This window comes from Talpa occidentalis, unplaced genomic scaffold (assembly GCF_014898055.3).
Source record: "Talpa occidentalis isolate TD23 unplaced genomic scaffold, MPIMG_talOcc4v2.1 talOcc4.6, whole genome shotgun sequence".
NCBI lineage: Eukaryota > Metazoa > Chordata > Mammalia > Eulipotyphla > Talpidae > Talpa > Talpa occidentalis.
The window spans coordinates 19,750,012-19,822,100 of record NW_023604972.1 but is presented as its reverse complement, the minus strand read 5'-3'; the positions used below and the strand labels follow the sequence as shown (position 1 = coordinate 19,822,100).

Genomic DNA, 72,089 nt, shown 5'->3' with positions numbered 1-72,089 from the left:
AAAACTGAGGACCATGATGAGTGAGTTTTAGAAAGCTTATTCAGAGATAAGAAAGCAGGAAGGGGGCCTCCCTGGTGGCGCAAGTGGTTAAGGACCACACTATGAAGCAATCCGCAGCCTCTGCAGCACAAGTTCGATCCCCAGCCTGCCAGAGAGCAGCCCACATGGTGAAGCAGACATCTCCTGTCTCGCTGCCCGCTGCTCCCCTCATCAGTGTACTTCAGTCAGTCTGTGTGTTCTGTTCCCTACTCTGTCCCTGGTGAATCCTCTCACCCCGCATCTCTGGCCTGCACCCCAGCTCTTGTATGTGTAAATAAATAAATCTTTAAAAAAATAAAAAAGAAGGCAAGAATGCTCCCTTCAGTTATGTGGGGGTTGGAGGGTCCTGAAACGGGTGCCCTCAAAATGCTCATGCGTGGGGTCCTTTATGCCAAACAAAACTAGTTAAGGGCCTCTATCTGTTGAAAACATGTGTAGGGAGGTGTTTTTCTAAAGGTTAACGCACAGGCAGCTAGAAACAGATATTGGGTCTATAGGTGTTAACACACAAGCAGCTAGAAACCTGGGGAGCTCGTCAGAGATTAACACTCACAGCTCAAAACACAGGGTCCTCACCCCCTCCCTCTTGCTCTCCTTAGGGAGCATTGTGGGCAGTTTCCTGCTTAGGGGCTGTAATTTTCCATTCTCTTTTGTGACATTTTCACTCTTGTGGAGCCTCTGCCCAACCAGAATCTGTCTCACCAGAATATTCACAAGGTCACACAGAACCTCTTATAGAGCATAAGTTCACACAGAAGGTTTGTCCTAAGGTGACACCTTGCAAGAGATTAGCAGTGAGCTTAGGGTGAAGAGGTACTTCTCATCAGCCCACAACTGATTACCTTTAATTTTACTATAGAAATTTTATCTTTCATTCAAGGTATATCCTTTAATTGAAGTGTAAATATTTTTATTCATTTGCAACATAATTTTTGTGATAATTTGCCTACATTCAATCTCTGACTTTCTCTGCAGCACCGGTGCCGTTCACAGTTGACCACTTGATGGACGGTCTTCCGTTGGGCTGGCCGGGGGTGGACCCAAAAGGGCGTGGGTGGCAGCAGGAGTAAGGTACCCTGGTGTTTGTATTTCCTTCCTGCCCTGCTCCTGGCAGGACCTACATCTCTCCTCCTCATCCAGAGATAGCCCGGAAGCCTCGGGGCTTTTCCTTTAGGGCTCAGGAATTGGCCATTGTTGGTTTCTGAGGGACCCTCCATCCCTGTCTTCCCCACAGCCTTTATCATGTCTCTTTAGCTGGTGGGTTAAATAATGGTGTCTAATTTGAATCTCTATTTTCCAGCACCTTGAAATAATACTTTTCGAAAGGAGACTTGTTCTATTAAAAAAAAAAAAAAAGGAATCTGGACAAAGAGAGAGGTAGCTAAAGAAGGATAAAGAAAGGGCAGGAGGCTACAAGATGGACCCCATACTTAGGGGTTAGTCAGTTTGCCTGTTCTTTTCCCTAATCTGTCTCTGGTGAATCCTCTCCCCGTGACCCCACCGCAACTCTGGCCTGTACCCCAGTTCTTGTATGCATAAATAAATCTTTAAAAAAAGAAGGCATGGTCTTATTTGGTCATGGACTTAGGGTCTTATTTGGTCATGGACTTTCCCAAAGTGATAACATCTAGGTATGTGAAAGTACCTACCCTCCAAATAGACATTCTGTGCCTGAGGGTAATTTTTGTGTTTTACATCATAAGAGCTTATGCTCTATAAGAGTATGGTAGTCAGTCAGGATGGGGAGGGTTGTTTTTTGATTGTTTTGCCCAAAAATAATCAAATATCAAACTGGGCACATAATAGCTTATTAATAAGCATATCAAAGTATTCTTCCACGGATTATTTGGTCAAGTTAATAGGTAGAATGTTTTGTAAATTCTGTTGAAAAATATTTATAATTATTTTCCCTTTTTTAATAAATTTATTTTGCATCTTCAAAAAATCTAGTTGTTCTCAATTTATATCCCTAATTTAAATAAAGAATTATAACATTTCAAAAAAAATAAGCATTTCATAAGTTGAAGTAATCAAATCATTTTTTGAATACATAAATGGATGAATAATAAACATTGACTCATGTTATGTTTCCTTTAAATAGCCTACAATCCTTGTATGTATCCTGGCTATATCTCAAAGACATAGTGATATGCATGCAATCAGGTATACTCACAAAAAAGGGGAACCCTTGAGAAATGTGCTGTAATGGAGGATTCTACTTAAATACATTTGCTAATACAATTAATGAATAAATTAAACTTCCTAGTTATTGGAAAGAGTCAGAACATGCTGATACATTAATTACAACAAGTTATTTTATAAAAATAATTGAATCTTGATTTTGGTCTTTTTGATACATTGTGCGAGTGTATGTGTTTACTGAAGTAGCATTGGTTAACAGCACTGTATAAGATTTAAAGGACAGATTCAACCCTTTTCAGATATATGTTACTACACCACACGCATCAGCAAGGCATCCATAGTCTTCCACTAAATCCATTCAAAATCCATTTGGTCCAAATGTAGTGAATAGTCACAAGTTACTTACAGTCATGAAGTACTTCAAATATTGCCTTTCTGCCCAGTCAATATGATAGAATATAGAAATATGGTGGAAGAGGCATCACTGAGGCCTAAAAATGAATGGGGCAGAAATAAAGGAGCAGGATGTACACATGGCAGGGCAAAGTGGTGTAAATGGGAAATCTAATTAAAAAATTAAACCGTTAAAAAGAAAGTTAGGTGGCATTTGCTGATTGGCTAAAGCAGGGTTACTTTCTTTAGATAGAGCCAAGGGAAGTTCTGGGCCAGATGAGGTAACTTGCTCTGAGCAGGCCAATACTGATTGGTTGGCCAAGGCCCTTCTCTTCTTGGAGAGCTGGTCATAGAATTAATGTAGTTCCACTGTGCTGACGTGGGGCTTAGTTTAAGCAATTCTGTGTCGGGCCTAGTCTAGATGCTTTAATAGTAATAAACAATGAGTAACCAAACACACACACACACACACACACACACAGAGCAGCAGCAGCAACAGCATGTAGTTAAACAGGAAAAAAAAATGGATACTAAAGGAGAATGAATTCATAGATTACTGTGATTGCAAAACCGTGAAGAGAAGAGCTGAGAAATGCTTCAGCCACCCTGAGGTCTGAAGGGAAGTGTGTATTCCAGTTTTTTAGTGGGTGTTTCAGGCCAGTGCTGCCTGTGATGTGCTGTGGGATGGTAAGGGAATGATTGCAATGCCCCCCCCCCTTATTTAGAAATTTTCCTTTCAACCCATATAATAGACTTTTCACTCCAGACTTAACAGATTTTTCTGATGAAAAAAATTATAAAACCAATCATTGTTTCCTATAAATTGTTCTTTCATTTTCCTTGTATCATTTTCTCATTATGGCCTCTGCTTAAAACCTGTTTGATTTTTGTTTTTATCTCTATCTCCTACTAGTGGTTGTGAGATCAAGGAAACCTAAAATCTAACCTCCTGCCTAGATGGATTTTAGGGATGCCCAATGTCAGAGAGCAGGAAAGTCTGTTAAGGAAGCCTTCCCTGTTGCTAACCCAGCTGTGCTAGTTTGTAGTTTCTTTCTGGACTCTTCTTGCACTGTTTCATGTTGTTTCAATGTGAAAAACAACACATTAAAGAAAGGTTATAGAATAATATCACTGTAAGATATTTATACTGTTTATCTAAAGTTTTTCATCAGTTTTATATCTATCATTGTACTTTCCAAAATTCACTGCATTCAGCTGTGTTTCGGCATAGCATACTGATATGATAAATACCTATCCATTAGTTTATTTAACTTTCATTTCCCAGGGAGAGACTAACTATGACTCTTCTCCCACTTAGTAAAGATATTTTTTTTCCCTTCCTTTTCTGTTTGGGGAAGTATTGGTTATTTTTTTGGGAGCACTAAGCCTGTACCCTAGCCACAAGCCACAGACAGAGAACATAATAAGTATTATTAGGATTCTCAGCAAAGTAACATGAAAACTCCAAAATAATGAGGGCAGAGAGCTGGCTGGCCATGTCTGATCTGTTTTGCTATTATATTCTCAGAACCTAGCAGAGTGTCTGGCACGTAGTAGACGTTCAAATAATATATGCTGAATCAAAGTTTAATGAATGGAAGTTTCTTGAGGAAAGGGACTTGGCAAGTTGGTGAAGACAACAGCTTCTCCCTATGTATCTGACCCTGAGGTGGTTGGTATTCAATAATTAGTTTAATGAAAAAACAATGAATGAATAAATGAAATGCACTCCAATGGAAAAAAAAATGCATGGGTGTTGGACACTCCCTCATCTTTTCTGATGTTTTCTCTGATGAGAAGATATGCAAAAATTGTGATCAGCCTGCTGACTGTCATCCTAATAGAGCTGAATGAATACATTCTCGGTTTTCCTGGAGAGCATAGTATGGGAGCCCCAGGCTACATGCTGATGAATGGAAGACTTATCATTAAAGCTTTCTGCTCTAAGCAGGACAGGTGTGGCTCTGCATCTGTTTCTGTTGCTCAGGATTTCAGTATCACTGCAGGTACACCTTCTGACTTTCCAACTGCCAAGGAAGCATCTTTGCAAATCTCAGGGAGAAATAGAAGTGTTTTCATGCAAGTATTTGGTGTTCAATTGTGAGATTAATTAATGAAACATATTTCTACTAAGAAAATAGAAATGATCGAGTAGGTGTCCTTCCTCAAAGCAAGGACCACAATCCATCATCCTTTCAGTTCTGCCAGAGTTCAGAGAGAAGCCTCTTCTGTTCTCACTTGCATCAGTATTAGTCTAGGAGCTTCATATTGAGTAGAAATCATCATTCAATGTAATGCCCTTTATCGTTAACTTAAGTTCCTGATACAAACTCCCAATTGACAGGAAAAGTCTACCCATAAATGATGTGTCTTATAAACGCATTGACATTTAGTTTTATGTATTTTTTTCTTACATTCTCAAGGTTTCCCTTTCCTTGAACCTTGGGCAGACACTAATTACATTTCTGATCTGTGTGTAGCAAACTGAAGTAGAGGATGTTGTTATTCTCCCATGTTAGAAAGTGATCTTTGACTTGAGGTCAAAATCTGATGTATTCATCTCTTTATGCCTGATAATGGTAGATGCTCATTAAATGTTTGTTGACTAGTGTGACGGATGGTTGGACAGAGAGGTGGACAGATGGGAGGGGCCTGCAGACACCAGAGTCCTCAACAAGGAGACAGTCTGAAGAAGACTTAACCCATGGTCAGAATAACCTGATGAACCCACTGAATTAGAATCAAGGTTTAGGCCCAGGAATCTGAATTTTTATACTGTTCAACTATGACTGAGGGCTCACTGGGTTTTCACAGCCCCTGTTTTAGAGTTTAACAAAATGAACATTTTGGCTAACCTATTTTTTTTTTTTTTTCGTTTTTGTTATTTTATTTTATTTTTTTTTTTTTAATAAATTTTATTGTTATATTCCCCATACAATTGCAGCCCCCCATTCTGACCCCAATCCCTCCCCTCCCACCCCTGCCCCCTAAAAGTGTCTCTGGTTCATAGTTTTTTGTTGATTTTGATTTTCACTTCTTATAGTTATTCATTTTCCTGGTCCCTTATTTAAGTTTTCTAGATTCCTGCTATGAGTGAGACCATCCGGTATTTTCTTTTTCTTTTTGGCTTATTTCGCTGAGCATGATCCCTTCCAGCGCCATCCATGTTGCTGCAAATTGCATGTGTTTATCTTTTTTGAATGCTGAGTAATATTCCATGGTATATATGTACCACATCTTCTTGATCCAGTCATCTATTTTTGGGCATTTGGGTTGTTTCCAAAGCTTAGCTATTGTAAACAGTGCTGCTATAAACATAGGGGTGCAGGTGTTCTTTGGAATTGATGTTTCTGTGTCCTTTGGGTAAATACCTAGGAGTGGAATTGCTGGATCATATGGAAGCTCTATGTTTAGTAGGTCCAGAAATCTCCATACAGCTTTCCACAGTGTTTGGACCAGTTTGCACTCCCACCAACAGTGCAGAAGAGTTCCTTTTTCTCCACACCCTCGCCAACATTTGTTGTTGCTAGTTTTTTTAATATGTGCCATTCTCACTGGTGTAAGATGGTATCTCATGGTAGTTTTGATTTGCATTTCCCTGATGACAAGTGATGTTGAACATTTTTTCATATGCCTGTTGGCCATTTGCATTTCCTCTTCAGAGAAGTTTCTTTTAAGCTCTTCTGCCCATTTTTTGACTGGATTATTTTCTTTGTTGTTGTTGAGTCTCATCAGCTCTTTGCAGATTTTTGTGATCAGTCCTTTATCATTAGTGTTGGGTGCAAAAATGTTCTCCCAGTTGGTGGGGTTTCTCTTTGTTTTTGTTATTGTCTCTTTTGCTGTGCAAAAGCTCTTTAATTTGATGTAGTCCCAGCTGTTTATCTTTGCCTTCACTATCACTGCTTTGGGTGATGTGTCTGTAAAGATGTCTTTGATGTGCAAATCACGTAGTGTTTCGCCTATATTTCCTTCTATATATTTTATGGTTTCAGGTCTTATGTCTAGTTCTTTAATCCATTTTGAGTTGATTTTTGTGTATGGTGTGAGGTGGTGGTCAAGCTTCATTCTTTTGCATGTAGCGACCCAGTTTTCCCAGCACCATTTATTGAACAAACTTTCTTTGCTCCAATGCATAGTCTTTGCTCCTTTGTCAAAGATTAGTTGACCATAAATCTGTGGGTTTATTTCTGGATTTTCTATTCGATTCCATTTAACCTATTTTGTTTTTCTTGTGGTAAAATAATTGTAATGGCACGAAGGGAAATGCCTTAATTAATAATCAAGTTTAAAAAGCAGAGGAATCTCCTGCCCAAGGCTGGGGTCTGGTGGACTGGAACTCTAAGAGAGAAATTTAATCAATTTATTTATTTATTAATTTTTGTATTCAGCACCAATTATGTGTTATGTACTATTCTTATCACTTGTGAAATATGAATGAAAGAGGACTTCTTTGCATATCTTGCAAGACCCTGTAAGACAAAAGATAACCACTCACTGGAGGTCCAGATGATGCCTAACATTCTTTAGCAATAGTGTGTTTAAGTTAAGGTATGTGCATGAACTTTTAAAGAAATAATACTATGGCACACTTAAAAAACTACAATACAGTGTAAACATGACGTCAATGTGCACTGGGAATGAAAAAAATCCATGTGACTCATTTTGTTGCTATGTTAACTCTATTGCAGTAGCCTAGAACCTGCACTATGAATGACGTATGCCTATATTATAAACAGGAAAAATTTAAACTATTCATGAAGCTTTGACTTCAGAAGAATACAAGGTTAAAGAAAAACTTGCACAAAAATTATGACATCTTGTCAAAAAATCTCAAATGGTCAAAGAATTTTTAACCTATGCTGCATAAATAAGAACAGAGGAAAAACATAAGTGAGGACAGGTCAAAGTTATTGTAGGAAATATTTGCATTGAAATAAGTCTATACTAATGAAAATGCCCTTGTATTTGTTCATTCTCTCATGGGAATAGATTTTGAATGGTTTTGTGATTCTCACAGAAGAGGACAGGATGAAGTCTACCCCTACTGCAGCAGAGACTTGGGTGGTCATAACACATTTTTCAAAATAGAAATGTCTTTAAGACTATGGCCCTGAAAAATATCTTGTTCAATGTCAACATTATGAGTGAACCGTAACTGTCATAAACCTTCCTCTAGAGTCAATAATTATCTCAATTAGTGCATATAGCAAAATGAATAAAATTCACAGACTAATGTGTAAAAGAAGAGACTTGGGAGGTAATAAAATTGTAGAAAATACAATATTAAGCTCTGGATTTAGAAGGTAGTTTAGTGACCTTATATTGTAATCATTTTTCATGCTTTTTCTTTTCTCTCATATTTTTGGTTTACTTTTTCTTGACTGACCATAACTCTGAACTCTACCATTGTATTTTTTCTATCTTCTCAGGCAAGCAGAGTATAATTTATGGTTGTGTTAAATGACTCTAATTTAGCGGCCTACAGGAAGAGTTGTCTGTTGCTGTGTAACAATATGTCATATACTCAGTGATTTGAAAAACACCTATTTACATGTTCCTAGTTTCCATGAGTCACGGACCTTGTACAAGCTTGTTCTCACAAAGTTGAATTCAAGGTGTTGACTGACTGTGTCCTCATCTGGACGTATGACTAGTGATAGATAAACTTCTAAGCTCCACTGGGCTGTTGGCTGATCTCACTTTGCTATGGTTGTAGGATTAATACACCATTGTCTTGTCAGCTGTCATAAGGGACGTGTCTCCTAGGAGACACCATACTCAGTGCTTGGCAAGTGGCCCCCTCTATATCAGGTTTGGAGAACTTCCTCATCTGGAATCTCTCTTTTGTGCTTTAAGTATCTTTGACTCCTCCTTCAAAGTTCATCCAAAAATAAGGAGTGAGGGGTTCACTTGGTTAGGTCAGTTCCATTTCAGTAATCTTATCTTAATATCAACTGTGCCATGCAGCATATCCTAATCCTGGGGGCTAGATCTTTTATATATATTCATTATCCTGGGGATTTTTCACCATGTGTGTCATAGGAGAGTAGGAAAGATTGGGGATCACCTTTGAATTCTGCTTACTACACATTTTATGCAAATAGAGAAGGTAGATAGGGAGATTTTTTAATTTATTTTTTATTTATATATTTTTATTCTTTCAAGGACGTATCATTGAATTAACCTCTGAGGTTAAAGTCTCATATTGTCTGAGTCCAACTCAAACCCCACAGGTATCCACGTTCTCTTTAATGCCTTCCCCAACATTCCACCCCTGATGACAGGCCTTTGCAACTCATTTTTTTTTAATTTTTAATTTTTTTTAATTTTTAAACAATATTTGCTTCCTCCCCAACCCCACAGATTGAGTCCCCATAGAATTTTCTTCCCCTAGGCACCTGTGCACCATCACCACAGTCCCCTGTGCTCCTCCCTCCCTCCCTCTGATCCCTCTCCCTCCTCCTCACCTGCAGGATGTCTCTGGTTTATAATTGTCTGTTTGTGCTTTGTTGTGTTTTGTACTTTTTTTTTTTTTTACATTGATGTCCTATTTGGTTCCCCTATGTTCCTGTTATAAGTGAAACCATCCGATATTTTTCTTTTTCCTTCTGGCTTATTTCACTGAGCATAATTTATAGGGAGATTTTTTAAATCTTGCTTCACCACCTGGTATATAATAGGTGCTTAATACTAGTTGGTTGAATTTAACTGAATAAATAAGTGCACAGATGAACAAGGAAATATGTAAATGAATGAACTTAACATTTCAAAACCTGTTTCATCGTCTTGGAATGAAAAATCACAGTGACTACTTGAAGTAAACTTAAGAGAATGAAATGAAATTATACATAAAAAGGTCTTGGCACAGTGTTGATTTTCCTTAAATTGGCATCTACTCTTAATTTTTCTACAGTGTCATATTATCTGGACTATACATTCTTAGAATGGCTTCTAATCTCTCCCATTTGCTGTGGAGTCTGCTATTAACAGCAGCATTCATCCCAATTTCTCTTGCTTGTAGAGCTCACAGCTCTACTTTTATTAAAGTCTAGTAGCACTAACCATCAATCATAGTTATCTTAGGAAATTAATTGTATTAATTAGAATAATAGGGAGTTTAAAGAACAGAGAGTGGAGAGGAAGAGGAGCGGAGATACAATGGATTATGGTGGAGGACTGTGGGTGCCTTGGTGGTATTGTACAAATGAATTCTATCCTTTTACCCAGGCAAGGGATGAACAAGCGGTACTTCAGGAATGGTGAGGTCAGGAAAGCTTTATTACTCATGCATGAGGTCCCAGACCTGGGTAGCCCCATAAGGTCTGAGCACCTGTCTAAAGACCAAGGGTTCCTTTTATACACAACTGTCTCCATACCTGTTACATTCATAGCATCGTTTTTCAGCAGGTACAACCATTTGCAGCAAAGTCCCCAGACAAGGGGGGCAAGGCAAGGGGGGAAAGATGCAGGCATTCGGGGATGGCCTTGGAAAGAGAGACCAGCTTGGCCAGCTGCCTGAACTTGTAGATGAGAGTGCTGAGGCCCTGGCCATGAAACTTGAAAGGGAAGGAGCTATAAGGAAGCAAATGTGTTGATTATGTCTGCATTGGAGTGCTCATTGCACCTGGGCTGGAAGTTCTGCTGGAATCTTTATTATATTCATTTGCTCAATAATATATTTTCTCATCAGTGTGATAGTGAAGTCAGTTTTGGAGATGTTGGGTTTGGAGAGCAGGAACCTTGGGTTAACTCTGGGAAAATTCACCAGAGCCCTCCTTTCAGTGGCACTGGTGAGTTTCCCAGGTGAGTTTCTCTACAAGGCAGAGGTGTTCGTTATATCCAAAAGGGCAGGCTTATTATAAAAGTGAGGGAAAGGTAAAGGACAATTGCATAGACCCAATGGGCAGAAAAGGTTGCCACAAATGACAGGTTTGCTAAAGGAAGGGCCTGCCTGGCCCTAGGTGGGCAGTCTTGGGAGGAGAGCTGCCTCTGCTGCTTTGCAAAAGGTCAGTGATGAGAAGACCCAGCATGGTCACAGGTCACAGCTGCCCTGCAGAGAAAGTTGGTGAGGAGGCTGCTTCCCCTGCCAGTGCAGAAATTTCACTGCTTTGGTATTCTTCTCGTTGGGAAGGGCTCATTGATTTGTGGAGTTGCAAACTTTGTTAACCTAACTACTTCGAAGGTATGACTAGGTTGATTGCTAAGGACCCCTCCATCACCATATCCCACCTCAGGTCTGCACCTCCTGATACTTTCTATAGCCCTCTGATACTGGCTATAACAGTTGGCACTTAAGGAATTTTCATTTCTATAGCTGGTTTAATGACTATGTTAATCACTTCTACCTCTATCTTCGGCTCCTGGTCTTTCCTAAACCAGGTTTCTGTGTCCTGTCCAACATTTCCACTCTTAACCTGCATCATAGTACACACCTGAAAATGTAGGATCCTGTATTTCTGAATCGTATACAGTGTGGTTACAAATTATAAAGTATATGTATATATTTCATGCTGTATTACAATTTAGCTGTGGATTCTCCTTCAAGCTCCAGGGACTAGGCTGATGGAACATCTTTCACTGAGACATGGATGGTCTCAAGGCAGAGAGGAAAGCAGCATGGAAACACTCAATAGCTCTTAAAGCTTCTGCTCAAATATAGCATTTATATTTCCTTGGGCATTTTAATCACTTGACCATGAGTAGCATCAGTGGAGCAGGAATGTATAATCTTCCCATAAAGAGAACAGCAGATATTTTAATGCAATCAATCACATTTTGGGGGTCATTCTTGTGTATTTGACTATTTTCAGTTATGTTGTTCAATTTTCATATATGTAAATGGGAATTTTTTTTTAAGATTTATTTATTTATGCACAGAAGACCTGGGGTATAGGCCAGAGATGCAGGGTGAGAGGATTCACCAGAGACAGAGTGGGGAACAGAACAGCCAGAACCACTGAAATACACTGCTGAGGGGAGCAGCAGGCGAGACAGGAGAGGTCTGCTGCGCCATGTGGGCTGTTCCCTGGCCAGCTGGGGATGGAATTTGTGCTGCCGATGCTGTGGATTGCTTCATAGTGCGATGCTTAACCCCTGCGCCACCAGGGAGGCCCAGGGAAATTTTATTTCTATTACATTTTTGGTTTGTGTGTCCTGTGATGTCTCATGAAAGGGGTAATATTCAGTTTTTTAACAAATTGATCTCAGTAAATACATCATTATAAAAGCACAACGAGGGTCTCCCCTGGTGGCACAGTGGTTGAGCGCTGGGCTGCGAAGCTGCCTGCAGCATCTGCAAAACAAGTTCGATCCCTGGCCACCGGGGAGGGTCCCACATGGCGCAACAGACCTCTCTTCCTGCGCCTGCTGTTCCCCTCAGCAGTGTATTTCATCAGTCTGCCTGTTCTGTTCCCTGCTCTGACTCTGGTGAATTCTCTCACCCTCCCGCGCTTCTGACTGTACCCAGTGCTTGTATAAATAAATAAATAAATCTTAAAAAAAATTAAAAAAAAATAAAAGCACAATGAAAACTAATATTCTGAAAAATATAACTTGATTATTTTAAAGTAATAACCTTAATCTAGGAAGCCATTTTTAATGTAAGCCATTTTTGTTTGTTGACAAATCCTAGCAACACTCCATTTAGTGCCTTTAGCAAATTAAAAGTTAATTTCTTAGGAATTGAATAGTATTTAAAAGAAAGTGAGGGCCTCCCCGGTGGCACAGCGGTTGAGCGCTGGGTTGCGAAGCTGCCCGCGGCCTCTGCGGTGCTGGTTCGATCCCCGGCTGCTCCCCGGCCACCGGAGGAGGGTCCCACATGGCGCGCAGACCTCCCCTGCCGCCCGCTGCTCCCCTCAACAGTGTACTTCGGTCCTTATGCCTGCTCTGCTCCCCGCTCTGGCTCTGGTGAATTCTCTCACCCTCCCGCGCTTCTGACTGTACCCAGTGCATGTATAAACAAAACAAACAAATAAATAAATAAATAAATAAAACATGCCTCTATTAAAAAAAAAAAGAAAGTGAAATGGGTCAAAAGTTTGTAGCCTAAGACTATTGATAATTTTAACTCTCAATTTCAATCCCAGACATTTCCCAAAAACCTCTACATGTTTTAATGATTAATAATAGAGTGCATTATTATTTCTATTGCTTCAATTGAAAAAACAGAAAGTACAGTCTAACATAAAGACCTCTGTAAATACTGCAATTTCTATATTCCTTGTTTCCTCATAGCAAATGGGAACTGGGTATTTCAGAATATTGGGACATACAGTAGCCACAAAATTATATTACATTAACTATATATTGACAATATGTAAAATTATCCCTCTACTCTAAAATAACTTCATAATTTTTAAAATCATGCAAAACAATTCTTTGACCATCTAAAGTCATTTCTCTGTAAAAAGTCAACGTTTCAATTTTATCTGAGACTCAGAGGCCCTCTTGTGGTGACATCTAGTCTTTCTTTTAGTGACTCCCAAAAAAGTTTCAATTTGTCTGCCACACACAGGGTCTTTAAGGTGGAGCAAAGTTTGGGTTGCTTTCAGTTTTTAAGGCACTCAGCATATGTCAAAATGACTAAAAAAGTCTGTAAAGAATGGTATAGGACAAAATTCCTGTAAAAAATTAGCACACAAAAATAGAGTAGAATTTATTTTTTCATTAAAGAGAGAAATTATCAATAACATTAGCTCATTAACTCAATCATAATGTGTATTGATGTGCAGTCTATTAATAGGACCAATTTTAATGGTGTGCAGTAAGCAGCCTCCAGGGAAGTCAGACCCATCTTTGAAATTGTGCACAGCTACTCATTAAGAGAGACTATTAAAATTCTGTATTTGAGCTCCTGTGTTACTACAAGGTCTGGGTCAAGGGTTCCTCTTTCCAGACTCTCTCAATTCCCTGCCTCAGCTTCTGACTCCACCCTGCTTAGTCTTGTGAACAGATAAGTTGTCTCATAAAACAACTATAAACTAAGAAAAAAAGCCTTTTGTATTCAGTGTAACATAGAGCCTGCTCTGTTTTCTTCTCTTTCCTTCTGTTACTGTGGTTTCTGTGCTAACCATGAAAAATAAAAATCAAGGGAAGTGCTATGGAAAGGAAGGAAACACAGTAGAAATGTCTTTAAAACTTCCATGTACATATACATCACCTGAGACATTTGCTAAGAATACACATTCCTTAGGCTTCAAGTCAAAAACACTGATTTAAAAAACTAAGTTGTAGTCCCATAAAACTGAATTTTATTGCCCATTCTTGGTTTTTCTGGGTCAGTTTGGCTAGAAGAATGATTGTTAGCTCTGGCTGCAGAATTAACTGGGAGTTTTTAAATCCTGATTCTTGGGACCCACCCAAGACCACTTCAATGAGAATTCCTTAGGGTGGGTTCAGGCACCCTCTGCTGATTGTAGTGGGCAGCCAGCTTGAGAATCACTGCTCTGGAGCACAGAAGTTTGGGTGTCAGAGCCCAATCAGCCTGACGCCACTGGGGACATATCTAGAGTTCATCAAAGCTGGGATTATTGACTCAATGCAATGAGGGCGACTGTATGCCAAAGGAACTTTGGTTGCCTATAGGCAAAGACAGAGTTATTTTAGGACATAGAAATAGGATTGGATTGAAAGTTTTGATGAATGCAAAGCAAAGCAGAGTTTGTAAAATGGGATCAACATCAGGTCTACACTGCAAAGTGGACCCAGAGTCCTGTTTCCTTAGAAACATTAACATTGAGCTGTATGTGCAAACCTTATCCAGTCAATCAATATTATTTTTCCATGTCTGAGTGACTTAGATCCTCTAGGCAAGAGAGGGATGTTTCTTTTTTACTGATAGGATTTCAAATAGCCAGGTCTCTAATATTATCTGTGATTTCGACAAATTTTCTCCATGTGCAAGAAAACAGCAGTCACTTTACAGATGCAGTGTGTTCTTTGGAGAAATACTGAATATGGTTAACTTTGCAGCTGCTTTCATCTGTGCCTGTTATACCAGCCTGATGATGGACAGGTGTCTGAGGTAACTGTGAGGTACCTCACAGTCTGAGGTAAACTTTACCTTTTCAAACATTGCAACTGAGCACTCCCTCAGGGTTGCTTCCAGAAGGAAGATGGTACAGGAAAAGAAGCCTTAGCTTCTCAGTGTATATCTGTTCATGGATTAGTTTAATAAAGTATCTACTGGAGCCCTGAGTGCTGGGTACTTGAAATTCAGTGCTCAACAAAATTCAGACACTACACTCAGGAAACAGACAAACTGGTTGGAGGAAGAATAAAACTAGGCAATTTATAAGAAACTATAGAAAGGCTATGAGTAAACTTAAGGATCGGTGACAGGGCACTTAATCCAGGCATAGGTGTTTATGGACTTGGAAAAACATCATCTGAGGTTATTGGGAGGCCCAGAGCAGAACTAAGGGCATAAAGTTAGAAGTAGAGGAAAAAGGGCTCTAAAAACAGAATCATCTAGGTTCTGATCCAGGTTCTACCACTGCTGGTATTACTGTAACTTTGAGTTGCAGTGTCTCATTAGCAAAGGCAGTGTAACAAAATAGACAAAGCTCCATTGACTTCCAGGTGACTGCTATGTAACAGGATCACATCAGTTAACAAAAGATAATTGGCCTTGCATCATGTGCAGTAAGGTGTGGGTTTACAAATAAATAAATCATAACCATAATTGAAACGTAAATGATTTAGTACTGTTAGGTAATAAATGTAGAGTGGGGGGAAATTGGAAGTGCCAGGGGAGGAGAAGACATGAAACAAGGGGCAATTTGAGGATTAATGATGTGAACCCTCTCAAAAGTCCTATCCTTGGTGCAGGGGCAGATCACAAAAGACATGCTTGGCTAAACTAGGGGAACTCAGGACCTGCGTCATTCCCCATTTTGACCGCACTTAATATTTCCCTTTTCTTCTGACTTACCCTTGGAACTTCAGGAGGCTGACTCGCCATTTTAGACAAACTTCTCCCTTGGTAGCTCTGGAGAAATTACAAAACAGCAATTGACATTTTTTGCAAACAGTGGTGGCTAGAGTGTTTAAGGTTGGAGTCTTCATTTGCTCTTTAAATTTTCATTAAGTTTTTGGGTTCACTTTCTTTTATGCCCTATTTCAACACAAAAGTCATGTAAACTCAGCTTGCTACACCCTCCCTTACAGTCCACGCTTCTCTCTTCTTCAGTCCAGTTACTTCCTGCACTCCAAAGCTCCCCCAACCCCATTCCCAGGACTAGAACCATGTAGAAAAAATTTTGCTTCTCACACAAGAATGAGGAACTATTTTGCTTATTTAGGAAGCAGAGTTAGGAATACTGAATGGATTACAATGCATGAGCCAGTTCAGTTTACTGTTTAAAAAAAAAAAATCCATTAAAAATACCTGTAACACCCTATAACAAAATGCCTATAACACTAGGTTAATTTGGAAAAGTAGAACTTTTCCCCACAAAATTTACCTATTTTGGAAATTATATTATAATGTCGTCAAGTCAGCCTCACTGAGTGGTTAAATGTTTCTATTTTACTTTAAAATACTTTAGAATATACAATGTGCTGTTGTGTATGTATTCACTTAGGTCACATTTTTTAAGGATAATCACTTTAGAGATGAATTTATATTCCAGATATAGTCTTTGATCAAGAAAAGCATAGTTTAACATCACAGGTTTTGTTAGAATAATAAATGCTGGCACTTTCATATTTGTGAAATTTGGTACTTAACAAAATGATGATTGTAATGAGTTTATACAAGTGAAATTGATGCTATTCAAGATATGTGGATTGTTTCTGATGGCTGAAGTGTTCTTATTCCTCTGTGGTATAAAATAGGCACCTCAGTAATGATGCCCCAGGTTTAATGCTAAATGGTCTTTCTTTGCACCCAGTGTTTTGAAGATCTATCAATGTGCCTGAATAGCCAAGTTGTGTGAAAATAGCACTACTTATTGGTGACTGCTGATAACTGTTGTAAATAACCCAATATATATGGATCACCAATTTGTCTCAGGTCAATTTGCAATGTTATCCTAGCCAGTCAGTCTCTTAGAGCTGTCTACAAGAGCATTTACCTAATCTAGCTAGGAAATAGATAACAGATGTTGTCAATATCACACTCTACCCCATTTCCAGTCCCTCCCCTCATCTTCATGCCCAAGAAAATACTATTTGTAACACTAACACAGATATGTTGTTTGGCAACATAAGGCATAAGAATAGATAAAGTTTAGGATAGTGGAGAAAAGGATATAACCATTCCCTTCCCTTTTCTTAGTTTGGTGGCAACTTGTTAGGGTTGGTCCCAAGCCAACAGCCCACATTTGAACCCTGGCTATCCCTCACTGGCAATCTCAGGCAAAACAGTTAATCTTTCTAATCTTGTTTCCTCCTGCAAAATTGGGAGTTGGGACATTATACCTACCTCATAATTTATTTAATGGAAATAAATAAATGAACACTTATAAAGGATTAAGCAGATAGTCAATAAACAATATGTTGACCTCATTTATTTATTATTTTTTTAAATAAACAGAGCCCTAGAAACTGTCTCTTGTTTGTTTTTTTGAACAGATTCTCTGTCCCAAACTTTGTGTGCAACATATATCCATTGGACAAATAGATGTAAATGTCCTTTCACTGAAATTTTAAAAGTTTAAGCACTCTGATATCCTGCAATCTGACCACATGTCTGCTGTATTATTTCCCAATACATTTTAAAATGACAGTGCCAATGGAATATATTCTATTCTTTAGTAAATATGATAAAGAATTTAAAACATCTTTTTTTCTATATAGAAAATAATCTAGACTTACCTACAGTTAGAATTTCATGTTATATGAAATTCTTTCAAGTTTCTTCCTTTACATATATGTGTTAAAATACTGAATTCCTAGGAATCTATTCAACCTGATGATTAGAATATATAATGAGAATTTGCCACTGTGTATCAAGAGTTTCAAAACTATTACTACCAAGTAATGCCATTTCTAAAAATTTACCCTAATAAATAATGTTTTACATAAATATGTAGAAATATAGTAATCATAGTATTATTTTATGAAAAGATGGAAGTCACCCAAATACACAAGAGGAGAAAGGTTAAATTAATTATGGTAGCCAATTATAATACTCCCAGGTTTATGGTTGGAAGAAATAAATATATATGTTCATTAAAAGGTATGTAAAGAATGCTCATTGAAATACTATTTATGATATTTCCAAATGTAATCTACTGAAATGCCCATCGACGGTGAAGTAGATATGAAATTTATAGTAATGCATACATGAAATATTTTACACCAATAAGGATGGATAAACTATTGCCACACCTAAACAACATGGATGAATCCCAAGAGCATAAATTTGAATAAAACAAGCTAAACAATATATACTCTATTCATATTTTTAATTTTTCAAAAATAGATAATACTAATATCAATCATGGAATAGTATTAATCGTAATACTAAAATTGATTATAAATACTAAAATTGATAGTATGCAGCTATTAAAACACATTTAATCACATTGAAAAATACTCATAATTTAATAGAAGATAGAAATATCTTAAAGTATATTTATATATATAACCCCCATATGGAAAAAATACATGTTTATGTGCACATTCAAGTTGTGTAGAGGTGTCAATCAGAAACATGCAGTACACTTAGATTAGGATGATTAGAAGAGGCTTCATCAAAAAATCGCCAGCAGGTATGGGGGAGGCACAAGGATAGAGCAGCAATAGAGTTATTACTACTCCTTGATGTAAGGTGACAAGAGGAGGAGCATTACCAAAACCTACAACCACTGCCATTCGTGCATCTGTCATTCACTGAAACCACTGTTAGGTCACACATGACTGTACATCAAAATAGAAAACTTCCCTTGCAGGAAAATAGTGAAAATATGCCAAATATGCCAAAATGTTCATTAAGTAATCTCTAGTGTTGGAATGAGACAAGTTTTATTTTCTTTTTATTTTGTAATCAGAAAAACAATGAATATTTCCATCTACTTTCTTCATTCCAAAAGCACATGAAAAATCATGTACCTTTCTAAAAATGTGTACAAATAATAAATAGTTTGGCCAGTAAAACGTTTCTTAATAGGAATGTGCTTTAAAACTGTAACCCCGTTTTCAATATAAAGCCAAATAGATATTCAAGTTCCTGGTTGATTTGTAAAGGAAATCTTGTCTTTAAATTTTAGAACCATGTAAATGTCTAATAATTCATGTGATCACATTAATTGGCAGGTATTCAGTCACCAAACCTAATCACTACCGATGTTGTCAAGACAAGTCCTTGATGGCTTTCCCTTCAAAAATTGCTGAAACTACAGTGTCATCCATTTCATATCGCACTGTTTTAGGGAGCTGAAGGGCTTTAAGATTTCCAGCATTTCCATACTTCTGCACTAGACAGTAACAAGAATTATAAATGACAGATAGGTTTCAGTAATTATGTTTTCTTTTAGATTGGGGGTTCTTACAAGTTTTTTAAACAATGAACATATAAGGCTTATGTTATAAGTTTTCAGTGAAACTGATTTCAAAGTAGGTTTTTTCCTCAGTAGGTGAAAAAGACCCTAAAATCTGTTACTGGTATTTCTTTTCTCTGTTGCCTCATTTCACTAATAATAAAATATGAGGTTTTCTCAATTGCAGCTACATTTTAATTTTAAAAAATGTGGCAGTAAATGACATAAGTGTTATTCCCTTTTTAGTTCATTTCAAACTTCTCTATTTTCTTAAAATGACTTGCTATCAAAGTCAGGTCTCTGCAGCCCAATTTATTTTGTATTGTTACATTCTACAGTATGTACAGAATGTGAATTCATTTCTTGATACCCTGGCTTACCAGTTTAATTTTATGCAGATCTGCAATAAAGAAAAGTGATACTGATTCTCATATCTTTCCTTTACACTTAGAAAGCAAACTCAGCTATTCAAATGGAAACAGGGCAAATTCTATTACAAATGCTATTAAGTCAGGCTGAACTCAAGATAATCATAATCGCAGAACATATATCAAGGAACCATGAATTAACACGCAAATCCAAAAATGCTATTTATTGTCTGATTAGTGCTTCTCCTCTTGTCGTAATAGCACATCTATCCAGTAGATTCAATTCAAACATGACTGGGAACTGCTAGTAAAATGTCGGTAGATTCCTGCTATCTATCGGCAGGAATCTAGAAAACTTAAATAAGGGACCAGGAAAAAGAATAACTATAAGAAAGAAAATATCAAAATCAACAAACAACTATGAACCAGAGACACTCTATGGGAGGGTGGGGGGCGGGAAAAGGAGGGGTTGGGGTCAAAATAAGGGGGTTGTAATTGTATGGGGAATATAAAAATAAAATTTAAATTAAAAAAAAAGTTGATAGAAAAGGTCTTAAAACTTACTCTGACCCAATATCAAGAGCCAAAGAAAGAGGAGCAGCCTGGAGTTACTCTGTCATGTCCAACCAATGCTGTGGCTCAGTGAACACTTTATTTTCCCACTTGAACTTGAGCTTTTCTGAGAGATCACTCCTGCCTATCTTGCGGAGGTGATGAGCCAGAAGGCGAAGTTTATCAGTAGAATTTGGAAGTGATCTTTTCCAGAAGGAAAGCAGTTCGTGGATTTGCTCTGTGAGGTCATCAGGACTCTTCAGCTTGATCAGCTGCACAGTGCTGCGGCGCAGGGGGAGCGACAAGGACAGGCACGTGGCATTTTCCTCGGAGAGCTCCTCGGCCAGCCAGTAGAGCAGGTTCTCCCACAGGGCTTCTGCTGGGCACATGAGCCACGCTCAGGGTGAGGAACTTTCTTGGGGAGCTAATCATCACCTCTCTTACACAAATATTTGAGGCTGCCCTAGTGGGCAGTGGAGGCCTTGAATTCTTGTCATTTTTGGTATTATATCCTGACAATCATCTCCTGCACAGGGTTAAGATTGTCTTGTAATTCCCAGGAGGCCATATTAACATGTTCTCAGGCCTGGACACTTGACTAAATCAAGTGGATGGGGGCAAAATCTGAAATTTTTGCTAAGCTCCCAAATGATCCTGGTGCCGGGTTCCCTAACAATATCTTGAGGATCACTATGTTAAAGGATGTTTTTAGGTTTGAAAATATTTCTCTTAATTATTAATAGTCAGATGCATAAATTATTCCACACACACACACACACACACACACACACACACACACACTCACAGAGAGAGAGAGACACTCACCAAGATCCAGAGCCCAAGGAACAGTTCTGTGAAATGTCCTGTATTCCAACATCTACCTTTGCCTTTTCAACTTAGTTAGAACCACAGTGTCTCCTCTGACTATACCCTCTATGTTCAGCATGCCCTGCCCTTACCTGTGAGTCCTGTCTACAAATTCAACTCATGATTCCATGTTTCTGCTTTGTTTGGTCTTTTGTTTACTGTGTCATGCAAATCCCTCACTCGCAGGCAATCCCGTTTGCCCTACTCTTTCCTTCCACATAGCAGTAGTAGCCTGCATCACAGCTACATTCTGTGCCCCAATTTCTCTGGTCTTCAGTGAGCAAAGAATTCTACGTCACCTGTTCCCAACTATTTCTTCCATCCACCTCCCTATTCACATACATCTGCACCTGATTTTATACTACGAGTCATGTTATTGCCTGTGAAAGCTACTAAGAATTGAAGCATGCGCATGCTTGCCCTCCATGGTCACTGTCAAACCAACTTTCTGCTTTCATCGTGGAACATGTCCATTTTTCTGTTCATTCTACATGGTCAGGCCTTCCTTCCCCTATCCACATCTTCTGTCTCCCTGCCTCAGCAGCAGCATCCTCAGCAAGCCTGTTGATAATCAGTCCCTTCTCTGACCACATAGCTCTTTAATCTTATCAACTTCAGTGACCTGTGCTAGGACCCCAGATGAGAAACTGACTTTCATGGCAAACTGTGACGTTTCTTCATCAGCCAGAACTATTGTGCACTGCTCATGGCCTCAGCTTCTCAGTGTCATCAGCAACCATCCCTTCCTAAGTTTCCATGATTGCTTGCATTTGCTCATGCCTACTAGGCATTGGTTCTCATTGCTATTACAGGGATTTATTACTCCCCGTCCTTAATGTCCGTAATGCCCCAAGTCATTCGGTCTTCTCTGCTGCGTTCCACATACTTCTCTGTCCATAGTGCTCCTAATGATCAACCGTGCACGTCAATGATGCTGTTGCATCCTTCTTAAAATGTGTTGCCTTCTTTAATTTTCATTGTTCCTAATTTGTCACTTGCCAGCCTTGCTTTGCTCACACTGCATTAATTACTGGGCTGCCTGGGTTAAGGAACTATGTTGAATGTGATCAACAAAATTCTGTTCTGTTAATATCATTTAAGCCCTTAGCAATTTACCAGTCCAATAAAGAATTTTTTTCCTGAACTCAATTTGGAAATTTCCACAGCAATAACTGAAAATGTCCTATCTTTTCATGCAGTCTCACCCCCATGCTGTGTCACTCAGGTAATATCTACCACTCTCCCCTACTTTACCTGAAGCCATTTGACCTGAGTTCTCATAACCTTGTTTTCAACTCAAAACCACTTTTTTACAAAATCTCACTTCTCTGTGCTTGCTCGATTTCATCCACCACAATGTTCGTATCAATTGATTTCCTCAACAGCTGTTCCTTAATCTCCTGTTACCATGGGTTCCCTCCACGCTTCTTACAAGCACTCTAAATTCTCCACTTTTCTGGCTTCTGCTTCTGTTTCAAGTTAGTGGACTTTACCGTAAACTTTGTTTATACCTAATATAAACGTGAGTCCTCAGGTTCTGCACAATCACCCCACTCCTTAAACTGTCATTGAGGGATTTTATGTGCTCCTTTTAACTCTGTTGAAACCTTTCTATCTGAACTTTCTGGATCCTTCCTAATCACTATTTGTAGCAATTGATTCTCGGTCTGCATCTTCTCTTGCTTCCACAAAATATTTTTTTCCTTCCCTTAGATTACATGACCGGAATCCTGCTTCTCCTCTGCCCACTCTTGCCCCATATTCCTTTCCCCTTTCTAGAACCTCTTCCTCCTAGTACTGCGGTATTACTGCTTCCTATCTCAGACTTCTTCTATTTCTGCCTCTCCCATCAATGAATTTGTTAACCCTTATTGCCTTGACCATCTCTTCTGTGTGAAATATCCCAAAGCCACTATTTTTTTTTTACTTTTTGTTATGTCATATAACCTGCAATATTCATCTCCAAATAAATTTTACCACTGCATATGCCACAGCCAGCTGAAACTCAGTACCTCTCCAAACAAAATCAGCTTCATTAAATTTGATTCTTTCACTCTCTTTATCTTTTACTCTATTCACTTCCTTAGCATGCACAATCACTCTACTGTTAGCTAAAGCATGACATATTATTCAGATTTCTGAAAGATGATTTCTTATCCCCAGGACCTAAGTCTTATTAATCCTAACTCTACACATATCTGATATTATCTCTCCTTTCCAGCCCTATTGACTCAATCATCTACTTCTCATGTCTTTGAAGTATTTCAGGTGTGAAGATTCTAATGAGTGTCACTACAATCAAGTTTAACTCACTTTAGTCTTTAAAGATGTACCTGATCTTATCTGTCCCTTGTTAATAACTCGCTTATAGATCATTCCTGTTGTCTAACCTTCTTAACTTGACACTTAAAGCTTAGTTTAATCTCTAACCTCATCTACTGTCACCACAGTAGATGCAGCTGCTGTGGGGAGGGCATTGATCATGTGTGATCAGGTCGGATAATGACCTAGTACACTAGTGTACTGGGAAGGGTCTACTTTTGTCCGCTCTGGTGGTTGTTGACAGCTGCTGTGAACACACTCTTTATGAATATCAAATTTCTTCAAGTGTAAATATTGTAAGATTTTCTGGGTTTTCACTCACTGTTGTTTTAGGGAATTTTTGAGGGGTTTCCGGATTTATGTTTTGTTCTTTTTTTTCTAAATTGCCTGCTCTCCCTTTGAAATCAGTTTTATTGCCTCCGACAGGATGTCTAACACTAAGGTTTATTCCCACCCTCCTCACTTTTAATGTATTTCAAGAGTCTGTGCATTTTCTATACAAATCCATAAAGGTGACCTGTGAATGGATGCTCTGGGTTAGCTAGGGACCTCACACAGTAACCAAACATTCACTGACATCTTTTTAAGACCAATAAATTATCACCTTAGAAACTATTATCTCAAAATGAATGTGTCAAGACCAAAATAAAATAAAAATTTCAAATTCTACTCTGAAATTTGTTATAAGCATCATTTTATATAATTGTTATTCATAACCACAATTTAATGTAAATGTTTCCTTTCTGGTTCCATATGAATAAATATACCTCTATTGAAAGTCTGTTGCCTTCAAGATGTATTTTAAAGTGACCATAATTTAAAATTTACAATTTAAATGTCAACATTTCAGGAAAAAAAAGTGTAGCTGTGTATCTAGCAAACTAAGCAATTATGTTATCTGCTTGAAATAATACTTAATATCTTGTAGATTTTAACTGTATTCATATTTGAAAATGTTTTGGTTCCCATGTACATGATTTCTGAAGGAAAACCATTGATTAGGCTGAGAAATCTAATGATTGTTTAATTGCAAAGTCACTCTATTTTTTAACAAAAGATTCACATACATAAAATATGAGAAAAAAAATACCAGTGTGATGAGAACAAAACAAGGATTCCTTACCTAGAGGATCTGCAGAAGTTCTTTTGGTACTCTGTGGACGGTTGATTAATTTTTTATGCTATTGGGAAAAGGGACATAGAATAAGCAGAAGCAATCATTAATTTGTAAGCAAGCTATAAACAAAAATCCATCTGAACCTTACCCCATATGATAAAAGTACTGAATTGCATACCTGGCAAAATTAGAAAGTGTGTTTGTGCCTGCATGCTCAGCAATGGCTTTCCAAAGATAAGGCAAAATATCATTACCTAAATCTTTCAGCAAATTTACATTTAGGGATATACATTTAAATATTATTTTAGTGGTCACATTAATTTGGAATAAACATTTCCATCTGTTGAAACCAAAGAACACATAACAAATGACATTTGTGCAACAGATTGGTATTTGGTAAAAGCTCTGAGGGGCAGACCCCTTGCCTTAGCACTCAGCATAGGGCCTGCTCTTGGGCACTCAGATGATAGTTTTGTGAATAAATGAGTGAATCGGTGTGCATACATGATGCTGAAAATAAGTCTCTAACAGATATTTTATCTTAAAACCAATATTTTGTCAAATGTCTACATATTGTTTTTCTATAGTTTGCAGAACAGTTTGTTCTCACTTCATATGAGATCATGGAAGCAGTATAGGAGAAAAAGTAAAAATGTCTGGATTTGGAAATGTTTTCAGCCTCTGGATGATTAATTTGTCTTCCCACTCTCAGCTCTGAAATGTGACTATTAAACACACACACACACACACACACACACACACACACACACACCAAAAACCTGTATACAAATGTATGAAGCAACTTTATTTCTCTCTCTCTTTTTTTTTTTGGTGGGACCCTCGCCAGCGGCCGGGGAATGAACTGGCACTGCAGAGGCTGTGGGCAGCCTCGCAGCCCAGCACTCAACCGCTGTGCCACCAGGGGAGGCCCCGAAGCAACTTTATTTCTAATAACCCCAAACTAAGAACAACTGAAAATTTCTGCAATAGGTAATGGGTTAAACACACTATGGCACATCCATCCACACCACGGGGTACTGATCAGTAAGCAAGAGGACAAATCACTGGTGCATGCAACAATTTGCATGGACTCATAGTATTATGTGGACTGAAAAAGTCCTGTCTTAAAAGGTCATATGTACTACGAATGCATTTATATCACATCTTGAAATTCATATTTATAAAGATTAGGACAGTTTAGTGATTGCCAGGACTTAGGGATGGTGAGAGCTGACCTTAAAGTGGTAACACAAGGGAGGTCTTTGTGGTGATAGAAGAGTTCTGTATCTTGAATGCAATGGTTACACAAGTCTACACATGTGCTAAAAAGGCATAGAACTATTAATACATGCATGTTTTATCTATCGATGTTAATTTCCTTATTTTGACATTACAGTACAGTTATGTAAGATGTAACCCCTGAGGAAAACTGAATGAAGAATACATCCTGACTTCTCTAAACTATATTTTGCAACTTCCTGTGAAGCTATAATTATTTCAAAATAATTTATTTAAAAACCTACATCAGGGCTTTCCTGCTGGCCTAGGGGTTCAGTCTCATCACTATCACCTCTATAGTCTGAGTTTGAACCCTGGCCAGGGATCCAACACATATGGTGCAGCAGACCTCTCCTGACTCTGCTGCCTCTCCCCTCAGCAGTGTATTTCAGTAGATCTGCCTGTCCTGCTCCCCACTCTGTCTCTGGTGAACCCTCTTATCTCCCACACCTCTGGCCTATACCCCAGTTCTTATATGCATAAATAAATAATAATAAATCTTTAAAAAAAACAACACTTACACTTCCTGCTAAGAGTGTCATGTCTCTGAGGGTCAATAAGGTATCTTGTTCCTGTGTCAGTTCATTCTTCATAATGCTTGATGGCAGTGAACATATAGGGTAATTATCACTTTAATTTATATGATAATATCTTCTCTCAACTTGAATGATCTCCTATTTCAGATCTTACCATAGTTTCAAGGTACTAGTCAAATTTCATCTTTATTATCAACTACTCTAGTTCCTGGTCTCTTATTTGGGAATTTATGTGCTATCACTCAATTTACCTTTTAACTGAATATTGACTTATAACAAATACTATTCATATACACCTGTTTTCCCCTCCCCAATTAAACTTTCAATACTCGATTGTATCTTTTTTCTCTTTTTTCAAGCAAATGAATACTTTTATTCATATGATAATTTTTTTCCTTATAGTAGGCTTTTAGTCTCAAATATTTGTCAATTCTGCTACATAAATGAACTTAGAAATAGATAATTATTGAATCACAAAAATACCAACTCTCTGCCCAGTCCCTCTATAGGTACTTGCTAGTCATGAGGACCCTCTGTGGATGGTGATGAGGAATGTTACCACCATGAACTTAAGGCCTGCAATTTCAGGGCTGCTCAGCAATGCTTTTTGTATCCCTGAAGATTTCTTCCACCATTCCCTACAGAAAACTCTTCAAATCTCTAGCAATCTTCGCAAGACCTTTACCTCACCCCTACTTACCACTCTCTTAGCAAAGGATGTGATATTTTACACACCAAGAGCTAAAGCAATAGTTCTTAAATCTTTATGTTCTTGAAGATGAAACTGAGTAAAAGGCAAAAAAAAGTAAGCTCACACTTTTAGTCATTGGTCTCAGAAAAGGTCATGCTTAGAACCAGAAAACCAAGTGATTCTGTTACTGAAGCCTTGTGGTTGCATTTAGAAAACACCATCAAGTAGGACCTACATCAGTTATCAGTTTGCACCCCAATGTAGCCCAGTGAAACATCAAAGAATTATCTTCATCCAAAAAAATGGTAATGGTTTCCAAAACCATATCAGAACCAAAGTGAAATTTTGATTGCTCCCTACTTACCAAATCCTGTATGGATACAGTAACAATAGTACTTTGCAATTCATAAATTACCTCGCAGCTGTTAAACAGATGATCTGATTCTGGTACCCAACTCCATGTGCAGAAACTTTCAGGTAAAACAGAGTTTAGATCCCACTCTGTCAATTTGGTTCCTGAATCAATTTATGCCTTATTTTCCTAAACTTTTAGAATAACTACCATTATGGCATCTACTTCCTAGGCTTTTTGTGAGCTTTAAATGAAAAAAAAAAATGGAATAACAGAGTATCCCCCTTGCACATAGTTGGCACTCAAGGAAGATCAAATAGTTATCATCACACAAGTCTTGACAGTATTAGAATCTCATTTTGCAAGCAGAGAGCTTTCTATACATTTCAAATTCCAATACACAGATGATTGTCCAGAGATCATTTGTGACTGAGGCTAATCCAGTACATACAGGTTTATATTTAGCAAGACGTGGTCTGAGTGTTACTGAGACATAACAGCACTGGGGACTGTACATTTCCCTGTGGTCTCACAGCTGCCCTGGGTTCAGCCTCTGCTGGCCATTTCATCTCTGATAGTGCCCAGAAAGATCAGTGCTTCCATTTGGGGAAGAACCCACCTTAATTATGTGCTTTCAGGGAGCTTAGTATGGTGCTGGAGTTTACTAAGTCAGTCTCACTCTAGTGGCATGTGCAGGAAAATAAGAGTAAAAAATGACAGTAGAAACAACTGTCATTATGAAATGACTCTTCGGATGATTTGTTTGGTGATAATCATATTGTCATTTTGCCCCCCATCCTCCAGTCTAAAAGAATGAATATTGGTCAAGTTAGAGACTTCAGCATAGATGACAGGGTGAAATTCTTACTGGACTCACCACTATAATCCATAAAACCAAATATGAAGCTTTCAAAAAGCAGAACATCAGAAAAAAAAAAAAATAGGCCCCACTATGCCACATATGTCTAAGTGGAAACAGGCACATAAAATGCTATCTTTGAATCCTAGAGTCATATCCTATTTTAAGATATACTTGAACACCCACAAAATAATATTATTTGGAAGATATAGAAATAAGTACTAGAGTTTTCCCCTTTAATTGCCACCAGCCTGCTAGACTGGGGTCTCTTAACGAAGAACCAGTATTTGTATAAAGTGAAATGTTCAGGACTGTACGACACAGAAGCCCCACCTCATGTGTGTGTCACACAGCATTACAGCTAAATATCAGTGTAATACAACCAGAGCAACAAACAGCATGTGCCATTGTGTTTTATCATTTACCCTAATAAGTGATTCTCATTTTCCCAGGTAATTATTATAGTTTCTTGCGTCAACATCTCCTCCATCCAACCCTCCACCTCTCATTTCTACCACTCCCACAAATTTATTATCCCTTTTTTCCTAGAAAATAGGTAATTTATTTTGTAGTCAGAAAAAAAAAAAACATAGAAGTGAAAGTGATGAATAATAAAAGATCTAGGAAGTGTGTATATAATTAGTATTCTTCTGGGTATCTTTAGCACAGATTTTACCAGATGCCTTTAGGATCCATAATTATATAACCATTTTCACTGCTTACTCTGCATAGAGGACTCTTCAAGGAAGTAATAGTTGTCATTTGCTTAACTTAGTCTATGTGTTTCATCATAACTGTAGGCTGTGATTATCAATCTTTTAAATATGTGATTTCGATAGAATTTGTAGTGGCCATTACATTGTAAATAAGTTAGAGAGAATATTGGTCAAAGAAATGATCTGGTACGATATATTGCTAGGGTAAAAAAAAGCAACTTTATGCTATAGCTATATTCTGACACAGCTAAAAATAAAATGAGTATATATGAGTGCTGAATAAGGACATACTGTGGGGAAGAATTGGACAAGACTTTCTGTTTCCAGTCAGGGATGTAAGAATCTGGAAGTTGTCTTTGTACTCTAACAACAAATGAAATGCTGAATAAACTGAAAAATGAAAACTCACTTTAAATTCTTGAGAAAAGCTAAGGTCAGAGGGAAAACTTCTGACACCCAAAATTGAAGCAAATGATAGGTGAATACAGAGAATAATAACTTACAAACTCATGAGAATAGCCCACCATGGGAAACAGGACTGGGGTAAGAAAACCTAAACTGTAATTGACACATAACTGGAGGCTCAATGTAAACAAGTCAGAGAGTCAAAATTCCTGGGGGTTCCAGACATTAGGGAGCTTTCAGGCTTTTGTAGATTTTACCTCCAGGAACTCAACCAGGTTCTCATTGTGAATACTTGTGAAAAATCCCCTTGTGCTTTGGGCAGGGAGAGGGAAAAGGAACCATTATAGAATATGCTAAAACAATCTTTTGTAAACAAGAAAAAAATATTTTTCCAGCGCCTAACCTGTTGGGGCTTTATCAGTGCTTAATTGACCTGGGAGAAGGAAACACCCAACTCCAATCCCCTCCATTCATCCTGTCTCAGAGAACGGAGGAGCTGAGAAGAACAGAGAAGCAATGTAAAGTTCACAGTCCAGAGGTTCAGACTCGCTCAAGTGTAAGGTTTTATCATATAACTATAGAACACTTTCCCTACCCCACACCTTATTGGCTCATCTCTAAAAGCCAAAATTACAGGGCCTCCCTGGTGGCGCAGTGGTTGGGCGCTGGGTTGCGAGGCTGCCCGGCGCTGGTTCGATCCCCGGCCACAGGAAGAGGGTCCCACATGGCGTGCAGACTTCTCCTGCCACCCGCTGCTCTCCTCAGCAGTGTATTTCGTCAGTCTGCCTGGTCTGCTCTCCGCTCTGGCTCTGGTGAATTCTCTCACCCTCCCGCACTTCTGACTGTACCCAGTGCTTGTATAAATAAATAAATCTTAAATATATATATATATTTTAAAAAAAGGGAAAAATCACAAGACATACTAAAAAGCAAAAATCCACAGGGATATTGGAATGACCAGCTAAGAAATTTTTTAAAACTGATTAGTATGATAAGGAGTCTACCAGACGAGTATACTAAAATAATAACAGCTGGATAATGATTCTGGGAAATTCTAAGAACCAAAAAGAAATTTTAGAGATCAAATTGCTAACAGAGTGAGGACTATTTTTATTGGCTCATTAGTGGGTGGACAAGGATGAGGGAAAAAATTTCTGAGTTGAGGCTGTCTCAACAGAAATAAGACAAAGAAAAAATAACAGAACAGAATATCTAAGAACTGTAGGCCAGCTACAAAAGGTATAATGTGTTATGGGAACTCCAAAAAAAGAAAGAGAAAGAACAGAAGAAATATTTTGAAATAAAAATAACTGAGAATTTCACCAAAATTAATGTCAGGCATCAAACCACAGATCTAGGAAGATCAGAGAATACTAAGCAAGATATATGCCCAAAACTGGGCTGGACATGTGACATTATTATTTCATCCTAGACACATAACAATAGTTTTGAAGTATTGTCATCCCCAATTTCATAACAACTTCTCCAAGGTAACATGCAATTAATCTTGAAATCTAGGTCTACATTAAGTCTTAACTTAATAAAAAATATTGCCTGTACATGATACCAGCTACTTTTTAAAAATCAATTACCATATACCAGTAATTATTCTAAAACCTTAAAGTATGTTATGTAACCATGGATCATACTCTAGCATATTGATAACCTTGTGAGGTAGTTGTTACCATGCCTGCTTTACAAATGACAAAACTGAGGTTTAGAGAGGTAAAATAATTTGACCAAAAACAAGCACACTAAGTGATGGTTATAATATTTAAACTAACATTTGTAAGACTACAGATCCTGTCTATAAGTGAAAACTTATATGTAAAAGTGAAGTTTTTAATATAGGACTTTCACTTAGTCATTTCAGGACTTCTTTTATCATGCATACCTTTACATGTAAACTTTATTGCTCTAGCCAATGAGCCAGTATTGCATGCAGGAAAGAGCTCAACAGCTGAAAATACTATTAGCCTTGTGATCATAAAGCTATTCCTTTGGGCCTCTCCTCCTTCATAGCATGATAATGGCACTTGCTTCAGAGTGCTGTTGAAGCAAGAATGGAGTCATAACATGTAGAACAGGGTGTCATATTAATAAGTGCTTAAGGTACTAGTGGCTATTTATTTTTTTTTCTTTAAATTAGTTTTACCTACACAAACACGTTTTAAAATAAACCCATATTTTAAATATGAGTGGAAAACAATTTCACTTGCATAAATATGCAGAAACCTTAAAAATAAATACAACTAAAACAAAAGCAAACTGCTTGTGTCGTTGCCATGCAAGGACACAGAGACTGAGTGCTGTGTTCTGCTTTGTTAATGGGATATTTTTTGCAAGTGTTAGACATGCAAACATACATAGATCTATGCAGAGGATCAGGGAATGGTTTAAATAGCAAATTACTGAGTCTTTTATTTTAAGCTGGAATGTTATTGTTCTAGAAAAAAATCTTGCAATGCCAAAATTTGGGAAAAAGCAATAACTGAGAATCCCCTTTTATATACTGGGAATGAGATCTTTTATTGAATATATGCATGGAAGTCTTTTTTTCAAAACATAGAGAATATTTTGAAGGCATTTAAGTGATAAAGTATGAACAACAAGCAAGGAACATGTACGCATAACCTAAGCCAGAGGAAGTTGGAGCCCACACCAAGTTCCAAGCTTGAGGGTCATTTGAATATAAGGAGCTATGATCTGAAGTCAGTACATGGATATAACAGGAACTTCCCAGGCTGTTTAGAAGTAAATATGCGATGATGCATTTAAACTCAAGATGTCAGGGGAAGTCTGTTTCTGCCCCTAGAGCTGAAAAATTCCAGATAACAAAAGAAATTACCATCCAAGACTATGGCAGCTCTAGTATAATACTTAGTTTCAGCAAAAGTTACAACCTTGGGCCTCCCTGGTGGCGCAGCGGTTGAGCGCTGGGTTACGAAGCTGCCTGCAGCCTCTGCAGCACCGGTTCGATCCCCAGCTGCTTCGGGCCACCGAAGGAGGGTCCACATGGCATGCAGAACTCTCCTGCTGCCCACTGCCTGCTCTGCTCCCCGCTCTGGCTCTGGTGAATTCTTTCAGCCTCCTGCGCTTCTGACTGTACCCAGTGCTTGTATAAATAAATACATAAATCTTTAAAAAATAAAAAAAATAAATAAATCTTTAAAAAAAAATGTTACAACCTCTCTGGCTCTTTGGAAGATCTAGCACTGCCAAACATCCTGACGGGCAAAGGATATGCAAGGCACATAGTGATGAAAGTGACTAACATAAAGCAAGTAAGGATTTGGCTTGCTCTAGAACAGGAAGAAGTGGTACAGCCTAAAAAAAAAAATGACTTTGAAGACGGAGTCCTGCATATCCGTGTGATATCTTGCGAGTTGGGGCAAGTCATTTACACTCCCTTTCTAACCTCTAAGCAGTGGAACAGAGACAACATTTGCTACCTCTGTAGTATGCTTCAAGGGTAACTGAGATGATGTCTGTACAGGACATGACCTATTCTGAGAAGGCAACAAATGGTGGGAGAGACACAAAGCCCAAATGCAATGTGTGGACATTTTTTTGGTCCCTGCTTTTGAACAAATTAAGCACAAGAAGAAAAAAAAAATGAGTATATGAATATCAGCATGGACAAGGTGGTAGATGTTAAATTAACAATTGCTAATTTTATTGGTTGTAGCAAGGGTATGGTGGTTATTTTTGTCTTTTTAAATTCTGCACCTACTAGGAAAAGACACAGAATTATTTACAAGTAAAGTAAAATATCTGTTACATGTTTTAAAATATGCATGCTAAATAAATAAATAATGAATAAAAACCTCAGGGTAGTAGATGAATGACAGAAAATAATGGGTACTGGGCCCATATGCAATAGATTCCATTGTATTTTCTCTCTGTTTATGTGCCTTTGAAAATTTCCACACACACACACACACACACACACACACACACACACACCCCACTATTGAAGTAAATAAACTAAAAGGAACCAGCATCAGTCAATAAATATCCTGTTGTTTCCATCCTTGATGCTATTATAATTGCATAGTCAGTGTAGAACTTCCTGAGGGCTTGGGCAGAAAGGCTTGGCCCATACAATCAAAGGAAGTTTTTCCACATAGCAAGATTTGAAGACCAACATTAAGCTATAGAGAAGACAGACTACTGTAGAAAAAAGTAAGACTGAGTTTAGAGTTGACCCAGAGTAGTCTCACTTAGAGACAAATCTAGAAATGAAGTGTTTTTTGAAAGGAAATCAGGCTTTTCCCAGCCCCAGAAACTATGCAGATCCGTATCTTTATTTAGTCCAGATCATTCTTGATTTTAAACCAGGCACATCCATTTTTTTTTTCTTTCTGTGCTTTAAGTTTATTTATTTATTTAGTATTAGGAATTTATTTTTTTTTTAATTTTTTACATCATTGTTCATTTTTAAACAATATTTGCTTTCCCCCATCCCCTCAGGTGTAGTCTCCATAGAGTTTACCATGCACATCTTAATTCAGCCAATTGTACTTTTGTTTCTTCATTAATTTTTATATTGTGTCTTAGAAAATGGCTTTTTAAGGCTTCAACTTGATTATGCCTTGTCAAGAAGATGGGGTTAAATATTTCTCATCCTTTAGATAAGTCATTCACAAAGGGGAAAACCTATAGGTCCCTGATAACCAGAGAGACCAATTCAAGAAATCCCAACTGATCTAAGGAACTGGAACAGACACAGAAGGGCAGATTTGGGGACTGCTGCAGATGTAAGCAGACAATGATCTGGATAACTCAGGAAATAGATATGGAAGCAGTAAAGAAATTTTGTCCCAAACAGCCTGGGATAGGTAAATCAGATTTCTAAATTAAAAATAGCCTATTTTCTTCTTTATCAAAGGGAAGAGCAGTTACAGTGAGACTAAATAACATAATGTATGTAAAGCACTTCAAACATACCTGGAACTTGGCAAGTCCTCCTTAGGTGGTAACTATTACTAATATGCTTAAACCTTTGTTCACTCTTCCAAGCAGTTCTGGCAAAAACAGATGCCTTTGATCCATAAATGCACCTACGTGGGAGGTGCTCTTTATTTTAAATGCAGCTCAACAATTTAAAGAAACACAATGCTGTTAGAACTTGTGTAAACCCCAATCTCCTGTCTTTATTGTTCTTTACATCACAATTCCAAGTTTTTGTCAATCCTGAAAACCTATCAAGATAAGATGACTAATAACTCTGAGCATAATTCTTAATAGAATATTCTAACAGATTTTTTTTTTAATTTTATGTCATTTTGTTTGTTTTGTTTTGTTTTTGGCTTATAGATAGGACTAGCCTTTCCAAAGGGATATGAATGTTGTCTGGACTGGCCTGGATGACCACAAACATCTTCCTCTAAGTGTGTGAAATCCCCGTGGAAGTCATTCCTTTGAAGGCAGGAAGGCCTCTTGCTACATGTAACTGTTAGCTGGGAAATGTAGAGGTTTTTGTCAGCTCTTAAGAATCCACCTTCAATTGTTTTTTTCATTTTCCCCAGCATACATTCATTCAGTCATCAAATAGTTCAACAAAACATTGAATGCATGTTAGGACATAAGGGGGGGAGCTTACAAAATTGAAACAGCTGTGTTCCAGTCCTGCTTAATCAGACAGTGTATTGGCAAGAGCCTCACCACGAGAATCAAATAGGTTCAAGCAGTAGCTTTGTAGTTGTCTATTTCCCCTTGAACAAACCTCTCTGTGTCTCAGTTCTTCATCCACCTACATTTTTAGCAAATGAGTTAATGTGTATATATTTTATCAAGAGAGTAACAATGATTATTACTTCTTATTATCATTACCATTATTATTGTATAAGTAAAAATTTAACAAATCACACCTTAGCATAATTTCATAGTGCTTTTGTTATAGATACAGGGTAGCACCTAATTTTGCCAGGGTCATGAAGGCCTCTTCTAAAGAAATATTAACAGAGTTAAGTGTGGGGTCAACATGTCACAAAGGGCAGCTGCGGGAAGACCTTCTGTGTCAGTGAAGACCATAATGAGTAAAAGAAATGTGACCTTACATGGAAATGCAGCAAAAGATGTTGGTTAGGTGAACATGATGTGAGGGGGTCATGAGAGTAAATTGTGGGGTGTGAATGGTCTTATGTGCCAGGGGAACAGGCTTGTACCTTAATCAATAGACACCCAGTGCCAACTGAAAGGTTTTATTAAGCGGAATAAATCACTTCTGTTTTGATGAAAAATTACCTTGTCTGTGTGAGCTAGAGCAAGAAGGAGATTTTGACAGGCCTTCAAGAAGAAAGTTACAACATTCTATTATATAGGGCAATATTAGAAGGAACGGAGATGAAATGCAAGTTGAAACACTTTTCTAGTCATTTCAGTGAAACATTATGTGGTATCAGAGGATAACAGCTCAAACCAGCTTCCTAAGAATGCCTGGGAAGCCCCCTCTCCACAACTTCCTCTATCCCCCAGTGTCCTCTTGACTCACCCTGACCCACAATCATGGTATCAGCAAGTCTAACTGATCCCACATTCTCTTTCTCTGTTCTCTTTATTTTTTGTAAAGATTTGTTTTATTTATACATACAAGAGCTCAGGTATAGGCCAGAGGTGGGGGCAGGGGTTAGGGAATTCAGCAGAGACAAAGTGGGGAGCAGAACAGACAGACTGATTGAAATACACTGCTGAGGAGAGCAGTGGGCAAGACAGGAGAGGTCTGCTTTGCCATGTGGGTAGCTCTCTGGCTGGAGATCGAACTCATGCTGCAGTGGCTGCCGAAAGCTTCATAGGTTGCATTTTATCTCCTTGCACCACCAGGGAGGCCCCTATTACTATTTTTTGTAAGTCCTTTCATAATATCTCATATAATTAGATACTTAATTAGTATTTGTTAATTGATATGTTGACTGATAAATCTACAGGGAAAAATGTTGGAGTTCATGAGCTAGATTCTTTGAATAATGAATATCATTTTTTACTTATTAAATTTAACAACTTTAAGAGAAAAATGCAAACCCATTGTTTACATTCTTTTTATTAAATTTTCTCAGGCAGGCAAAAATATAAGTACTTCCTTCATAGAATTCCTGAAAGCCATATGACAACACAAGGCACGATTTCTGCATTAGTTATACTATCCCCTGGGCAGTGAAACCTTCCCTTTTATGGTCAGAGGGTAAAGGAGGAAAATGAAAGAGGAGGGGTGAGTATGGATAGAGATGAGGAAGAGGTGGTGGGCAGGAAAGAGGAAGAGATTAGGGAAAGGAGGAGCAGTGGGTAAAGGAAAAGCAAAAGGAGGGGAGACAGAAGAGGAAGGACAGGAGAGGAGAGGGGCAGTGAAGCGAAAGATTATCTCCTGAGTAAAGTGGTGGGCAAAGCACTTTCCAAAAAAGAGTACAGGGTCCTATTTCTAACTGACCCCCTTTTGCTCATTTTCTCCCTTTAGCATCACACACACAATATAAAGTCAATTTTGCAGTGGTGTGGTCAAAACTGTCTTTAAAGATAAAAGGAAGGCAGGTAAGTCATGCCAAGAAGGAATCACTGAGAGCCAGAATTAAAACATTGCAAAGGATAGGCCTCCCCTGGTAGCACAGCAGGTTGAGCGCAGTGTTGTGAAGCTGTCCACAGCCTCTGCAGCGCAGGTTCCATTCCCAGCTGGCCATGGAGATACCCACATGGCACAACAGACCTCTCCTGTCCCGCCCGCTGCTCCCCTCAGCAGTGTATTTCAGTCAGTCTGCCTGTTCTATTCCCTGATCTGTCTCTGGTGAATCCTCTCACTCTTCCAGACATCTGGCCTGTAACCTGGTTCTTGTATGCATGAATAAATAAATCTAAAAAAATTATACTTAAAAAAATTGCAAAGGATGAGAAGGCTTCTAAAGTTTTTTCGAGGTTTAAAATCAAATTGACATCTAGTTCTACATAGCAAACTTTTAGTGACATACCTCTTGAGTTGGCAGAGGGTGGAGCATGAAACAACATCCACATTACTTCAATTAACACTAATGTAGAAAGCATGAAATTAACATACAATTTTAAATTGACATTAAATTCACTATTCATATCTTCACACACACACAGACAGCCCTGATTTCAAGAATTTTTCTAAAAACATATATTTTGTAATCTGTTTCCTTAATAGTTAGTCATGGGATAATAAGTTCCAATTGATTCTCAAACTTTAATATAATTTTATAAATTATTACTAAAAACAATGATTTTATTATGTAATTTTATGAAGTATTACTATTATAACAACAAAAACTGAGTTGAAGTGCCTGTGAATGATGAAAATTTTCAGTAACTTGGAATCTCATCTAGTCAAGATTGTTCATTAATATTATTCATAAAATTAGGGGGAAAAAATCTCATAGAAAGCAGTGTCAGCCCTGGAAGGACAGGGAGATGGTAATGAAGTGCAAAGTGGTGATTCTGAATGTCACGCTGGCCTCTCTGCGTGCTTCCTCCCTTTGACACAGCATGTTATTTAATGTGGTGAGAAACTGTGTGTTGAAGCAGTATCATTAATTACTAGAAATCACGTCATCGTCATAATTTTTTTTTTTAATGAGGAAGTTCAGACTAAGCAAAACTTGGGTCACTGCATGGCATATGTAAATACATAGGGAAGGTATGACTGGGGAACAGCAACCTTAAACAGACTCCCACAGAAGCAGCCAGCAGAACCTAGTCTTCCTCTCCTTCAAAGCAAAGCCTCCCACACACAGGAAGAGAAGAAGACAGTCACAACAAGCTGGTGCAAATGACACAATCACCTATGCAACTGACTTCGGAAACACACACACACACACACGTGCACACACACACTCATCCCAAAAGAAAGGAGAGAGATTCTCTTCTGAGTAAACTGGCGGGCAAAGCACTTTCAAAAAAGAATTCAAGATCCTCTTTCTGAGTAAATCACTTTACTCATTTTCTCCCTTTAGCATCTCACATACAATATAAAGTCATCTAAAAAGTTTTTGACAGTGTTTTGAAACTTGCCTCGCTTCTGCCAAAGTACAAATAAACAACGTGAACTGAATTTACTTGAATATGTTGTGAATGGGGGAAGTTGAAAGTACAACATAGGAAAAGATTTAGAAAGAAGTTATTATTCTTTTAGCTACATATTTTCACCTATACTGATGACGGGACCCTCTTCAGAAGAACTTATTGAATTGTGAAGCTCCACCAGGGTTCCCTCCGTCCTCAAACCTCATCACCTTCTCTGCCTCTCTGGTGCATATTCCCCTTGAGAGTCTTCCTTGGAGGCCTTGACTGGATGTTTGTGCCCGCTGCTGTCTGGGGACTTGCTGTTTACCTCACTGCAGTGTCCCCTGGTCACAAGGCAGATGGGCTTCCTGTTACTGTTGCTCCGGAAGTCACTCCCCGGTGAAGCCTTCACTGAACATCCCTGCTCTCAATCTACATCGCAGTTCTGTCAGGCTCTGACGTTAATTTATGTTCCTTCTCGACACTTCTCATTTTCCTCTTCAGGATTTCGGTGTTTAAAATGCAAGCTCTCTTTATGAATTCCTTCCTTCATTCAGTAAATGTTTATTGAGCACCTAACATGTCAAGCACTATTCTGAGCCCTAGTGGTTGAGCAGCAAACAAAACAGAGACCAGTCCCCACCCTCAAGGGGTTTATATCTGAAGTGTAGAGTAGAGGCATTTCTGCAATAAACATAACGAAGGAGGAAATGCATGTTTAAAAGGTAGCAACTGTTTAGAGGAAAGAAAAAATCAGGGCAATTTAAGGAGGAACAGTGGTATCAGGTTGTGTGTGTAGGAGTGAACTGAAGTAAGAAATACAATTAGGCTAGACCTCAGAGAGGTGGCTTTGAAGGAGGTGAGGGTGTTAGCCGTGGAAAAATCTAATGGATGGAAGAGCATTCCAGGCAGAGGAACACTAACACAAAGACCTAAAGTAGAAGTGTGTGTGTGTGTGTGTGTGTGTGTGTGTGTGTGTGAGGGGGGCGGGGCACAGGCGGGAAGTTCTAAGAATAGCAAGTAGGTCATTACTGCTAAAACTCAGTTCAGAAAAGAGTGTAGGAGATAAGATCATAGAGTCAAAGATGGCCAAGTTCACATAATCTTTTACTCTGAGTGAAATAGGAAGTCTTTGCAGGATCTGGAACAGAGGCAGGAGATGATCTGAGTGATGGTTTAAAGCCTCACTCTGGCCTCTGAGCTGTAAACAGTCTTTGACGAGGCAAAGAAAGAATGAGGACATGCATGCAGGAATACCACTGTATATCTGGCCCCCAGGATGCCAGAAGCGCTTAGTTACTGAATTAATATGTGAATGAATGGAATATGGACACTGAAGGATAAGATTCAAAGATCCACAGAAGCATGAAGTAATGGGTATATGTATTCAAGCTTTGGGGATCATACACAATGCATTAAGTTTATACAACCATATTGTGTGTGGTTCTATAAATACATATAAATATTTATTGTTTGTCTTCAGTGTGGAAAGCACTTTTAATTTTGACAAATGCCTTAATCTAATTTATGCTACATATATAAAGGTATGCATAGTATAGTATCCATTAATGCCAAGCTCCAAAATGAAGGCTACTTCCATTTCCTAAAAAACAGCACATTAATACTGCCTTCACTGGGTAGGTTTGTTAAAAATTCTGAACTTTATGGAAGAAGTCTGTTCTCAAAAATGTAAAGGTCATGGTTTCAATTCCCAATTAGGTTTGTTACTTTTTAAAACAAGGGAAAGTTTCCACAGCCACAGATTATTTCTCAACCCTTACAAACTCACTTGTAGAGCATTTGTGCAAACAGAATGAAGGCCTAAGAGTGAATCTAGACCAGCCTATGCAGACCCATCTGCGAGAAAAAGGAAGGACAGATGGCATATTGACAGTAGATCCATACATGAAAAGCAGTAGACATTGAAAATGTACTATTTTTAAACATGCAAATATAGTTTCATATTATCAGCTTCAAGATTGGACAATATTAAGGTTAAAAGAAAATGTCTCATTCAGCTAATCATTCAAAATAATTATCAGACCAGCATTAGCAATGCAAATTGAGTAGAACATGGATGTACGTGCTCAATTACATGTGTAACATCTACCTTAAGGAGAGAAAATTTGCTCTTGGATAAGAGAAAAAATAATCTTATATTTCTAATGTATAAAATAAGATATAGAAACAGTTCAGAAGTAGATATAGTCTATCTGTGATATGAACATTTAATGGGATGGGTGATTAGGGAAATATAGGTTGAGTCACATAGTAATTGAAAATATTCAACTTGGCTATGTAAGAAAGCTTTTTTAAAAAAGGTGATATTAGTTTTAATAATGTATTTTAACTCCCAACCAAAATATTATAGTTGACTATGAAATCGATATAAATTGTTGAGATATTTTATGTTTTATATACTGAATCTTTGAAATTCTGAGTATTTTTACTCTTGCAACATTTTCAGTTAGGGCTAGTCAAATGTCAAGTGTCCCATAGACATAGGTGGATAGTGGCTACCATCTGGGATGATGTGGATCTGTGACATATAGTATGCTCTATAGCTCTGTATATCATAGTGCACTGTATAATACATTAGCTACTTCAAAAGTTTAATTACCATTTATCACATTAACTGATCACTTCCTAATTATTTTATTCAATATAAAAACCTAACCTCCAGGAAATAGATTTCTATTTGTAACACAAAAAAGCTAAAACATGGAAAATAATTTTGGTTTTCTTTAAAGAAGAAAAGATTTGTTCTTTGTAAGACGAATTCATAAAATGATTTTTTCAGTTGTATTTCTCATTTAAAAATATACAGAGAAGCACAAAGTCCTAGATCACTGAGACAAATAGCATATAGAGAAAAAAAGAAATAGCATATAGTTATTTGTTTGACATGAACAATTCAGTCCTACTTCTCTGATAAGAGCAAGAATTTTAGACAAGTGAAGTTAAAACAAACATGCTTGAGTTATAAATCAGTGAAAATATTTTGATGTCATTTTCCTGATCACCACGTGATTTTGCCTTAAAGTATTGTGAGCTGAAATGTATTCAGTATTTTCATAAATGATTTCCCAGTTTCTCATGTGCAATTACATAAAACAGACTACATTATTTTTATAGTTATTAACAACATACTGCCAAGAACCACATCAACTTGAATTGTTTGTGCTAGAAAAGTTGATATGAAAGAAAGTGGCAATCCTAATATGTGTTCTACCACTTTACAAATTGGACCTAACAACTCCTTCTTTATTAACTTTATTCCTTCCTTTGCTTTTAGCCATAATATTCCATATGCTTGCAATATTGATAGCGATGGTTATAAAAATTAACAGATTATTATAATTGGGGGCAAGAAAAATAACTCACCTTTGGCAACCTCAATGGTAATTTGCAAATTGGCAACTCATCACGGTTTTCATCGGTCATAAGAAATTGATCCAAATTAGACACTATCTTTTCTTTGGGGATTTTATAAACTACAATGGTGCCCTTATAATGAGGACAGCTATAGTTTCCAAATTCATCCACTTCTTTGATTTGGAGTTCCAGCCTGGGTTTTCTTTGTAAATGAAAAATAATTTTGTAGTCTTTTCCATAATCCTTCCCATTGCCTAAATAAAAGTAAAATGCCTTTATTACTATTAAGATAGATCACTTTTATTAAACAAAGGAACAGATGAAACTAAACCAAAACAAACTTTGGAAACCTGGCTGTGGAATTGAGGCTACAAAAGGGGGGCCGTGGGGGAGGAGAGCAAGAAGGGAAGAGTGTCAGATGGAGTGTGTGCAGGGGTATGGGTGCGTTGGTGGTGGTTGAGGTGTGGGATCATAAATCTGAACAGTTCTGAAACTGTGAACCTATACCCCTCAATCTTATACAGTGTTGTAAACCAATGTTACCTCCATAAAAATACAATTGAAAAAATACATATCATTTTTTAAATTTTTTTTAATTTATGCATACAAGAATGCCATCATTACCAATTAAGCTTTTCTTGTGTCATTCCCTCTTGATAAAGCATGACCAAGAAGACCAGCCATAGGCTGTGACTGTGTAGATAACTACACAGATTTCTCATCTGTAATCTCATCTGTAATCCTGGCTACTTCTAGATCTAATAAGCTTTGATTTTCTTTTTCTAATTCATTTTACTATAACAAGAAACTATTGGAAACATTCAACTCCTTCTGCGCTTAGAAACTTATTTTCACCTTACAATAATTACCTTCTCCTTATACCCTAGCTATACTGTACTCTATTATTAGCTTACAATCAACATTCTAGAAATGCATTCTCCTTTACTAGCCACCAACATGTGATATTTTAAATCAAAGCTAAATTAATTAAAATTAAAATAAAAATTATATCTCAAAAAAATTTTAAGTAGAAATCCAGTCCTTCAGTCACTTTAACCACATTTCAAAAGTTCAATAGTCATATATACCTAGTGACTATAGTCACTATATACCTAGTGACTATATACCTAGTAATCATATATACCTAGTGACTACCTTACTTGACTGTAGATTTAAGAAACAGTCTACCATCACAGGAAATAATGCTATTTTAGAATTTTCAAGTGAAATAATTAATAGATTCATGTTACTGGAATTTCTATTAAAACCTGATGAATCTCCCTTCCCTCCCCCAAAACAATGATATGTCTTCTTAACTGCTCATTGAAAACACTGAATAGAGTTTGAATGAACATTTCACTTTTGGGGAGTTTACCATGACAATCAGAATGAATATACTGCCCATGCAGTAGTAAAACAGACTTGTTTCATGCTCAAATATAGCAGTAAGTCCAGTCTCTATTATTTATACTATAATGTTTATCCCCTTCTTTTAGATCTCTGAGCTTGTCGGAGCTCTTTATCTTTGTTAAACCTCTTTATCTTTAAAACAGGAGAAATAAAACTCAGCTCCTAGGATTGTTCTGGAAATGAAATGAAATAACATGGCTATAATGATTGGCAGAGGGCCTGACACATATTAAGCAATAATAGCAATGATAGTCAATGATAAGTGAAAGGCAGAATTCAAATTTTTTAAATTGGTATAACAAAACAACTGTTAGGGTTTTTTTTTAAAAAAAAGAAATTTCAATGTGAAGCTTTTATATCTAAGTTGCAATTTTCTTCCATTCCTAAAAGCCTGAAAGCTCATTGTCAGTGCTGTCTCTCATGGAAAAGCTGCCATTTTACCTTATGACATAGGACCTCAGGAAGAGATAAGGAAAACATCAAAATTCTCTCCATGTTGTGAATGCTAGAGATAATTTTAGTGAAGTGTTAAATCACAATTAGATCTAGGATTAGAATAACTGTAGGTTATAGAAAGTATAGGAGTATGTCTCTTTGTCCCGGTCTATAGTTGAGAAGCAAACTGGCTAATTTAACAGAGCGAGTTCCTAGGATATCCTAGGAAGGGAATACTAGCTTGGGTTTGCCTTCTTAGGCGTTTTACTCTAGGCCTCCCTGGTGGCGCAGGTGGTTGAATGCCGCACTGTGAAGCTGTCCGCAGCCTCTGCAGCGGGTTCCATCCCGGCCAGGGGGCGAGAATCCCACATGGTGCAGCAGACCTCTCCTGTCTTGCCCGCTGCTCCCCTCAGCAGTGTATTTCGTCAGTCTGCCTGTTCGTTCTCTGCTCTGTCTCTGGTGAATCCTCTCACCCTCCCATGCATCTGGCCTGTACCCCAGTTCTTGTATAAATAAATAAAAAATCTTAAAAAAAATAGAGTTTCATGCTAGTAAAACAAAAATGCAAAGGTAAATTCATACGAGTTGCTGTAATGTCAACTAGTATAGTAATACATTAGGTTTTCTGTATCACTTAAAAACTCCTACTTTTATACCACCAGAGTCCTGGTTAGAAAAACATTACTCCTTTAGTCCCAATAGAATTGGAAAATTTCTCCTTTTATCTTTTTTTTAAAGATTTATTTATTTTTGCATAGAAGAACATAAGAATTTATTTTTGCATAGTAGGCCAGAGGTGTAGGATAAGACAATTCATCAGAGACAGAATGGGGAGCAGAACAGGCACATCCACTGAAATACACTGCTAAGGGGAGTAGCGGGCAAGACAGGAGAGGTCTACTGTGCCATATATGGGTTCGCTCCCTTGCCGGGGATCAAACTCAGGCCATAGTGGTGATAGCACTGATATTTAAACCCTATGCCACCAGGGAGGCCCTCTATTTATGCTCCCTTTCTGGTACAAAATTACTCATAAGGAATAATTTATATATGTGATATATATATAATATGTATTTATGTGTATATATATATATATATATATATATATAAAGATTGAGGTTGGCTAAATTTAGATGTAAAAAATACCTATATTTTATTGCTAATGTTTTTTATAATAAAGATCTGTAATGCAAATGTCTAAATTTTATATTTGCAGTAGGAATGAAATTACTGAAGATTTACTAATAATTAATAGCATAATAGTAATGCTAAAATGGAAAGCATGATATAAATATTTTGAAGTTGAAATTCCATTGTTGCTCATATCTGTATAAATGAATATGGAAATTTAGACATTTCTCCAAGGGTGACTATCTAAATGCATTAATTAAAGTCATAAACTCTTTTAATCAAATAATAATATTAGCTCCTTTCCTATGTATTTGACTTCATTCTTCCAACAAATACTCAGTGTGCTTCATTTCTCTGTCAATCTCTCTCTGGCCATTGACTGGCGATCACCAGCAGGACAGTCTCTCCCCTTGTGAAACAGTAGTCAGAGAAGGTAGCATAGAGCATTAAATCTATGGATCAGTCCTCAGAAGGGATATACATGAGGCTCTGAAAATTTCAAATAAGAATTGATATTACCAGAAAAGATAGGGATGACTTCTCTGAACATGGCCATCAAGATAAAGTTGGGGAGATACAGCAGGAACTAACTGGGGGTGGTGAAAGAAAGATGGGAGACCTCTCGGGGACAGAGCCTCTGATGGCAAGTATTTGAGATTCAGAGACAGCCCAGGCCCTGCTGGAAGGATGAGGTAGCAATTCTTTACTAGTGTTGTGCTCCTCTTGAAAGAAATAACCAGGAGAGACTCCAGATCTGAGCATATGTCTCTAGGAAAAACAAAGCAGAGAGGCTGCTGGCACCCTGCCTGACACATTTCCCTTGAGTGAAGATGAATTGTTCTTCTTTCCTTATGTTGAGGATTGCCCACGCACTGGTTGTTTGGGAGCACTCTTACTTTAACATATGTTCCCCCAGTCCCCAGTATAGGCAACAGTACACTCAGTCCCACCGCCGGCGGGAAGGACAGTAACTCACTCCTGTTTAGGGCAGTTGGTAAACACAGCTGCTGTCTTAAGTATCGCAGGAAAATCATTTGCATCATTAGCTTGGGTGGGACACTTCCAGTCTGTGACTATCTCTCCTTAGAAGGACACCACAGTTTCTGCACCGGAAGGCAAATAGGAAGAGATCTATTCCACCCTTCCTTCCTCTCTCCTTTCCCATCCCTTGCCCCTTTTTCTGACAGCCCCTTTTTCCAGTCACTCACACAGTAAGTCTTGTCACCTGACTGATGTGGCTGAAACACTGCCTGTGAGAGCAAAGGTCACACTTCACAGTAGGGCACTTTGGGTCTCACTTATTTCTTTTTCTTTTCTTTTTTTAAAGATTTATTTATTTATTTATACAAGCACTGGGTACAGTCAGAAGCATGGGAGGGTGAGAGGATTCACCAGAGCCAGAGTGGGGAGTAGAACAGGCAGACTGACGAAATACACTGCTAAGGGGAGCAGCGGGCACGGCAGGAGAGGGCTGCACGCCATGTGGGACCCTCGCCCAGTGGCCGGGGATCGAACCGGCACTTCAGAGGCTGCGGGCAGCTTCGCAGCCCAGCGCTCAAACGCGGCACCACCGGGAAGGCCCCTGGGTCTCACTTATTTCTGAGGCAGATCTCAGTTTCAGGCCATAACAAACAACACAGTGATGGTGCGGCCTGAGGCAAATTTAAGAATCACAGGGAAAAGAGGCATCCTTAAGAATCTGTGGGATCTTTAGCAGTTTCTAAGTAGACAGAATATTAATTACCTCAAGTCAAATCTACAGCAAGACCCTGGCACCAGAAATTCCCCTAAAACCTATCACTGTATTCTCCTCTACAACCCATCTTTACCTGCCTAGCAGTTTAGATGCTGTTCTATCTCAAAGAAAAGAATTATAGATGGAAAGGGCCTGAATAAATAAAAAGAGACAGAAAGAATTGCTATTATGGGAGTTCCCCCAAAGATATTTTTCTCTTCTCTCTCATACAGCTGTTGTCCTTGCATGTTCTCCCTTTGTACTCTTACCCACTTTCTCTTTCCCTTCATCTCCTTCCTCTTCTATCTGATGCATTACCTCACTTCTCTGCCTTACCCGCCATTGTCATATTCACTCATCTTTTTTTTTAAAGATTTATTTATTTATGCATATAAGAACTGGGGTACAGACCAGAGGTGTAGGGCATGAGAAGATTCACCAGAGACAAGAGTGGGGAAGAGAACAGACAGACTGACTGGAATATACTGCTGAGGGGAGCAGCGGGCAAGCCAGAAGTCTGCTGCACCATGTGAGTAGCTCCCTGGTCGGGGATTGAACTCGTGCTGCAGTGGCTTCGAGTTGTGTCTTAAACTCCTTTCACCACCAAGAAGGCCCTATTAGCTCATCTTGCTTGTTTTTCTCATCAGCACTATTCATCCAGTCACTATATATTTATAGAAAACCTTTGGTACATCAGACACAATGCCAGGTTCAGAGGTATGGAGCAAGAAATACCTTGGCATTGCCCTCATCCAGTTTACACTCCAGTGAAGAACAAAAGATAAGCACATGAATGAAAAGTAAATAAATAAGTGAAACAATGCCAAATTATGGTAACTTTTATAATAGAAAGAAAAACACTCAAGGAATTGGAAGATGAGAGGTAAGCGAGTGTGTGACATACAACGAAAGGTGTTTCACTCCTTGTGCACCATGGGCCTTTTTGGAGTTTGCTAAAAACTATCAATTATTTTTCAGAGCAATCTTTTATTTTTTTTAAACTTTTTTTTTTTAAAGATTTATTTATTTATTTATACAAGCACTGGGTACAGTCAGAAGCACAGGAGGGTGAGAGAATTCACCAGAGTCAGAGCAGGGAACAGAACAGGCAGAGTGATGAAATACACTGCTGAGGGGAGCAGCGGGCATGGCAGGAGAGGTCTATCGCATCATGCGGGACCCTCTCCGGTGGCCGGGGATCAAACCGGCGCTGCAGAGGCTTGGGCAGCTTCGCAGCCCAGCGCTCAACTGCTGAGCCACCAGGGGAGGCCCAGTCTTTTAAATATATAAATAAAATGCAGAGATGTGCCAATAAGCTAATTACATTGGGATATTATTAAATCACACATCTTGGAAAGTTTAGTGACCTCAGTGTAAATTCTCTGTAAGACATCATAAAGAGTTTGGATATTATTTTAAATAAGCTGTAAGGACAAAGTTTTAATCGGGGTAATAAAGCATGATTTATCTATTTAAAAGATCACTGTTGTTACTACATGAAATTAGCAAAGCAGAGGAGTATTTAGAAGGAAATTACATTGGTGCAGAAGAGAGATGATCTTAGCTTGGATTTAGTAATTATGGAGAAGCCCATGTCCAAAAGAGTGTCGCTTAGAGTCTCCCACAAGGGAACATGCATTGTCTAAGTAGAAAAGGAAGAGAGTGGATAGGAAAAAGGAAATAAATCTTTTTTCTTCCTGGGCCTCCCTGTTGGTGCAGGCGGTTGAGCGCTGCACTGTGAAGCTGTCCGCAGCCTCTGCAGCGCAGGTTCAATCCCGGCCGGCCCGCGAGAATCCCACATGGCACAGCAGACCTCTCCTGCTGTGCCTGCCGCTCCCCAGAGCAGTGTACTTCATTAGTCTGCCTGTTCTGTTCCCCGCTCTGTCTCTGGTGAATCTGCTCACCCTCCCCTGCATCTGGCCTGCACCCCAGTTGTATAAAAATAAATAAATCTTTTTTTAAAAAAGTCTTTTTTCTTCCTATTTTAAAAGCCTCCCCTCTGTCCCCTGAAGGTTTCCATAGCAATACAAGTTTAGAAAACTTCTCATAAAGTTTATACTTAAAGTTCAGAGGATATGCAGAAATATTTATTTAGACTTACTTGAAGCAAATATGTTTCCAGTAAACCTCAAAAGAAGTTGTTCTCCTTCTTTCACTGGGAAATGTCGAGATGGCTCCGGAGGGCCACTGAGCCCTTCTGAGCGCAAGTTCTTCAGCACCTGGTTTAGGTCTTTAGACGGCACCACTAAAACGACTATTCGGTGTGGATTGTCTTTCTGGTGATACAGCACAATACAGGCGGTTGTGCTGAGCAGGGCTGCCTCTAAAGATTTCACAAAAGACACCAAATGGCTGTTGTCCACAACGGAAGAGAGCTGAAGCACAATAAACCTGCATTGGAGGAAAGGGATGAGATCTGAAGGAAACAGACATGGCCTCAATAATATCACTAGAACCAATAACACCCAAGAAAAGAGGCATTGTCAAGAGCCACTGTCATCGAGAGACTTCCTTTAAAATCAAGCATTCTGATAACCAATTGGCTAGATCCATAAAAAGGACTTTATGGAAACTCTGGACAGTCAGGAAATCAGCTGAAATCAAGCCAAATCGTAAATTATAAGTCCTGAAATAAGATATTGTCCAGTCTCACAGCTCGGCTTTAAATATGGCAGCAGAGGCATGGTTGAAATTTTATTTAATTAGCATTTCCAAAGAATATTCAAAATGTAGAAGAGAAAGATGATTAAGTTAATTAATTCAGTACCAAAAGACACAGAATACAGATATGACAATTAAGTGAGGACAGAAGTATTCACCTCTGTCACAGCATGGTAAGGATCATTATGATGAATTTGTTATGGGTTGTGTTATATCCCCTCTCCCCAAATTCATATGTTGAAGTTTTAACCACTGTATCTCAGAATTGACCTGATTTGGAATAAGTTCTTCAGAAGTAATCAAATTAACCTGAGGTCATTAGAGTACACCCTACTTGACTATGTCTGGTGCCATATTCTAAAAAGCTGGAAATTTGGACACATAAACCCACATACAGAAATGATTCCATGTTAAATAAAGACAAACATCTTAATCCAAGGAGGCAGACTTAGAACAGATCCTTCCCTCACAACCCTCGAAGGAATGAACTTTGCTAGCACCTTGATTTTGGACTTCTAGCCTTGGAAAATTGTGACAGTACAATTTTTTGGTTTAAGCCACCTGGTTTGTGATATTTTATTGACAGTCTAGCAAAATAATATAGACCCCTATCCCTGGACCAGACCACCTATCACCCAGCAATTCCAGAGATTTGCCCTATAGGGCCCCCTCATCCAGAACATCCCTGCACCCACATAAAAAGATTGATGGATGAGTTTGAGGCCAGTCTCCTAGGATTCTCCTGTGGTATCAGACTGAGGTAAAACTTCAGGTGAAACCATAGTTGTTCTCATCTTCCTCCCTTACCCTATAGATATTTTTTCATTCCTTATAGGCTTCACCTGAGAATCTCCCACAATAAATCATTTGCATTCTCATCTTAAACTCTGCTGTTGGGGCAAATGACCCAAAACAAGTGTGCATGTAAGACATTCCATTATGAAATAAAGTGTGTCTTTAGACATACAATTGCTTGCTCTTTCTGAGTGTCTATTGCTCATGAACCTTAAAACTGTCTAAAACTTTACTTATAATGAGCTGTCTAGAAAACATGGAAATGAGAAAGCAAGATGAGGACACTGAAATAACATATTCAGTTTGTGTGTGTCTATATATAGCTATGTGATAAGCATAATATGAACCTTTAATTACTCTTTCATGGAATTTCAGAAATGAAGGCGCCATTTTAAAACTGTTTTAGAGTTAGAATAAAGCTTGTAAGAATAAATCTAAGTTATGATTGGTATCCAAAAGCCCTTATTAAACTATCATGAATGAAATCACAAATAGTATAGTCATGCCAATTCTGGTTTGCATTTTAAGTACACCCCAAAGGCCTCTTCACATTCCCATTTGAAAAATAAAAATCTAATCCTATGATTCCATATCTGTAACAGCTATTATGGACCATTAGGGAAAATATCATCAACTTTTATTGTTTAATATGTATTACCTTTCTAAATGCTCACACAATTCAAATGATATCAAGCCACTCTGCATGGTTCTCACCACAACATTATCAAGTCCAAACCAGCCACTGTCTCGGCTCCTGAATCCTAGTAATTTCAAAGATTCACCGACATTGTTCCCAGGTTTTCTTAGGGAAGCACTTTTGGTCCTATAGAATGGTAGCACAAGAGAAATTTGTAAAATATGCATGGCATCAGTCATGTTTAGTGCATTCATCCTTTCATTAAGTAATGCAGTAGTAATAGTTCATCAAGTATATACCACGTGCCAGTAATATTGCTGCAGTGCAGAAATACAAAGATAAGGAATATACTGCCCTGTACAGAAGTTCATGGCATTACAGTATTATCCAAAGACAGGACAAGGAGGTCAGGGTGATAACTCTCCAAAGAATTTTTTTATAAAATCAATGTAAATGTAGAATCTGTGACAAATGTGGAAGCTGGTAACCAGAGATGCACATTATTGGTCTCAGGATTCATGCCTGTGTGCCACTCTCCTACAGTGATCCAGAGCCAGTCCATGATTGAATTTTTTTTTTTTTTTTTTTTTTTTTGTGAGACCCTGCTGTCAGGGAACTAACCCACGCTGCAGAGGCTGTGGGTAGCCTTACAGCCCAGTGCTCAACAGCTGCGCCACCAGGGGAGGCCCCATGATTCATTTTAACCCATAGAATGCTGAAGACATGGAAATCTGATCATTCCAGATAAGAGTTAAGCAAGCTTGCAGCCTCTGCTTTGTTCTTTTGGAAAATCTCAGGCCCTGGTGGTTTTGCATATCTGTTCTATCATACTTTCAAGGAAGAAATCATTTCAAGTTTGAGCAAATTTTCAGATAATGCAAAAAGGATTTTGCTAAATTCATTCTATGAAGTGAGATAAAGTCTTCAATTTGTTAAAAGGCAATTACAGGCTGACCTCACTGGTGAATTTAGAAACAAGAATACTAATCAAGTATGAATTAGTACACCAATTTTAATAGCCAATTAAAATACTGCATCATCATTAAATTAAGTTTATTGGGCCTCTCTGGTGGTGCAGTGGGTTGAGTGCAGTGCTGGGAAGCTGTCCGCAGCCTCTACAGCATGTGTCTGATTCCCAGCCAGCCAGGGAGATATCCACATAACCGGCGGACCTCTCCTGTCTTGCCCACTGCTCCCATCAGCAGTGTATTTCAGTGGATCTGCCTGTTCTGCTCCCCGCTCTGTCTCTGGTGAATTCTCTCACCCTCCTGTGTCTCTGGCCTGTACTCCAGGTCCTGTATAAATAAATAAAAAATCTTAAAAAAAATTTAAAAAAATGTAAGTTTATCAGGGATTTGAATGGTGCTTTAGCATTAGAAAAGCTATACTTTTCTATATAAAGTTATACTTTATATAATTCACCACATCAAGATAAATTAAAGTGGATTCATATGACATCTCAATAGATGCATGAAACATTTTAAAGTGAAACAACCCATTTTTTTATTGTTTTTATTTGTTGTTGTGTTGTATAAGTTTTTTGTAGTTCATGGAATTAGTCCCTTATCAGACACATGATGTGCTAATATTGTTTCCTATTCAGTAGGGCATTTCTTTCATTTTAATGATAGTTTCTTTTGCTGTGCAAAAGCTTTTTGTTTTGGTCCTGTTTGTCAATTTTTGCTTTTGGTTCCCTTGGAGTTGTGTCCCCAAAGACATAGCTGAAGCCAATGTTGTGAAGTATTTTGCAAATGATTTCTTGTATATATTTTTATGGGTTTCAGATCACGCATCTTTAATCTGTTTTGAGTTAATTTTTGTGTATGGGGTGAGATAGTGGTTTAATTTCATTCTTTTTCTTGTGACTGTCCAGTTTTCCCAGTACCTTTCATTTTTAAGACTTTCCTTTCTCCACATATTCTTCTTGGTAGCTTTGTCATAGGTTAAATGTCCATGATAAGTGTGGATTGACTTCTGGGTTCTCAAATCTATTCCATTGGTCTCTGTGACTACTCTTAGTCCAGTACCACAGTGTTTCGATTACTATAGCTTCATAGTATAATTGAAACCTGGGCATGTTATTCCTTAGTTCTTTCTTTCTAGTTGGGATTGCTTTGGCTATTCAGGATTGTGTTAAGTTTTTTTTTTTTTTTGTTGCTGTTGTTAAATGAAAATGAAGCCAACTCCCTTAAGCTAAAAAGATGTCTAAAAAATCCTACAGCAATATCCTTAAAAGTGAATATTAGAAGTATTTTTTAAAAACAAAAAAAAGACAAGAATAATCATTATTATCAGTTGTACTATTAACACACCAGAGATCCTATTCAATACAGAAAGAAAATATTAAGAACATGATGACTAGGAAGGAACATAAAACTACCATTCTTGAAATGGATAAGAGTTTCATAAAAAATTTGATTGAATTTTCAGAAAAAAATAAAAATAATGAGAGTTTAGAAAGGTGACTGATTTCCATACCATTATAGAAAATTCTACTGTATTTATTTCCCCAGCAAACATAGAACAAAAATTTTAAATGCCATTTATAATGGCAGCCAAAACTACCTCACATCTACAAATAAACCTAGCAAATATGTAGTACACATTTTTGAAATATTTATAACACTTCACTAGAAGACATTAGTAAACTAAATAGATGCACATATTATGGAAGTAAATTAAATGTCTCCATATGGTAATGATGGCATTTTTTCCAAATTGACATATAGCTCATAAGCAATTATTACTAAAATCCCAATAGTGTTTGTTCTTGTGGAAGTTGACAAACTTTATTTTTTATATGAATGAGAAATTTTCAAGACATAAAAACATCCATGAAGAGGGAGAGAATATGGTTAGAGACTTAATTACCAGTTATAAAAATTATTATATTATAAAACTAATTATTAAGTTAATGTTAGATTGGCTCAAAATAAGGGGGAAAGAATGACAAATTAAACAGAATAAAGAGCCCAGCAGAAGGAAATTTGGTGTATAAGAGTGGAGGCATTGTAGATGATTGAGGGGAGAAAGAACCGTTGAAAAAATGATGCTGATAAATGTTTTCCACATGGAAAAGAATTAAATTCTACTTCACACTGTCTGAAAATGTCAATTTATGATGGATTGAAGACTTACATGAAACTCAAACCTTTAAAATTATATAATAAAAAGATATTTTTATAATTTCAAAAGATGTATTTGTGACAAAGATCAAAAGCATTAATTATAAAATAAAATGTGATGAATTTGGATCAAAAAAATGAAAATGCAAGTCACAAACTGTTGAAATAGTAGCACTGAGAATATAAGAAATTCTATTCATGTAGAAAATTTAAAGTGAGCAAAGGAATTAATAGACATTTCACACATCAGAAATTACAATTGTCTAACAAAAGAGATGAAAGATGTCGGTTTCACTGTCATCAGAATGTTGGAGATTAAAACTACATGAGATCCAACTTGCATCTATTAGATATTCAAAGTTACACAATCTGACAATATGCAAGACTGGAGAAGATGAGCAGCAGCAGTGGGGGATTATATTTAGTTTATCTTAAGTTTTCTCTTTAATGTCACCGAGTTGAATTTTGTTTCCTGTTATCTCTTTGCCATATTATTTTTGCATTTTTTTCCTTTTGTTTTTGCTTTTATGTTACTTATGCTTGATGCTAGACTTTAACAATAAGAAAATCACACATATTCATATTATCCATCATCCCACTAATTAGACATCTAGGTGAGTGCTCTAAAGGACTACATGCACAGGGCCTCCCTGGTGGTACAAAGGGTTAAGATGCAAACTATGAAGCTATCTGCCGCCACTGCAGCAAGATTTTAATCCCTGGCTAGGGAGCTTCCCACATGGTACAGCATACCTCTCCTGACTTGCCCGCTGCTCCCCTCAGCAGTGAATTTCAGTCAGTCTTCCTGTTCTGTTCCCCACTCTGTCTCTGGTGAATAGTCTCACCCCTCACACCTCTGGCCTGTTACCCAGTTCTTATATGCATAAATAAATGAATATTAAAAAAAAAACACTTGCATAAATATTCTTAGTCAAGAATGGCCCTAGTAGTACTATTTGTAATAGCTAAAAAATAAAAGTATTTTTTCATTAACAGGAAATTCCATTAACAGGAAAATGGCTAAATAAAATATGTAGTTGTACAACAGAACATTATGTAGAAGTGAAAATGAGCATATACAACGATAAATGAAAAAACAAGAAAATGAAACTCTGTACAACTTTTATAAACTTCAAACAGATATAACAAAACAAGCTATTGGATAGAGATAAATCAAATGTATATGATAAAACTAAAAAATAAAATCAAAGGAATGATTCAGAATTTATAAATAGCTGCGAACTTGTGTTGATGAGGCCTAGTTATAGTAGAGTCAGGAAATGGGATGGGGAAGAGCAAGCAAGCAGATGCAATTATATTCATAATATTCAGTTTCTTAAGTTATATGGGTATTTTTCAAACATCTTTGCATATGATTCACAGTTTATATTTGAGCAACATAATCATAAAACCAAAGTATTATATAGGCAATGTCATTTTCATGGGCAAAAATATATTACCATATTTCGTGTATAATATGGGACTTCCTGGGGTTAAAGTCTCAGCACTATGAAGCTATCACCGGCCACTGAAGCATCAGTTCGCTCCCTGGCCAGGGAGGTGACCCACATGGCACAGCAGACCTCTCCTGTCTCGCCTGCTGCTCCCCTCAGCAGTGTATTTCAGTAGATCTGCCTGTTCTGCTCCCCACTCTGTCTCTAGTGAATCTTCTCACTTCCCACCTCTGTCCTACACCCCAGTTCTTGTACGCATAAATAAATAAATCTTTTTTAAAAATAAACTATTTCTTGTATAATATAAGTCTAACTCATAAATTAATATCCAGTTTCACTATTGTCAAGAAACCATTTCTGGCTTAGAATTAATGGCTCTCATCTTTTTCAATAATCACTCAGATAAAAAGGAATGTCATGTAATAAAGATCTTTTATTCTTTATATGCAGACTATGCTCTGACCTCAAATAGTTTTTGTCTTTTTATTTAATGACTCATGGATTGCTTCATTGTGTTTCTATTTCCATAGAAAATGCTCAACTGACTTTCATTCTTTAATGAAAGAATGTAAATAAACAGTTGATAAAGGTTCTCGTTTGATTGTTTTATGTTCCACTAGATGGAGAAATTGTATCTGTCATCTGTGGCACAAAACAAAAGATCATATTATATTATATCAAGTTAGCATTGTCAAAAATGGAGGAATTAATACAAGTATAGATCAACACCTCATTGTTTTAATGCACTTAACATTTTTTGAATATCTACTGTGTTGTAATTGTGCTGACTGATGATAAGTGAGAAAAAGAATATAATCCTATTGCAGTACAATATGGGATGTGCACAAAGACTTGGGCTGGCACAGAGAGAGGAGCAGTCAATCCCTCCTGGAGATCTTAGAATGTCTTGACATAAAAACAAAGAGTTGAGCTGCCACTTGAAGAATGGCAAGAGTTCTTCAGCTAAACAAGGTAAAAAAAAAAAAAAAAAAGGATTTCATAGCAGAGAAATCATGTTCTAAGGCAAAGAATTGGAGGAGTAAAAAGAAATTGCCACTTTGGTCAATTGAATCCATGACAAATGACCATCTTCTCTCAACTTAGGAATGAGAGGCACAATGTCATAGGCGTGCATGCACATTTTAGATGAACTGAAGATTGGAAAGAAAATCCAATCTGTAAAAAATCTGTAAAAAGTAAAAAGTCAAACGTTACAATTCTCTTCCCTCCCTAAGGTGTATAAGGAGTTGATTCTATGAACACCCCTACCTTTTTTAGGTTCTTCCACCACCACACACACCATACCAGGTGTGTGGGAGTTGGAGCTTAGTATGTGTTCAGGGACAACAGCTCCAGTCTCCAGCTGTTGGCTGACACTGAGTCAGAAACCTGAAATTCCCAAAGGGCAGCACTGGCCACAAAAGGGGAGGCAACAAAAACAATCGAATGTTTTCTGAACATTGACTCAAGAATGGGACATAGAAGCAAACAAAAGCCACTCTGGGTAAGAAGGGGTGGGGAGATGGGGTGGGTGGTGGTGGATGAGCTTATCTGATGAAAAATTATAATCAATAGTTAGAAATAAATTCATTGAACAAAATTAGTTGTGATGGACAGTGTACTAGATTACACTATGCTAACAGATAGTGAAAATCATGCTAAAATGAAGAACTGATAGAATGGTCTTAATGAAGCATTAAAATAAAAGTGTTTATGATAAGAAAGCAAATTGAAAACAATAACAGCTTGGAAAAAATTTTTAAAATATAGTGATAGTCTGTTGGAAATGAGAGATAATTGATTGAATAGTTTATACAACTAATTGGAACACTCATAAGATGTTTTATAAATCTAAGGGAGCTGCCCCAAATACAGGCTATAAATTATTTAAAAGTACAGAAAAATTAAAATTAAGTTGTAACATAGTATAAAAGATGTTTAGTCCATTTATATTTGTTGACCTATTGATTATTTTATTTGTAGCATCATAAGTTTTCTGTTTAATGACACCAGGGTCTTTTTTGGTTGGTTTTCTTTCTGTTATCTCTTGGCCACATTACTTTTTCCCTCTTTTTGCTTTTATATTATTTACCTTCAGACCCAGATTTTAATCATGACAATAAAGCTTACCTATTCCTAGTCTCCTAAGTTTTACTCCATCAAGTTAGCTCATTAATATTATCTATTTATACTGTTAAGAACATATGAATATTACATTTTGTGAGCATGTACATTGAAAAACAAACATCTTTGCCAAATGAAAATCTAATTTCATAACAACTTCCCTTCAAAAGCTTGAAGGTTTTAGTTCATTTCCTCCCTTGAAGTTGGTTAGACTGATTTTTTTTTCCATTTACTTAATCTGCTTCTCCTGAATGGGTGTATATAGATTTATATTTATTTAAACCTATATTTCAATTTGCTATGTTACATCGAAGTATGGTATGTTTTTACATAAATTTTGTCTAATTATCATGTTTTCTAACTCAAGATTTTAATATCAGAAATTTAAATTCAACTATGCCTTTGATACTTCTTTTAATGTTGTATTGGTATCTTCTATGGTGCCTATAATTATTGGATTACATCATGTCAAATGATTCCTTATGATAGCTTTGTCCCTTTTCTTTTTTTTAAGATTTATTTATTTATGCATACCATAACACACTGCTGAGGGGAGCAGCAGGTGGGTCAGGAGAGGTCTACTGTGCCATGTGGGTCACCTCCCTGGCTGGGGATTGAACTAGCACTGCAGTGGCTGCAGGTAGCTTCATAGTGCTGTGCACCACCAGGGAGGCCCCAGCTTCATCCCTTTTCATTTCAGTGTGATTTTTTTGCATCTCATTCTGCTGTGCTTTCATCTGTTTCTGGTATATCCTGAGTCTCTCTGTTTCTTAGAAATTATACTTAATGGATAAAGCTAAACTTACACAATGTATTTATGTAATATTCTCCGTTAACTATAAGTTTTTCATTCAGATTACTCTGAGATACTATGATCATGTTCTCTTTGCTTACTTGTATATTTTTTTGTTTTTCTTTTGAAATCTTGGTGTTGATTGGTATTCACATTTTTTTCTCCTAAGACACCATGTAGGGTTTGGATTTCTTCTTATGCATGAGTAAATGTTCATCCACCCATTTTTTAGTTTCTTAGACATTTGAATCTCTTATATCTAGAACACAGGTACAAGTACATAATTTCTAAAGCAATTTTCAGTGTCTAGTCATTTTTATAGTGTAATTCCTCTGGAGACAGTGTAAGCTCCTACCTGTGCTACCTGAATTTTCAATGGTTTAAACCACTGAGTGCATGAAAATGTGCTACCCTGTGCATGCATTTCTATCAGAGCTCTTATCACTTCTACCTTTAGCCCTTAATACTGGGAATTTCATCTCTGTCAATGCGATATGTTGCTTCCAATTTCTCTCTACAGTCTGCCTTATGGTTGCTGAGGGATGTGGGAATATAGCAGAGGAGGGGCAAAGGAACACTGGTTTTATCAATTCCAAATATGATATCTGTGGATTACAGGGATAAATTTATATTCTCGTTGGTATATATAAACTATGGTATCAGATCACAGGGGAAAGGAAAATTGTTTTTCCTATTTTCTTTCTGGCAAGTGGAGCTGCCTTACGATATAAAATTCATGTCAATCACAAATTATTTTTATTAACCCTTTGCCATCTAGCCTACAAACAGTAGGAATATTTAGCAGAGTGTAGCAATAGATTGCCAATCAGCATCAATTTTTAGGATGGCTTCTGTTCTCATCTTTATATATCTATCTATATAGATGTTTTAGGGGATAACTGAAAGAGAATATGCCTTATTTGACTAGAATAATGCATTTTAAATTGGAAGCCCCAGATATTTCAGGCTTTAAATCTTGCTTTGCTTTGATAAATGGAAAAATGAATTAACTAAATTGTCACTTGGGATATATATATATGTATATATATATATATATATATGTATATATATATATATAAATTTCAAAAGTATATATAACTGGATCGTGTCTATTTTTCTAGGTTCTCTCTCACTTATCTAACATGAGAGAAAGTTTGAGTTCTCCTCCCAATCACAACCCAAAATTCTTCTATTGCCAGCTCCTAAATTGCAAGTATAGTGAGAAAGAGAAAATAATCCTCTTAATTTCTGGCCTTGAAGCCTGAGACTAAATAAATGATGGTGATACAGAATCATGATTAGCAACAGAGTTACATGAGTCCAGACCAAGGTCATACCACCTGCTAGGTATAGTTGTTATCTCAATCAGTTTGAGTCTTTCAGCTGATAAAATGAAGGAAGAATGGGGCTGGGGAGCCGGGTGAGATAATATACCTAAGGAGCCTAGCAAGTGGTAGCTTCTCCATTAATAGTAGTTATTTCAAATAAGTGTCTGAAATTGTTTCTCTCTCTACTGATTTTTAAAAGCAAAATAATTTCCCTTCAGAACCAAAGAATAGAAAGTTTCCCTTCTACCTTTTTCATTAGAAAAAGAAAATAAGTATAAAATAAGAGGACAGGAATTAAGACCCAGGTTACTATTATTTGATGCATTCTACCTGTTTGTTAGTGTTTCATTTTTTCATTTCATATTTACTATGTGCTGTGCACTGTTCTAAGCACCTTACATACAAAATGGTTCATGTGCATTTTGAAAATTGTTTGTAAGCATTTAATTTCTTGTGACACTTCTGGCTGGCAACTCAGTATGCACACTTATCTCATTGGTAAGGATTTTGTATAATTATGAAGATTAAGAAAGAAAGGAATCTACCCTGTTGTCAATAAGGAACTCTAATTTGTGTTGGGAAAGACCAGGTCACTCTTATACCCACACAAACAAAAGACTTTTAAGTATAGAAATAAAAACCACCTTACCATACCTTCTAATTAAACATAAATTCTTTGAAAGCCTGGATTAATTTTACCTCTTTTGTATCATTCTTACCATATAGCATACATTTGGGCCCACTAACAAAGAAAATCATTAACTTTTTTGGATTCACAACATTTTATTTCTATCTCAAAGATATTTCTTAACATTTCAATATGGTTATTTAACTACATTCTTTAATCATTTATGTTCTTTTTTTTTAACCACCATGTGAGCATATTGGGATTAACTCACCAGTTGAGGTATAAAGGTATGATCCTGTTTGTGGTGGCACTAGCTGTTCTTTTATGATCTGTCTCAGGCCCAAGATTCTTTTTATCAGGGTGTTGAGAGCAAGGCAGGAAGATGGTGACTGGTTTCTGGAAAGGATGCGTTGATGGATGCTGAATATGCATCAGAGGGCTCGTGGCTAATACCAGGTAGGAAGTATCTTGCTGTGTTTTTAAACATGTCACCAGAGATGGTTCTATTGGTTGGACCTCAACAAAGAGAAAAAAATCTGTATATCGTTAAAGAGCAAAAGATGCAAAGTATCAGCAGATTTCTAAAGCCAATTTTCTGAAAATTTGATAGAACATAGTTTTATATATTTCTCTATACATCATTACCTTGAATCGACACTGTATTGATTTATAAAAGAACACAGCATTTAGTTCCCTTTTATAAAGTCTCTCTGAAATCTAGGCTCCCTGTCCTATGTTATAAATAACTGAGAAACACTTTTAATTGTAGGCAACAAAATGACCTAGAAAACAAAATAGACATTTTACATAATTTCTAATTAGAACTATTGTTAGATCAAGTGATCTTTAGAATGAGAAAAACAAAATTATATTTACTTAAATATTTCCTCTCACAATGTTTAACAATAAAAACAAATAATTCAAAAATCTCTAACTTTATAGAATAATTTATTGAATAAATTATTTAGAGCATCTTTTCATTTTAGCTTTTCTACCAACACTTATTACTTATGGTAACAACTGGAAGAAAGAGGAGAGCATGGGGAAGAATTGAAGCTAGGAAGACAAAATATTTGAGGAAATAAATCTTTGTAAATGTACACTGGCATGTCATTATATACCTCATAAACAGCATTTGTACATGTTATTCTATAAAGGGGCTATTCTATGATATAGTATAACCAAATATCCATAATCATTAATAATTTAACTGATCAGCCTCTTTTTGACATTCTCTCAAATGAAAATCTTGAATCACATCTATGTATGTATATCTGGCATCAGTTCTATTATAGATACTCAACATATTTTTGCTAACAAATATTATATACAAAACATGGTAAAAATTAGCTATGATAGTCTTTAAATAAAGACTAAACTTTAAATAAATAACTTAAAGCAAGGATTTTAATGTTATAGCATGTTCCAAATCATCACTTTATCACTAATAATACTGTATGTTAGGTTATTAAAATGTAAGAGAAAAATTCACTTATTGTTATACAGTATTAAACATTCATAATATCTTCATTCTTTAGGATCCTGACCCACAAACTCTATAAGAAAGAACTCACCGGTTTTTAATATTTACCTTTAATTGCACAAGCACTGGTGAGCTGAAAACCCCTGGAGGGTAATTTAAGGATATTCGAGAATCCATGCTTGGCTTAAGCGTAAGACCTTTCTTTGTTATTGTGAAGGTCTCTTTCTTCAAACAAGACACAACAGAAAAGATACCCAACTTGTAAACTTTCACTTCTGCACAGGTCCCCTGTATGGATTGAAGGACATTAAAACAGGACATTAATCTGTTCTGGGGGAATATGCTGTGCATACTCTGTGGCTATAAAAAATAAAAAAAATCCGTATGCCATCCCTGGCATTTCCCACAAGTGAGAATGATTCCATTAGCCCCAAATGGGCGATCCTTTCATGAGTTGAAGTAAACTAGAGAATTAGGAGTTTTTTCAAATTTGGATAACATGATAAAAAAAAGAAAAAAGTGCATTTTAAATTTAAATTGATTTCTTAAAAAGTGTATCTATAATGGATGATCACATTCAGCATTTTCATAAATATTACTGTTTCTGGAAGCCCAGCCTCCTTTTGTCAGACTGAATTTTCTAGATTGGCCATTATCCAGATAGCACAAACTGTTTCAGGGAACTCCAAGATATGAAATTTCATCATGTAGATAGTTTATGCAAATGCTGTAGCACCTGTACTGTCAGTAAATCCTTCCTCCTGACAACTCACAATCTTTTAGCAAAGTCCTTTTGTCTATTTCTCTCTTCCATGTGCGAGCAAACGATTGCAGAGAGGTATATTTGTGTTTCTTTTTTATACAGTGACATTTAAATTACATGTGTATAGGCAGAGACATAGTCAAGCATTTTCCTCACATAAAAAGGAGCTGAGTACATAAATGAAAACAACATTATCTACTCATATAATCGCCAAAGCTTAAAATGAGAAGGAAGACTTAAAAGAAATTTGCTTTATTCATGTTTTCCTGGATACCAACCCAGCTCCGCCCCAGCCTGAGTGCATAATCATGAAGACACACAAACATTTAGGGACAATCACAATAGAAAATAATCTAGCATTTGAAAACTAAGAGATTTCACAATATCACTGCGTGAATCTATTGCTGGGAAAATGCAGGGCATGATGAATGTTTCTAATTGGCTAGAGGGAAAATGATGAGAGGTGAGAAAGAAAGGTCTTCTGGGAACCAGTTACTGTTGCTAAGCATTTACAGCGTTCTTGGCAGAGACTGGGAGAGCGGAAGGGGCTTAGAGCAGAGGAGTGTCATGAACAGAACTTTGAGGATAGTTTATCTGACTCCAGAATTAGAATTCTTAAATGTCATATAAACCACATAAAAATTTGGAAGGAATCCAGAGTCTGAATATTCTTGAGCTAAAAATAGGGGTAACTATCATTAGAATACTATAAAGAGAAAAGGATATGCTTTTACTTTTTCTGGTAGATGATGGTTCTTTTATATTTTTCCCTTTTGCTTTGATTATCTGTTTGCTAAACACCCCTGGCCCAGATGGTGAAAAAGCACAGAGCTAGTAGTTTTTGTTTTTATTATGAAGGCAATCACATAAATGGGCCATGATTAAAAAACCCACAATCAAGGGAAATACTGACCAGAATATTTATAGACTTACAGGTTTCCTAGACTAAATTTTAGAAAAAGTATTATTTGCATGAATTGGAGTAAAAATTGGCTGAGCTTTCACATTCAACTGCATAACTTTGTAACTTTGAAAAGAGAAAAATCCAAGAACGAAGACATGTGTTTTAAAGATTTTCTTGTATGCTGAAAAATTTTTTTTATTTGTATTTCTCTGCCTTCATCTCAAATAATGTCAACTTTCATAAAGGTGAAAAAACATGTATGATAATTGTTTAAAAATGAGTTCAGTGACACACAAACAAATCTTAAGCCTTAGCTCCCATCAACTCTATACTAAGTTTAATAATTGTATATGTTGCTTAACATGAGTTTGTGACCATAGAAGTTACTACAGTAAAGTCTACTATGAAAACTTAATTTAGTAACAAGTATTGCATTTACATAGGCTTACTTTTGTCTTCTTCAGTATATTTTCTCATTTAATCATTATGATCCTGTGAGATCACAGAAAACAACACACTGGTCCTCCCTTGCTGTGGTTAATCTTTCTGCACTTTCAGTTACTCATGGTCAAGAATGGTCTGAAAATATGTGTGGTATTTTGAGACAGAGACCACATTCATGTAACTTTTTCTACATTAAAATGTTAAAATTGTCCTTTTGTATTATTTTTTATTGTTAATCTCTCACTGTGGCTAATTTATAAATTAAGTTTTATCATATGTATGTAGGTATAGGAAATAACAGTACATGGGTTCGGCAGTAATGTGGTTTCAGGCATCCACTGGTGGTCTTGGAATGTACCACCCCCCAAAAAATCAGAGGAAACTATTGTATTGTGTTTACTTTCCAGATAAACTGTCACAGCACAGTTACATAATTTATTCAAGTTCACATTGCAAGAAAGCATGGGAACCAGATAACAAACCCAGCTAATCTTTCTCTGCAAAGAACATCCTAGCTACCACTATGCTATTATACATGTTATAGACTAAACACAATTTATAGGTTTAATAAGTATCTCAAGGTATACACACACACTTGTTCTTTTTTTAATGAATTTTTCCAACTCATAAATGGTAAAAACAAAGCTGCTTTCATCTGGGGATTCTAACTTTCTTAAATTTGGATAGAATCCCACCACATTGGAAATGTTAGTGTAAAGCTAGTCCAGGACATGAAACTAATTAAGTCAGACTGTTGGTTTTGTTTCCCAAATGAAAATATAACATTCATTGTCCTAGACCCAAGTCCTTCATTTCTAACTTTGGTCAATAATTTTTGTTCTTTGATTTTATGGACAGCAAAGGAAAAAATCATGAAAGCACTGGCATAAATCTGTCAACCCTTCCACTTGTTACAAATGGAGCAATTATATTTGTATTACACTCTGGTGGTATTTAGAGGAGGAACAGAACAACAAATACATAAGTAGGCAAGGATTTACCAACCTTATAATTTCCCCTCATTCCCTCCAATGAATTTGGAGTTAGGTAACTTGATTGAAAGTTTGCATCAGACACTTTCACCATGATGTCCCTGTAATTTCCTCTGTAACGTGCAGTAAATGGAATTGCAATGCATATCGGAAATGGAATTCTCTTTTCTCTATGTGAGCACTCAATGGTGATGACATTGCTGACCAACTCTTCATTATCACTTACTACTAAGGAACTCATTTTATTAATTATCCGGCATTCTAGATGCTGTAGAATGTATGACTGAGCTGTAATATAACAAGACACTTGAGGGTCATTATCATCACTCTGCATGTCAAGATACCTGCAGAGAAAAAAAGGATATTATTTGCCTGTTTATTTCATTTACTTACTGTACAACTAAATAAGGAAAAGCATAAGCTCCAAGCCACATGTCTTGGTGTGAATCCCATTTCTCTGACTTAATTGACTCTGTGACTTTGGGCAAGATCGTGGTCTTTATGCCTGAGTTTCCCCAACTGTAAAATGGTGATAAAATAATATCTGTTTCATAGGTGGGGTACAAGAATTAATAAACTATTATATATTGAATAATTAAAATGTTGTGTCTGGCCCATAGAGGATGTTCTATATCTTAGATAGTATTTCTCTTGGTATAATTATTTTTGGTATTATTATTTAAGTGTTTGGTTCACTCCTCAGTCTTATTTACTCCACAAAATAAATATGAATATTGCTGAAGCTTCTTAATAATCCAAATACTAATATCTGAATAATTTCCTAAATTGTGAGGAGAGGGAGTGATCTGTATGAGGTACTGCAATTGTCTAAATATGGTGATCAAATGATAATATTTATTATTTATTTTTAGAAAAACTGAGAAAGGTACAGAGCTGTGAACTTATGATTAATTAAGGTAATTAGAAACAAATTACCTATAATCTTCAAAAGAATCAATCCCAAAACTTATTTTAACTATTCAGTTTACTCTTGTTCTTTACACCGTCACACTTGCCAAAGATTTTAGGGTATTATAGATTTGATTTCAAATGTAAGGATCAGTCACATACTATTTCTTTGAACTTAAATATTAATAATATTAAAATAGCTAAAATTTGGTGCTTTTTGGATCAAGTTGTAGGTTATACACTTATTTCATTAATCCTCATGACTATGGTATCATACAAGTACCACTATCATCACCACTTTACAGAGGACACCAAGACTTAGAAAATTTAAATTTGCAACAGATCACACTGATGGTAAGGGAATCAAAAATTGAATTCAGTTATCTTGAACACAAAATTTCAACTTTCAACTATAATATTACACTTCCTCAAATCATTCCAAAGCTCTGGTTTCTTTATGTATTACATATTGAAACCAACACCTAATCTAAAATAGCGTGAGGATGGAATGAAATAAAATATTTAAACTTCTTATAAAAGTGGGCTGGTATAAAATGGTGCTCCATATATACTGGATTTCTTCATTAAAATCATGAGCTTGAATTCCTCCTTTTTCCTACTTCTCATTTCTTCCTAGTAAAATGACTGATATATAGACATTGTCATGAATAAGAGAATCTTTACAAAATACAGCATAAATATCCAGTTCTAGAATAATCAGGTTTTCACTATTCTCAATATTAGTAAGTTGGACTTTGGAGTGCCCTTTTCTACAGAAATATTAAAAATGTTGAATTGAAAAAAAAAAATGTTGAATTGGCTGAGAGGGTCATGTATTTATATTTATATTCTGAACTGGGTTTTATGGTGGTGATAATGATACCAATGCTTTAGAAAATAAGAAACATTGTTTAATAGTGAGTACAGTGGCCCTACCTTGTGTACCTTCATGAATACCTCTCCTCTGTGCCCTGGAGATCATCTCAATATACACTTTTTCCAAAAGACAGATGAAATACGGTGAGGAGACCTGCTACAATGCTTCCATTTCCCCTACCCCTAGTCAAATAGATCTAGTGCAGCAGCTAAGTAATCACATTGCTTTATTCTCTCTGTTTCTCTCTGAGTCTGGACATACTAGGCCAACAAGGCTGGAAGAGATAGGTTTGTTTCACTCATCCAGCAATTATAGGAAGCAGTATGGAGGTGTCTGAAAACATTAAATGTGGCTTTGCCATTGCCATTCGACCCAGTAATTCCACTCATATCTGTCAAAAAAAATTCAGAGACACTAATTTGAAAGGAAACTTGTGCTCCTATGTTTACTGCAGCACTATTTACTATAGCTAAACTATGGAAACAACTTAAATGCCCCAGAACAGATGAGTGGATCAAGAACTTGTGCTATATATGCACTATGGAATACTACTCAGCGATCAAAAATGATAAATTCCTATTTGCAGCAACATGGATAGAACTTGAAAGGATAATGCCAAGTGAAATAAATCAGACGGAGAAAGATAAATATCAGACGCTGTCACTAATATGTGAAATATAAATAATATAACTAAATTAACAGTCAGATAAAGACAGCTGAAAAAATAAGCCATGATAGCTGACTTCAGAACTGAAACAGCAAGGAGTGGGGAAGAGGAAAAACAAAAAGGGAAGTACAGTGGTTTTTAGTAGTAGACTGTGGGTGAGTTGGTGGTTGGGTGCACTATGGTGGTAATACTTGATGGTAGTACCCCTATATTACTTCAATTAAAAATAAATATAAAAAATAAAAATTTTTAAAAAGAGGTCTTTCAAAAACATACTCATGGAGGAATCTCAGCAGATTCTGAGCTGGGTTTTGTTTGACACTTTTTTTTTTAATGTGGTCTGATGGCTTCCTGGCCTGAAGGGTGGCAATGAGTGTCATCTTAAATATGCAAGTCAAGCACAATGGGCTCAGATGCCACAAGGCTGAAAGTACTAACAAGGGAACAGCTAAAGAGGTGTGAGAGGGAGTGGTCTGACAGTGACTCATTCCTTGATGTTTGGAGTCATTTTGAAATAAGAGGAGATGAACTGCTAATGCTTTTCTCAGACAAAATGGGAAACAGCATATTGACTTATTTAGTCATTTTGCAGGGGTAGTAATTTTCAAAGAGGAGGGTCATTCATGCATTGAAGGGACTCCTGTGACATTCATAGCACTTGTTAGATTCTCTAACCTGTGGAGACATCAGAGTTAAACTAATTCAACATCTTTATATTATAGCTGTGATCACAAAGGTTGAGATGTGCAAAGTGACTTGTCTAAGATGAGAGATGCACAGTGGCATCAGGGAAATGGCGTCATACATCTGAAGGAACAGCACACCGTATGCAGAGAGGGCGTGAGTGAAGGTTGATACTATATGGGAGGTGGGGAAAGTGAGGGTGGTTGGGAGTGAAATAAACCAACTTGTTAACATTTAGCTGAAAGTGGACAACTGTGAAGTGACATAGTGATATTTACATGATTTCCTCATATAGCTTTACCAAATAATCCCAGAAAAGATATATAATTTCTCTAAATAAGAAAATGTGGCTAACAAATTTAAAAATTGCACATGGGCAGGAAACTGTTATGCGATGAAATAGGTAGTAAAATTTAAGTCTAATTCCTAAAACCAACAACATCTTTTTCTCTGTTCTCTGTTGCTTCTAAGGGGTGATAGGTTTGCCTGGGAAAATATTGGTTTGTGAATATTTTATTTCACTTGAACATATAGATATTATTAACCCTGGTAGAGGGGAGATAATTCATAAAGTGGGATTTTTTATTGTCACTTTTTGAGGCACCAATGAAAGCTTTAGACTATCTCCAAGAAGATAATACAGATATAAAAGTAAACATACAGGTTTAAGAATGTCCTAAAGTTTATCCAAGACCCCTAGAGTACTACAGATATAGGTTAAAATTTCATGATAATTTAGGAATAAATCTCAAAATTTATTTGAAGCTATAATTAAAATGTGAGGCTAGAAATTTCTCTAATTTTTGAACAAGTCTGCAGTCTCCTAGTTTCTTGTTATTATAGTTGAGCAAGAAGTGATTTAGAAAAATGTCCACATTATGGAAAGAGTTCATTTTAACTACCCTTATGTTGTCATTTCTTCCTTTAAAGAAACATATAATATGCTTATTTTTCAAAATTATAACAAACTACTAGTAATAACAGTCATATAAATTTTATAGAAATAACTTAAACTAAAATTATTTATTTATAATATCTTTTGGAAATTTGATATGGAAATATAACACTTTGTGTCCAAGTCCTAGGTATACTAAATATAGAAAAACACAGCTAAATAGAGATTATAAGACTTGTCACATTACATTTACTTACTCCTTTTCAATTATGTTGTTCTCTTGCTTTAAACTATCTGAATAATTGAGAAGACTATTCATACATTTATTGGAGATATCACATGTTCTTGAGGATGTGGTCATCTCTCTTTGGTTTTCTGAGGGCTCTTGAATTTCTCTTTCTGTTGTCTGGGTTATGTCATGCATCTCTTCCCTGTTGCCATTTATGTTCTCAACAGTCATGTGATTAATTTGTTTATCATCTTCATTTTCTGTATTATCTGGGAACATTTTGTTCCATGACTCCTCTTGTCCTGTTTTATCTCTATTCAATGATGTATTGTTTTCTTTTACCACTAATTCTGAACTCATTTGTGTTTCAGTTTTTTTAAGCTGGACCTGGTTTGTGTAATGACTTTCCTCTCTGTTTGTGGGAGAAAAAGTAGCTGTTTCTATGACATTCTGTTCCCCACTTGCAGCAATGTCTGTTGCTTTGATATCTTGAATGGCGGACATTGTCTGAGGCGGAGTACATTCATCATGCATGCTGCATAAATTACACATCTCCTTTTCTTCTTTTTTCAGAAGTGTAGCAGTGCTCCCCAAATAATCATTGATTTTCATGAGGCAGTCTATGAAAGTAATCATTTCTACACACACAAATACATAAAAAGAGTAAGTGTAAAACTAATCTACATTATGTTTCTCTACTGACATGTAATGAGGTTTGCAAAGATAAACTTAGAAGCCTACAAGGACCTTTATTGGGCATTTAATATCCCTCCTAAAAGAGAAGTCATTTGTACAATTGTCACTCTTCTAACACAAGTAGGAACTGGGGACAAATTCCCAATTTGGTAATGTAGTCACAAAGAGTAAATCTAATCCCTCTTGCTTGTGAAATGCTTTGAATATTTGAAGTCAGATATGATCACCCATAAAACTCTGCTCAAATGAAATCAACATCTCCCTCAATCATTTCTTTTTTGGTATGATTTCAAGAACTGTTCCTTCTACTTTAATGTTCTATACCAATATAATTCACCTACAATGATTTGTCTAAAATATAACAAATCACTCCAAATGAGACTGGGGCAGCAGGCATATGATAGCTTCCTTATTTCTGTTGCTGTAGATACTAAAATTTATTGACTACTTTGTTGCTATGAGAATTGAATTAGGTTTACACCATTCCTCCTCCTGAGCTCATGATAATTGTCATTTTTCAAATTAGTCTTTCAAAGAATAGCTCTAATTATATTAATTCTGTGATTAGAATCTGCAGTGGCTAATCAAGGACTACTAAACGAAGTCAAGCCTCTTCACTCTGGTGAAAACCCTCACTGGAGTCTAATATAATCTCTCACTCCATCATTTCTTACTATACTCATATTGTTCATCCCTTCTCTTCTTACTGCTAGGGTCACCTTTGTTTTTTGCACGCAACTATTCAATCTTTAGAATTCAATTCTGAACTATGTAATATATTAAAACCCCATAGCTAAGTTATTTTAAAATTACCATGAAATCATCTTTTCACTTTTCACTAGTCATAAAATTACATTTTATTTATCTTGTACCTGGGGCCAAGTCTTTATTTTGAAGTCCTGAGAGATTATCATTTTTCATGAATAAATACTTGTCTTGATATGCCCAGAACCACATTCAATTCTTTTGACAGACTCAAATCCTGACTAGGAGCTCAGCTGATGGTCTCCATGTCATACTGCCTTTGGATGGATTCTCTGTCCTCTAGAATGAATTTCTTAACATTTTCTGCTCTGAATTCCTGATTATTGAGAATTTCCCTATTGCCTTGACCCTATAGCATTTACAGTTGTATTTCATGATGCCACACATCATGCGGCATCCTATCCTATCCTGTCCTATCCTATCCCAAACCATCCTATCTCGGGTAACTGTTGTCTGAGATCACAGTCATCCAATGCCATGCTATTCCTGCCATAATGTACTTGTCAGTATTCATCACTGCCTCTGGCCCCAGCAACCTGTCCAATCCCATGTTCTACCCACATCTTCCCAGTGCTTTTTCAATTAGTAGAAAAAGATCAAATAATTCTAAAACTTGTATATTATATTCCACTATAGAAAGCCTTCTGGTTCTGCCTCAGATTTGATCTATATTTTCCTGCTGGATAAGTGCTGGATACCTCTGCTTGAAATGCTCTTTCTAGTTCCTAATTTCCAGTTGCATAAATCCAATTCACTCCTTAAATTTCAGAACAGCTATCTCATTCATTCTAACAAAATTCCCACTTTTTCACTCTAAAATTGGGATCTTACCTGCTTCGAAAATCCTAAGCACTTTATTTCTGTCTCCACTGGAACTGGCCTCAAAGTCCCTTGCATTATTGTGCATTTGTCTAACCTTGTTTCTCCCATTGTATCATTATCCCCATGTGGATGGACTATCTTAGCCTTGTTTGTAGGTTCCTTAACCCATCTCAGAGTGGCTGGCTATCCTTTCAATATTTCTTAAAAGACACAAGAATCACTTGCCTTGTCTCCAGATGCATTCCTTTTCCTTGTCAAGCAGTACATGCAGCCGCTGGCAGCAGGAGTGCAGGGTCCCTGCAGTGTGCTCCAGGAGTTGGTGGAGGGCTCCACTGAGCTCTAACCCCAGAAAGACCACTGTGGTTACCCAAGTGGCCCCAGAAGTCCCTTCACTTTGGTCATCACCCAGAAGCACCTGCTTTAGCATCAGGTTTTGTCTCCAAATCTGCTTCAATATTGGGCCCAGTTTACCTGAGCCCATGTCTTCTGTATCCATTTTATGCTCTACAAGTGGAATGTTTCTTTCCTGCCAGCAAAGCCCACAGGTTTAGCAAATTCAAACTTGGTGTTTCTCCTAAAATCTAGGAGATGATCCAAGTTGGCTAGGGAAGCACTTTCCCCCAACACAATACTTTATTCAGCAAGTTGTAGGCCAGTGAAATGTTACTAGGTGACCAAGGGAGGGGCGTGCCTGCACCCCAGGGGGCCATTGTGTGCAGAGTAGATTAATCACAGGGATGGAGCTGTTTACACATTCCAACTCCCCAGTCTCTTGCAAGCATTCAATATTCTATGAAAACCCCATCTTTTCAAGTTTTGAGTAACAATATGTAGATTCTGTGGTAGATTGAGAAGTTTATTAGTCAAAGGTAAATTGTTGTAACAATATTGCTAGTGAGATTATTATCTGATACATAAAAATATACTAAAGTATTAAATACTATGATATCTGATTTGCTTCAAAATATTCTAGGAGTGAGGGAAATGTGCATAGATTAAATTATTGGCTAAAAATTAATTGTTGATGCTCTAGATGGTTAAATGTGAGGTCTTTATGGTAAAGGCTAGGAATAGAAAATTTGGGAAGGAACCATCCCAAGACCAGAAGTTAGAAGTGGGGGTAGAAATGATTAACATAGTCATTAAACAAGCTATAGAAAAGTAAATTATCCAGAGGTGCAGATCAGAGGCCGGGGAT

At 37.0% G+C, this 72,089-nt stretch overlaps 1 protein-coding gene across 1 annotated transcript; it reads right to left on the bottom strand.

Annotated features, from left to right (window-relative positions):
* Positions 1-19,946: 19,946 nt before the first annotated feature.
* DTHD1 (death domain containing 1) lies at positions 19,947-71,496 on the bottom strand. The gene is made up of 10 exons (XM_037529473.2): positions 71,117-71,496; positions 68,637-69,246; positions 64,361-64,691; positions 61,353-61,532; positions 60,033-60,277; positions 50,331-50,495; positions 48,318-48,607; positions 41,515-41,759; positions 24,291-24,348; positions 19,947-20,354 (listed from the first exon to the last, which is right to left on the bottom strand). The coding sequence occupies exons 1-10, from the start codon at positions 71,385-71,387 to the stop codon at positions 20,035-20,037; spliced, it is 2,715 nt and encodes a 904-aa protein (XP_037385370.1). The 5' UTR covers positions 71,388-71,496; the 3' UTR covers positions 19,947-20,034.
* Between the last annotated feature and the right edge of the window lie 593 nt (positions 71,497-72,089).

Bases quoted from the DNA above. Each gene is read 5' to 3' on its own strand.
- DTHD1 (XM_037529473.2), bottom strand. From the start codon at position 71,387: ATGGATACAGAAGACATGGGCTCAGGTAAACTGGGCCCAATATTGAAG. The intron at 69,247-71,116 runs GCAAGTGATTCT...TTGTGTGTGTAG, and splicing joins GGAATGCATCTGGAGACAAG to AAATGATTACTTTCATAGAC. The intron at 48,608-50,330 runs GTAATACATATT...CCTCCAATGCAG, and splicing joins TTGTGTGAGCATTTAGAAAG to GTTTATTGTGCTTCAGCTCT.